This window comes from Hevea brasiliensis, chromosome 1 (assembly GCF_030052815.1).
Source record: "Hevea brasiliensis isolate MT/VB/25A 57/8 chromosome 1, ASM3005281v1, whole genome shotgun sequence".
Lineage (NCBI taxonomy): Eukaryota > Viridiplantae > Streptophyta > Magnoliopsida > Malpighiales > Euphorbiaceae > Hevea > Hevea brasiliensis.
The window spans coordinates 186,663-258,751 of NC_079493.1; the positions used below are offsets into that span (position 1 = coordinate 186,663).

The 72,089-nt window shown below is 35.0% G+C and overlaps 3 protein-coding genes and 1 pseudogene across 3 annotated transcripts; all 4 read left to right on the forward strand.

The window, feature by feature from the left end:
- Positions 1–23,719: 23,719 nt before the first annotated feature.
- Positions 23,720–32,301, forward strand: LOC110645476 (serine/threonine-protein kinase Nek5). The gene is made up of 14 exons (XM_021798665.2): positions 23,720–24,215; positions 24,333–24,399; positions 24,520–24,585; positions 24,707–24,753; positions 24,847–24,892; positions 25,001–25,081; positions 25,175–25,217; positions 25,300–25,349; positions 26,201–26,282; positions 26,357–26,406; positions 27,044–27,117; positions 27,598–27,649; positions 27,738–28,385; positions 28,468–32,301. Exons 1-14 carry the CDS (start codon positions 24,118–24,120, stop codon positions 29,983–29,985), a joined length of 2,922 nt encoding a protein of 973 aa, XP_021654357.2. The 5' UTR covers positions 23,720–24,117; the 3' UTR covers positions 29,986–32,301.
- Positions 31,523–32,218, forward strand: LOC110645475 (uncharacterized). Its single transcript, XM_058151749.1, has one exon. It carries the CDS (start codon positions 31,523–31,525, stop codon positions 32,216–32,218), a length of 696 nt encoding a protein of 231 aa, XP_058007732.1.
- A 139-nt stretch (positions 32,302–32,440) lies between the features above and the next one.
- LOC131169019 (uncharacterized) lies at positions 32,441–34,799 on the forward strand (annotated as a pseudogene).
- Positions 34,800–40,542: 5,743 nt separating this feature from the next.
- Positions 40,543–41,433, forward strand: LOC110645472 (NDR1/HIN1-like protein 1). Its single transcript, XM_058128550.1, has one exon. It carries the CDS (start codon positions 40,704–40,706, stop codon positions 41,334–41,336), a length of 633 nt encoding a protein of 210 aa, XP_057984533.1. The 5' UTR covers positions 40,543–40,703; the 3' UTR covers positions 41,337–41,433.
- Positions 41,434–72,089: the final 30,656 nt, after the last annotated feature.

Consider the following 72,089-nt stretch of genomic DNA (forward strand, 5'->3'; position numbering starts at 1 on the left):
CTCTAAAAATTCTAAAATTTTATCCCGCGGTCCTTAGCAATATTACAAAGCTAATACAAAAGGAATTATAATTTTTTAACTACCCATAAATATTTTATGAAATTTTACTCTAAACCCAACACTATAAAATTAAAGAAATTCGGAGTTCAGGTTTACTTATGCTAATTCTGACACTTGGAACGCTTTCAAGGTGTCTGAAAATGGTGGGGTAGCCTATAACTTTAACCCAGTTCCAAAGTGATTCTGACAGCTTATCTGCTCAGCCCGAATTGTAGATCCGGACGACATTTGAATTGCCACGAAATGAAAGTACCTACGCAAAGCTCACAATACCAGGGGTTAGACTAAAATATTTATATTTACATATAAAATAATTATTTGAAAATTAGGAGTGTTACAACCCTAGATTATTTATCACATTTATATTTCTTCCGATCTTATTTACATATCCTAAGTTCATAATTATGTATTTATCGCAAAGATAAACATTATTTGCTAGCCTATGAACATAAACTAATATGACAATTCTAATGATCTTTCTCTTTTCACAGTACTCTTAAACTTAATTTAACTTACTTTTATAGGAATGCCCCTCTAGATAGAATCTTATATAGTCCTTTGACAACATCCTAAGATAACATGTCACACCTTACCCCTCTGTAAGGCATAACATGATCCCGTAGAATACCTAACAAACTACCGAACTTCACCTACCGATAACTCATTAAGTACCCTACAAGGGATTTTAAAACAATTTTCTTATTTTTGATAAGTGGTGAGCATTTTCCAATAGGCATTTAAAACATTTAGTTAAAATTAAAACTAGTTAATATTTTTGGTCCATTTTAGTTTTTCGCAAATTCTATAGAAATTTTGACAGAGTTTCCTCTGTATTTTGAGAAAACCGTTCTTCAAATACCTGTAAAAAGCACTTCTAAAAGCTTTTCTCAACCACTACTTCGGTTTCACAATCAAACTCAATTAATTTCTCAAAATTCACAAGTTCAATAGTTCTCAAAATACTGTCAATCAATATCATACATATTTCATTAAAAACAAAATAATTTATACACAACCTTACAAATTTATATCAAAAGAAACACAAATTAAACTTTATTACAAACTTCATACAAATTTGTGTACAAGCTGCTCAAGACCCATTTTTACATGTCTATACATTTATGTGCAATATATACATCAAAAGAAGTATTTGCAATTAGGGTATAAATTATACCCGAAGGCTTCAAGCTGATGACTTCACACACCTCAGCAGCTCAGTCTGCTGCTCCTCTAGTCTCTCAGATCTGCATGACAAAGAATAAAGCTATCACGAGTACTAGGACTCAGTGGTGCACAATATACTAAAATAATCTTTATGCAAAACTTAAAGCACATTCATTCAAAAATTTGGCTAAACATGAAAATTAAATACAATCATGCATTGTAAGATTTTACATGTAAACCAAGTTCATTTCAAAGTATCAAAACACATTTCATAAAACCCACAGTTAGATCACGCCATTCGAAACAAATAGAATCTCAATAGCCAGAGGCTAAAGAGAAATCACATGAATCTCAATAGCCAGAGGCTAAAGAGAAATCATATCACAAGGCTAGCTAGCTCAAATATATGGATATCCATTCACATCCTCTTCTACTGGCATACCTCAACACTTCTCCAGAGAAGGAATCAAAATTCGAAACTAATTACCCCCACTAGTCGTGCTAGTGAGGTGTTCAAATATATGGTCATGACACTGTGGTTTCAAAACTTATCTTAACAATTTGCTAAACATTGTCTTTTCAAATATACATAATAACTTTCAACAATTTAGATCAAACATCATAAAAATGCCATAATCCAATATTTCATATTATTCAAAACGACATGCAAAAGATGATTATAAAAGTATATGTTGTGCACAAACCTCAAACGAGTCGCCTGTTGGCCTTGACTCTACTCCTCGGGTTCTGTCCCGGTATTCTTTTCCACTGAAACACGCAATTTTACAATGTTTCAGTACTAGAACTTAAAATAAATCCAAAATAAACTTAGCTCCACATTTACCTAGCTCTAACGTGTTAAATTCGACGTTCTCAAAATTTTGTGTTTCGGGTTACTATTCACTGCACTATTCAAGTCAAATTATTGACTTTCTAAGGCTTAATAGGTATGGGAACTCCAACTTCACCCACATACCACATTTTGGTCACCAAACTTGTTGGTTTTGGTCATTTGTTTAAAGCTTAGGTCATTTTGGCAAAATTGCAAATTTTCGGTTTTGGTTCTCCGAAGTTGCACTGTTTCATTGGTCGGTCTACTGTTGGAATTTGACAAAACTTCCTTCATAGAAAATGTTCCTTATTGTCTTAAGTGTATTCTCATTTTTGGATCACCTCAATCGGAGTTTTGTAGCTCAAGTTATGGCCAAAATAAGTTTACTGTTCACGTGCACTGTTCATGCTGCACTTTTGGGTTCTGGCATATTTTGGTCCAACTTTGGTCAATAATTTGATCAAGTTAAGTTCATAATTTGGTCTCACTTTCTTCATATGAAATGTTGTACTATGTCTTACGTTTCCATCGGTTCAAGAATCGCCTAAATCCGAGTTTTCTAGAGGGAGTTATAGCTATCCAAACATTGTTGCTCAACTGAAAATCTGCAGAGTTGCAGTACAGTAATTTAATTTTGCTCAATGATTTTGAAAGGGTTAATGGCCTAATTTGGGTTAGTGTTCGTCATGAAAGTTTTAGATCTATATGCCCTCTAACCCCTGGCCAAATTTCAGGTCAATTTGACCTGTCTAACTCGAGTTATGACCAAATGAACAGTTACTGTTCATTTGGTCAGTTTAGTGCAGTGGCAGCCTGCAATCAATCCACTTTGGTCAATTGTTTCACCAAGTTTTGGTCAGTTTTTGGCCATGGTTCCTTAATGAAAATTGTGCTCTTTTATGTCTATTTTCATCTCCAATTCGTGGCATATCAATTGGACTTGTAAAATTTGAGTTTTGGTCCTTCAAAGTGGGTTTGGTCATGCTGCATTGACCTACGAATTTGATTTTTATTCCAACAATTCCCACACAACTTATTTGGTCATAATTGACCATTATTTCATTTCACAATAGGTTAAACATGCCATTTATGTATTTCTCCAATTTTTGGTTCATAAACCCTAGCATTGAAAACCCTAACTCATCATTTTCATGCCTTTAACTAGTTCTAATGGTTTAAATGTTAATCATTTAACTATGTAAAGTTTCTAAACTCATTCAATTGCATCATATTCATGCAAACCATACTCCTCCCAACCAGGCCAAATTTCAGCAATGGTCATTCTCCCATGTTTGTTTCATTTAATCAAGTTCTAAGCTCACTTTCAACCATCACATGTGCATTTGAATGGATAAATGAAGAGTTTAGCATACTAACCTTTGTGTAGCAATTTTCTTCCTCCTTTCCTTCAAATTTTCCTTCTTTCTTTCTTGCTCAATCCTCTTCTCAAGTTGCCTAGATAAGCTTTAACTATGGTGGCTAATTTTTCTATGGTGGAATTAGGGATTTGATCAAGCTCAAAATGAGCTTTAATGGAGGTTTTGGGTGAGGGAGAGAGAATCACGTTTTTGATGAAGAAGATGACTTTATTATATTTTTTTTCTTTTCTTTTCTTTTCTTTTATGTCTTAGGAAGACCAAAATTCCCAAATTAATAAAATAAATCAATTAAGCCTTTATGACATCATGCATGATGTCATCACTTTGACTTTTCCATCTTCTTTTTTTTTTCTATTAGTTCTTTAATTTAATTCTCGATTCTGAAATTTTCTTTTCTTCGATTTTATTCGACAGTTAGGTCAGGAGTCAGCTCTCGGGGTCAATTGACCAAATTGCCCCTCGCCTGTTCATCCCGGTTTGCAAATAATCCAATATTTCTTCCGGCTCGACCTAATTATTTGACCGACTTAACAGCTTCTTTTCGTGATTTTCTCTTTTCCATTGTGTTCATAAGGGTCCTAAGGACCGCAGGCGTCACTTTTACGGTTTGAAATTTGAGTTTAAAACGACTTCGCGATCGTTCAGGAGGTCACTCATCATTGTGACTCTACTCGTTTAACCTCTTATGTTCCGCTTTTTCTTATTTATAGTTAACTAATTAAACATTACTAATTATTTGTGTTTATGGCTTCTCAAATTGTCTTAAGTGTGGCCCTAATCCCATTAATTGTCCTGACCGACACGGTCACGAACGATGAAATATACTGAGCTATGCAACGGGGTGTTACAATTCTCCCCCTTAAATAAATTTCGTCTCAAATTTTTACCGTATCAATCTCTCGAACATTGTGGGTGTTGTCTCCTCATGTCCTCCTCTTGTTCCCAAGTAGCTTCTGGCCCGAATGATGGTTCCACAAAGACTTTTACCAACGGTATCTGCTTATTCCGTAGCTGCTTCACCTCATAAGCCAGAATCTTTATGGGTTCTTCTTTATATGTGAGGTCTGGATTCACTTCTATTTCTTCTACTGGTAGTACATGAGATGGGTCTGATCGGTATCTCCTCAACATGGACACATGGAAGACATTATGTATCTTCTCCATCTCTGGAGGTAGTGCCAACCGATATGCCAAAGGACCCACTCTTTCCAGAACCTCATATGGCCCGATAAAACGAGGACTTAGTTTCCTTTCGCGAATCTCATAATCCTCTTCTAAGGAGAAACCTTGAGGAAAACTTTCTCACCCACTACATACTCAATATCTCTTCTTTTCAAATCAACATAGGACTTCTAACGGTCTGATGCAGCTTTAAGTCGATCTCTGATCACCCTAATTTTCTCTTCAGTCTGTTGGACAATTTCGGGTCCGATCATCTTTCTTTCACCCACGTCATCCCAACACAACGGGGTTCTACATTTTCTGCCATACAAAGCTTCATATGGAGGCATCCCAATGCTTGATTGGTTGCTGTTGTTGTAAGCAAACTCAATCAAAGGCAAGTGTGTATCCCAACTACCCTCAAACTCAATCACACAAGCCCGTAGCATGTCCTGCAAAATCTGAATTACCCTCTCAGACTGGCCATCTGTCTGTGGGTGGAATGCAGTACTAAAGTTCAATCTAGTTCCTAGGGCTCTCTGAAGACTACCCCAGAATCTAGAAGTGAACCTAAGATCTCTGTCTGACACGATAGATACTGGCACTCCATGCAATCTCACAATCTCATCGATGTATAACTTGGCCAATCTTTCTAAACTGTAGTCCATCCGGACTGGCAGAAAATGAGTAGATTTAGTCAGTCTGTCAACAACGATCCAAACTGCATCATGACTTTTCTGTGTCCTCGAAAGTCCCATCACAAAATCCATCGTTATTCTCTCCCATTTCCACTCTGGTATTGGTAGTGGATGTAACAACCCAGTGGGTACTTGATGCTCTGCCTTTACTTGCTGACAAGTTAGGCATTTGGACACAAACTCTGCCACATCTCTCTTCATACCCATCCACCAGTAATGCTCCTTTAGCCCCCTATACATTTTTGTGCCACCAGGGTGCATGGCAAAAGGAGACTCATGTGCTTCCTTCAAAATGATCTGCCTCAAATCAACATCATTAGGAACACACATTCTGCCCTGGTGTAGCAGTAGACCATCATCTCTGATTGAGAATTCTGGTTTCTTGCCCTGCCGGACTTCTTCCATCAACTTCTGATACTTCTGATCATTCTGAGCAGCCATTCTAATATGATCAATCAACACTGGTTGTACATGCCATGCAACTGCTATCTGCCCATCATCATTAATCTCTAGACTGGCATGTAATGATCTCAACTCATGTACCAAAGACAAAGGAGTAACCCGTAGACTTGCCATAGTCTTGCGACTTAAGGCGTCAGCCACAACATTAGCTTTCCCTAGCTGATAGTCTATCAGACAATCATAGTCTTTTATCAACTCTAACCATCTCCTCTGTCTCAAATTCAGCTCTTTTTGGGTGCCCAAATACTTCAAACTCTTATGATCTGTGTAGATGTAACATTTCTCCCCATACAAATAATGTCTCCAGATCTTAAGAGCAAACACAATGGCTGCAAGCTCCAAATCATGTGTCGGATAATTCCTCTCATGCGGTTTTAGCTGGCGTGATGCATAGGCAATGACATTTCGATCTTGCATCAACACACAACCTAACCCGTTGTGAGAAGCATCGTCAGAATCGTATATTCTTTACGGTGTGGGTAAAGTTAGGACTGGAGCTTCAGTTAAACATCTCTTCAATTCATCAAAACTCTGTTGGCATTTATCTGTCCACTGAAATTTTACATCTTTTCTAAGCAGCTTGGTCAATGGAGATGCCAACATGGAGAATCCCTTCACAAACCGACGGTAGTATCCAGCTAAACCTAAAAAACTGCGAATCTCTGTGACATTTCTGGGTGGCCTCCAATTCAGGACAGCTTTAATCTTACTTGGATCTACCTTGATGCCCTCTTCTGATACTACATGCCCCAAGAAAGATATTTCCTTCAGTCAAAATTCACATTTCGACAATTTGGCATATAGTGCTTTCTCCTCAAAGTCTGCAAGATAATCCGCAAATGTCTATCATGCTCTTACGCATTCCTCGAGTAGACCAATATATCATCAATGAATACCACAACAAATCGGTCGAGGTATGGTCTCAAGATAGTGTTCATCGATCCATAAAAGCAAATGAGCATTAGTTAACCCAAATGGCATAACTAGGAACTCATAATGGCCATAGCGGGTTCTCAAGGCGCTTTAGGAATACTTTGCTCTTGTACCTTGGTGATAATAACTCGATCTCGTGTCAATTTTGGAGAACATACCGCACCCCTCAACCGATCAAACAAGTCATCAATGCGGGTAATGGATATTTATTCTTTATTGTCACCTTATTCAACCGCCGATAATCAATACACAAGCGGAGAGTGCCATCTTTCTTCTTTACAAACAACACCGGCGCCCCAAGGTGACACACTAGGCGGATGAAGCCCTTGTCAAGCGATTCTTGCAATCGCACTTTCAACTCTTTCAATCTGCAGTGCCATTCTATATGGCGTTATGGAGATTGGGTCCACACTGCATAACATCAATCTCAAATCGCACCTCTCTTCTCGGAGGTAATCCTGGCAATTCATCAGAAATACATCCGAAAGTCACATACCGTAGGGATGTCCCTTAGTCCGACTCCCACCGGGTGTCTATCACATGTGCCAAGTATGCTTCACACCCTTTCTCGATCATTCTTACGCTAGTGCAAATGAAATGATGTTTGATGGCAGAAATGCCTCTCCCGTATTACCACATCACCGCATGCAGGGAGACCAAAAGTGACTATCTTGATCTACAAATAATCATAGCATGATGCACGGCTAACCAATCCATGCCCAAGATAATATCATACTCTCTGAAGGGCATTTCAATCAAGTCGACAGAAAACATGTCCTTGGATCACCAAAGGACATTTCTATAAATTCATTGACCGGACTTCTTGTCCTAACGGACTAGTTACTAGCACTTCAAAACCCATTTGCACACATGAAACAAAGAAGTGAACTAACTATGCTAGCACTAACATATGAATGGGTTGAACCGATCAAATAATACAAATACTTCTTGATCAGAGATAGAGAATGTACCAGCTACCACATCAGAAGTCTCAGCCTCTTCACGCTGTCTCATTGCGTAGATTCTAGTTGAAGCACTTCCTTGTCCTGACTGACCAATTGTGCTCGATCACTCAAGCGGCCTCTACCTCTGCCTCTTCCTCTACCAGCATCGTGGAACCTCTGGGAGCAGGACTCTGAATAGATCCCTCGGCAGTAGTAGGAGTTGGACCATATCTCGGAGCACTAGTACAGTCTCTTGCTAAATGACCCTTGCCTCCGCAGTTAAAACAAGCTCCAGTGGCCCAATAACACTCCCCCCCATGAATCTTGCCACAAGTCTCACAGGGGCGGCATGTGAACCCTCGCTGATCGCTGGCCGGACCTAGGGGTCTCGCCCGTAAAATCGCCTCTACTAAATCTTCCACCTCGACCCCTGCTGGGTCCACTAAACTTCTGTCTCTTTCCAGAGGTAGCACTAGAACTCTGTTCAACTTATTTTTCCCCCTTGTCTTTTTCTGATTTCTCTTGTGAACCCTTCCTCACTGCCTCTTCTTATTCTATCCTTTCTAATTCCAAGGCTTATGAGATCAATTCAGCAAAATTCTGATGTCTGAAACCCACAACTTGCATTCTCAGACTCTGCCTTAGCCCGGACTCAAACCTCTAGCATCTCTCTCTGGGGTGGAGACTAAGCTTCCAAAGATAGTGGCTTAGCCTTGAGAAATCTCTCTCATACTCTGCTCTGATTCGGTTCCCTTGTTTCAAACTCAAAAATTCTTGCGCTTCGATCAACATATGCATCCGATGTATTGCATGCGAACTCTCGATGAAATCATCCTGTGTCAAGATCGTGGTTCAAATAAGCCGTGGGGATGGTCTTCCACCAATCATAGGCATCCCCTTGTAGTAGCGATACGTAATATTCAAACTTTAGTTCATCCAGGCGGTGTAATTTTTAAACACTCTGTCCATTCTTTCAAGCCATTGCTTTGCCTCTAAAGGGTCCACTGTACCCTTAAATTCTGCTGCCCCATACTTTAGCAATTTATCAAACTGTCTGGCTGGAGGCACTGGTTGTGCCAAGTGGTTGGGGTGGAGCTTGAGCAGGCATACCTGACCATTTGTTGAAACATCGCATCCAGGCGATCTGGCATGTGGAACTGCGGCATTTGTGGGGCTGGTGCTGCTGACCCACTAACATTCGGTAAAGCTGGGGCTTCTCCTTGTGCCTCAGCTTCAACAGACTGCTCGACTGAGCGATCCCCTTCTTCCATTTCAGTCTGAAATTAGGGTATCTCCTGAACAAATAACACAAGGAGATTTCCCTCCGTTAGTTCATATTCATGATGTAATGCACTGTATGTAACAATTATGGACATTGAGCAGTTGTACTTAACAAAGAAAAGACACAAATTCACAATTGAAAACATAATTCAAAAACTTGCTCTGATACCACTAAAACATGTCACACCTTACCCCTCTGTAAGGCATAACATGATCCCGTAGAATACCTAACGAACTACCGAACTTCACCTACCGATAACTCATTAAGTACCCTACAAGGGATTTTAAAACAATTTTCTTATTTTTGATAAGTGGTGAGCATTTTCTAATAGGCATTTAAAACATTTAGTTAAAATTAAAACTAGTTAATATTTTTGGTCCATTTTAGTTTTCCGCAAATTCTATAGAAATTTTGACAGAGTTTCCTCTGTATTTTGAGAAAACCGTTCTTCAAATACCTGTAAAAAGCACTTCTAAAAGTTTTTCTCAACCACTACTTCGGTTTCACAATCAAACTCAATTAATTTCTCAAAATTCACAAGTTCAATAGTTCTCAAAATACTGTCAATCAATATCATACATATTTCATTAAAAACAAAATAATTTATACACAACCTTACAAATTTATATCAAAAGAAACACAAACTAAACTTTATTACAAACTTCATACAAATTTGTGTACAAGCTGCTCAAGACCAATTTTTACATGTCCATACATTTATGTGCAATATATACATCAAAAGAAGTATTTACAATTAGGGTATAAATTATACCCGAAGGCTTCAAGCTGATGACTTCACACACCTCAGCAGCTCAGTCTGCTGCTCCTCTAGTCTCTGTATCTGCGATAGCAATAAAAGCTATCGCTGAGTACTAGGACTCAGTGGTGCACAATATACTAAAATAATCTTTATGCAAAACTTAAAGCACATTCATTCAAAAATTTGGCTAAACATGAAAATTAAATACAATCATGCATTGTAAGATTTTACATGTAAACCAAGTTCATTTCAAAGTATCAAAACACATTTCATAAAACCCACAGTTAGATCACGCCATTCGAAACAAATAGAATCTCAATAGCCAGAGGCTAAAGAGAAATCACATGAATCTTAATAGCCAGAGGCTAAAGAGAAATCATATCACAAGGCTAGCTAGCTCAAATATATGGATATCCATTCACATCCTCTTCTACTGGCACACCTCAACACTTCTCCAGAGAAGGAATCAAAATTCGAAACTAATTACCCCCACTAGTCGTGCTAGTGAGGTGTTCAAATATATGGTCATGACACTGTGGTTTTAAAACTTATCTTAACAATTTGCTAAACATTGTCTTTTCAAATATACATAATAACTTTCAACAATTTAGATCAAACATCATAAAAATGCCATAATCCAATATTTCATATTATTCAAAATGACATGCAAAAGATGATTATAAAAGTATATGTTGTGCACAAACCTCAAACGAGTCGCCTGTTGGCCTTGACTCTACTCCTCGGGTTCTGTCCCGGTATTCTTTTCCACTGAAACACGCAATTTTACAATGTTTCAGTACTAGAACTTAAAATAAATCCAAAATAAACTTAGCTCCACATTTACCTAGCTCTAACGTGTTAAATTCGACGTTCTCAAAATTTTGTGTTTCGGGTTACTATTCACTGCACTATTCAAGTCAAATTATTGAATTTCTAAGGCTTAATAGGTATGGGAACTCCAACTTCACCCACATACCACATTTTGGTCACCAAACTTGTTGGTTTTGGTCATTTGTTTAAAGCTTAGGTCATTTTGGCAAAATTGCAAATTTTCGATTTTGGTTCTCCGAAGTTGCACTGTTTCATTGGTCGGTCTACTGTTGGAATTTGACAAAACTTCCTTCATAGAAAATGTTCCTTATTGTCTTAAGTGTATTCTCATTTTTGGATCACCTCAATCGGAGTTTTGTAGCTCAAGTTATGGCCAAAATAAGTTTACTGTTCACGTGCACTGTTCATGCTGCACTTTTGGGTTCTGGCATATTTTGGTCCAACTTTGGTCAATAATTTGATCAAGTTAAGTTCATAATTTGGTCTCACTTTCTTCATATGAAATGTTGTACTATGTCTTACGTTTCCATCGGTTCAAGAATCGCCTAAATCCGAGTTTTCTAGAGGGAGTTATAGCTATCCAAACATTGTTGCTCAACTGAAAATCTGCAGAGTTGCAGTATAGTAATTTAATTTTGCTCAATAATTTTGAAAGGGTTAATGGCCTAATTTGGGTTGGTGTTCTTTATGAAAGTTTTAGATCTATATGCCCTCTAACCCCTGGCCAAATTTCAGGTCAATTTGACCTGTCTAACTCGAGTTATGACCAAATGAACAGTTACTGTTCATTTGGTCAGTTTAGTGCAGTGGCAGCCTGCAATCAATCCACTTTGGTCAATTGTTTCACCAAGTTTTGGTCAGTTTTTGGCCATGGTTCCTTAATGAAAATTGTGCTCTTTTATGTCTATTTTTATCTCCAATTGGTGGCATATCAATTGGACTTGTAAAATTTGAGTTTTGGTCCTTCAAAGTGGGTTTGGTCATGCTGCCAGCAGCATGACCATTGACCTACGAATTTGATTTTTATTCCAACAATTCCCACACAACTTATTTGGTCATAATTGACCATTATTTCATTTCACAATAGGTTAAACATTCCATTTATGTATTTCTCCAATTTTTGGTTCATAAACCCTAGCATTGAAAACCCTAACTCATCATTTTCATGCCTTTAACTAGTTCTAATGGTTTAAATGTTAATCATTTAACTATGTAAAGTTTCTAAACTCATTCAATTGCATCATATTCATGCAAACCATACTCCTCCCAACCAGGCCAAATTTCAGCAATGGTCATTCTCCCATGTTTGTTTCATTTAATCAAGTTCTAAGCTCACTTTCAACCATCACATGTGCATTTGAATGGATAAATGAAGAGTTTAGCATACTAACCTTTGTGTAGCAATTTTCTTCCTCCTTTCCTTCAAATTTTCCTTCTTTCTTTCTTGCTCAATCATCTTCTCAAGTTGCCTAGATAAGCTTTAACTATGGTGGCTAATTTTTCTATGGTGGAATTAGGGATTTGATCAAGCTCAAAATGAGCTTTAATGGAGGTTTTGGGTGAGGGAGAGGGTGAGGGAGAGAGAATCACGGTTTTGATGAAGAAGATGACTTTATTATATTTTTTTTTCTTTTCTTTTCTTTTCTTTTATGTCTTAGGAAGACCAAAATTCCCAAATTAATAAAATAAATCAATTAAGCCTTTATGACATCATGCATGATGTCATCACTTTGACTTTTCCATCTTCTTTTTTTTTTTCTATTAGTTCTTTAATTTAATTCTCGATTCCGAAATTTTCTTTTCTCCGATTTTATTCGACAGTTAGGTCAGGAGTCAGCTCTCGGGGTCAATTGACCAAATTGCCCCTCGCCTGTTCATCCCGGTTTGCAAATAATCCAATATTTCTTCCAGCTCTCTGACCTAATTATTTGACTGACTTAACAGTTCTTTTTCGTAATTTTCTCTTTTCCACTGTGTTCATAAGGGTCCTAAGGACCGCAGCGTCACTTTTTACGGTTCGAAATTTGAGTTTAAAATGACTTCGCAGTCGTTCCCGAGGAGGTCACTCATCGCTGTGACTCTCGGCTCGTTTAACCTCTTATGTTCCGTTTTTCTTATTTATAATTAACTAATTAAACATTACTAATTATTTATGTTTATGGCTTCTCAAATTGTCTTAAGTGTGGCCCTAATCCCATTAATTGTCCGGACCAACACCGGTCACCGGAACAGTGAAATATACCAGGCTATGCAACGGGGGTGTTACATAACAAACATTAAACTAAGTCTTGAGTAACTAATCAGAGTCACGAGAGTCCTATGTAAGGATTACTTATATTCTTTAGGGTCTCACACAATACAAAGTAAAGATCACACTTATATTCCCCTTGATGGACACAAATTGCACATGTAGTATAAATCACATACTATGATATTTGCTCATTTCCCATGGAGGTATGTCTTTATAAAATACCATACAGATGATAGTTCAGGTACCCTGATCTCTAACTTTGAGTTTACTTGTCTACTCTTTCACATTTGAACTCACATCTGATGTTCTAAGATAGATAATGTGACTCAAATCTCATATGGTAAGTGTAATTACTTAGCTTACAATAACCCTAGTTCTTTACCTTTTTTCTAAGGCTACATTTCATATTATAAGCTTTAAGCTCGTTGTGTACAAATTCCCACACGATGGCATTCTTGTAATAAAGTTAAAAGCCAATGGCATGAGCACCTAATGGTATTTCCATAAATAACATAAAAACAAGGGTAAAACAAGTGGTGGCAATTTTGTAAATAAATCAAAAAGAGAATGGCAACACATTGATTGCACATCTCCTTCCCTTAATGCACCTGTTTCTTCATGAACCAGTCATGAACCAGTAATCATCGAAGAGCAAATTCACACAAGTGCCGTTCATGGCATCGCAACGGGGTGCGTGCGAGGAAGTCGGCCGCCCAACGCGCATCCCGGGAGGCCTTCTCGCGAGCCGGCAGCCATTCATCCCCCTGCCCAACTCCATGATCACGATGTTGTGTTATTCATATAAAAATTCCAGATCTTGTATTTTTATTTATTTATTCATTTATTTTTTTACATGAATCTGAAACAATTTCCAAATTTAGTTCTATGTAGTTCGAAGCCCACCGAAGGTCACTGGCCATCGCAACGTTTGGGAGGACCCTCATCTACTTCGGTTTGGCTGTCATGGGTAGCTCTCTTCAATAAAATTTCTAGGTTCAAAAAATAAATTTTTTAGAATCTGAAATTTTAATCAAATATTTGAAAACTCAAAAAATTAAAACTCAGAAAATCAAGTAATAAATTTCAGAATAATTATGAACAGAGGAAGAAAATAGGCTTTGGAAGAACATAAAAATTAATCTACATGAGTTTGTTTCGCAAATCAATACTATTATAAACAAATTATACATGTAATTAGACTAAAAAATAAATATGGAGAGTTCTGATATTAAAGAAGAAAAATTAAAAATCTAACACTCAAATACATTGATCTTAACCCATATCCATACAATCCTAAAATCTCTACCAGATTTGCTATGAATAATATAAATTAGTTCATAGCCTAGAAATGTACCTTGAATGTAGAAATCAAATGCTCTACAAATTGTATTGAGAGTTATTAAATGGAAAGACCATTGCCAAAATTAATAATGCAGCTTATGGATTTTACTTCAATTCTTTGTTAACAAGAAGACACTCAAATCGTATACACATTCTTTGAATATGTATAATTTTAGTGCACATTATTAGAACACATATAAAGCCAAGTACTCTAATAGTGTGCACTAAAATATGCATATTCAAAAAATGTGTATACGATATGAGTGTCTCTTTATTAGCAAAGAATTGAAGTAAAATCAATAAGTTGCATTATTAATTTTGGCGATAGTCTTTCCATTTGATAACTCTCAAGACAATTTGTGGAGCATTTGATTTCTATATTCAAGGCGTACGTATAAACTAGTAACTAATCCATATAATTCATATTATATATGATAGATTAATTAAACAAATATAGTGAAGATCTTACGGCTGCATAAATATGGATTAAGATCCATATATTTGAATCAATGTATTGAGTTTTTAATTTTTCTTCAATTTCATTACATTATATTATACAAAACATAATCTATGTGTATACAAAAGATGTTACCACTCCATGGTGGTTCTTAGCAGATAACCCCATTCTTTGTTTAATAGTACAACGCAATAAAGGATGACCCTACTTATTTAATTTTTCTCCTTCAACTTAGATGCCATGAGGCAAACCTCGTAAAGTTCTAATATAAGAAGGAGGGAATTCACAATTCCCATTTTACTTTTCATTTCAAACCAGTTTTTATTATAATAGTGTGTAATTCTTTTAATTCTTTTTGCTCTTACTATTTCTTTTTATTATTCTAATTATCTAATTATTAATTGATGTTTCTAATCAACGTTAAAAAATGATGCATTTAATTAACTTAATAATAATTCTTTTTATTATAAAATCTTTCATTCTTGTCATTTGAAGATTCATTGTAAAACTTTACTTATAAAGCCGAACGATACCAATTGTTTCGCATTTATTGTATTATATCAAATTTATTTTTTAATTTTTAATTATAAAATCTTATTTTTGCATTTTTTAATATTATAAAGGTAATTAGAGTGTCTAAAAATTTTTAAGGTTAGAAAATAACAAATTCTAAAGGCCTGCGCAATGTTACAGATATTTTTTTTCTTATGTTAGTAAAACATTTATATTGAAAATATGTCCGATTTGATTTGTTATAATAAAACATTATACTTGCATGTTAACAATACTATTTTTTAATAATTATTAAAATTATTTAATTGAAATAAAATTCTAATCATTTAGCTATGTGTATATAATTTAGTTTAAAACTAACTAATATTAATAATATAATATTTATTATTGCATTTATAAAATATGATTTGATAATAAAAAAATTAATTGAATAATATTGTTATAAAAAAATAATAATACTGATTAAAAAAATAAATTAATTAACCTATCTAAAAAAATTCAAACACTATTCTTATGATAATATGTAAAAATAATGTACGTATATGCACGTTGTTTTAAAATACTTTTTAATTATCAAAAATAATTTAAATATAGAGATAATTAAAAAAATTTTAATTTTTTAAATTTTTACAATTTTACTTTGAAAATTATCACTTAAATCTTAAATTTTGAAGGAAGTTGCAATTGTATTCTATTGTTTGTTGCATCGTTAATGGGGTAACAATGTATCACGTAAGACACCAGCTCAATGCAACGTAAGACATCACCTTAGTGTCATGTCATAGTCACGTTGCAATAAATGGTAGGTATAATTGTAATTCTTTTCAAAGTTTAAAGTTTAATTGGTAATTTTTAAAATTTGTGATAGAATTGTAAGAATTTGAAAAGTTCAATTTTTTTGAACAATTGTCCCTAATTGACGTAGTGCTAAACTGGTGTCTTATGTGGCGTTGAGCTGGCATCTTACTTGGTATGTCATTAGCCCCTTTAATGGTACAACAAATAGTAGGATATAATTACAACTCTTTTCAACATTTAGAATTTAATTGGTAAGTTTTAAAGTTTAGTTAGAATTTCAAAATTTTAAAATGTTTAGTTTTTTTTTATAATTATCCTTTAAATATATTGTGATTATATTAGAATTTAGGAGCAAAACATATTTAATTATTTGTAACTGGAAAACTCTATAAATATTGTTTTTAATTAATATCTTCTAGATAATGGTAATGATGATGATAGTTGCAATATTATAATAGAAAATCAATAATATTAATCAAAATCATACTATGTTAAAGTAGTGTTTTGAGCAAAGTAAAATTAAAAAATAAGTAAAAAATATTTCTAAAATAGATTAATAATTTGTTATTGTTATCCTATAAAATTCTTATATTTTATTAATATAATATTAATGTATAAAATAAAATTTATTTTATCATAAAATAAAATTATCTTAAATCTGGCTTAATAAAGATAATAATAATAATTAATTCAAATTTAATAATTAACTAGTTAAATGATTCAAAATTAATTAAAATGGCAATAAAAAAATAAAATAGTAAAAAAATCTGAATTCATAGATAAATACTTGAGTGGTTTAACAATTAAAATAAATAAAAACAAATTTGAAATTTCAATTAAAAAATAAATATTAAAATAAAAATTTGAAAGGGATTCAAGTGTTCCTTTTTATTTAAGAAGATTTAACTAATTGAAAAAAATGTATTAATATATCAAAAAATTTTAAAATATATCATGTAAAAATTTTAAAAAATTATTTTTAATAGTAAAATAAAAATTTAAAAAAATTAAGATATAGAAAATAAGGAATTTTAATAAGGCAAAATAATCATTACACTATTATTATAATAATGAATTATACTTTATTATAAATAAAATTATTTTAATAAAATAGTATTTAAATATTTTTAAAAATATTGAAATTAAAATAATAGGCATAACAATTAGAAAATTCTTTTGTATAATAGATTGTTTATACACTGAATTAATAGAAAAATATTGTTATATATTTATATGTGGAATTTATTATAATTTTAATTAAAATGTTTATTAATTTATTAGACATAGGTAAGACTTACTCATCGCACTTAGCACATACACTAACCGGAGCTAAGAGGAGGAAAAAAAAATTCTCAGCATAACAAGCTCGGCGCGCGGTCGCATTTGTTGGCCAAGGGGTGCTTTTTTGTCAATGCCCAAGGGTTTTGCGCAGCACATGGCGTTGAAATGAAATGAACTGACAGCGCGATAGATGAATGGGACGTGATTAAGAATATCTACTTTTTATAATTACTCTAATCATTTGCATAAAACCGTCAAAGTCTTTTGCGTGTGTATATATATATATATAAAATAATATTTTAATTCATATAAATATATTTTTTTAAATTCATATAAATACTTTATTATTTATAATACTAATTTTTTATTTTTTAAATGCACGTTAAACATTTTTTGTATTTATTATATGGGCTCATAATTTTATATTTTTATATATAATTTTTTATTAATTTTTATATGATATAACATTATGATAATATAATATGCAGTTGTTATTGTTATATTAAATTAATAAAAATAAAAATATATTAATAAAAATAAATAATTATAAAGATAAAATTTATTATCATTATAATATAATTTTATAATTATTAATATTTTATAAATATATAAATTTAATTATTTATTATTTTATCAGTTCATATATTTTCATATTAATTTTTTTTAATAATAAAATATTAAATTTATCAAGTTAAGTTAGATTTTAGTATTTTATAATTTTTACAAAATATATATAATTAACTTAAAAAATCTAAACTTTTTTCACATTATTTAAGAGTTTACTAATAGTAAAATAAATTTAATTTAGTAAAGTTTCATATAATGTTGATATTTTTTATTTTATTTCTAGTCATTTTTTATTTATTTTTTTAATTTTATTTTATAAGATTAATTGTGTAATCTATATCAATAAGTATTAATATTATTAATTTTTATTTAATACATAATATTTTACATAATTTTATATTTTCTTATGATTTAGAAAAAAAACCTTAAAATTAAAATTGTCTAAAATATTAACGTTAATAAATTATTTATAAATAATAAATTAATAACTAAAATTTTCTTAAATTAAATTTTTTATAATTATTTTTCTAAAAGTAAATATCAAATTCAATATAGGAAGTTATTGAATCCAAACAAATGAAAATTCTATTAAATGATATATTACTTGTATTCATATAAAAATTAAACTCTTTTTAAATTAAAATATCAAATTGTATTTATATTTAAATATAAATTTATTAAATTAAAATAATGATTCTATTTTGAAATATTAATTTTTAATTCTTTTTATACATAATTACTATTTATCAAGTTACGATGAGATTATAGTATTAAAAAATAAAAAATATTATATTTTTTTTATATGCACACATTAACTTTTTTTAACTTTTAATTAGATATAGTTCATTTTATATACGTAATTATATATTGTTAAGAATTTTACATTCATATAAATTTATTATATATTACATTCTAATTAAATATTTTTTTATAAATCAATGATTGTGAATTATAAATATATATATATATATATATATATATATATATATATATATATATATATTAAGACAAAATAAGAATTAAAAAAATATATTATTGTCATCTGCTGTAATTTTATTGTTGCCTAAATTATTAGAATTATGATTTAAAATAAATAAAATATATTTATGAAAATTTTGATTTTTGAATTTAATTGTCTTTTATTGATGTAATTTTATTGTAGGTTAAAATTTTATGTAAATTGCTTTTATTTAAATTAGTTGAATACTTAATTAACTATTAAACTAATCTATATAATATATAATAATATATAAAAAGTGTGAAGAGAGAGGAAAATATTATTTTTACCTAAATTGCCTTTTATTATTTATGATATTTATAATTTTTTTATTATTTAATTTAATTTTAAAATTTATATAAATTTAATATCTTTAAACTTAAAATTTAATAAACATCCTTACTCTTACTTATATTTAAATTATACTTAAAAAATTATATAGATTATTTTAATTTAAAAGTTTATATATTATTTTATTATATTTTATTTATTTTTTTTTATTTTTTTTTTGTGATGGGTCCTACTATTTGTTTATTTTTTATTCACTTGCATGCTACTCATTTAGTATAATTAGTCTTCACTCTCTAAATTCGTACAACTCAACATTATAAGTTGAAACTCGCTCTTCTTATACATTTTTTTTTTCTTTTTCTATCTTTTACGCTCATATGAAAAGGAAAAAAAATAATATCTATATATATAGGCATAGCTACTATTTTTTCAAGCAAGTGAAATTTCATTGTTATTCTGTGTTAATTTTAGAAATGGAAATGTATGTAATTTTCCTTATACCTGGCTAAGGATCAGTTCCGATCTAGTTTCTGGTTCCTTGATTCTCGAGAGGTTTGAATTGAAATCAATCCGGATTTAGACAAATCAAACCAATTTAGGTTTAATTATAGTTCCAGACCGATTTTAAAGTAATTCTAATTTTAGTTTTTGACGGTTATAGATCTGATTGGGTCCCAATTTAATATGGTTTCATTTGATTTGGATTCCAATTTCGATTTATAATGAATTTTAAATCAACTCAACTCAACTAAACTTTTATCCCAAAAATTTGGGGTCGGTTATAAGGATTATCTTTCTCCACTCTAAACGATTTTGAGTTAAATCCTTAGAAATGTGTAATGCTTCTAAGTTATATTCTACTACTCTCCTCCATGTCAGTTTAGGTCTACCTCTTATTTTCTTTCTATCATCTAACCTAATGTACTTTACTTGTCTAACTGGAGCCTTCGTATGTCTACGCTTCACATGACCAAACCACCTCAATCTTCCTTCTCTCAACTTATCCTCAATTGGCATTACTCCTACCTTTTTTCTAATACTCGTTACGGACTTTATCTAGTATAGTATGACCACTCATCCACTTTAACATTTTCATCTCTGCAACTCTTATCTTAGACACATATAACTCCTTCAGTACTCAACACTCACTACTATATAACATGGTCGGTCGTATGACTGTATGGTAAAATTTTTCTTTCAACTTATTGGGAATCTTGCGATCACATAAAACTCTCGTGGCACATCTCCACTTCAACCATTCGGCTGAATCCTACGACTAACATCCTCCTCACATCCTCCATCTACTTGAAGGACTGAGCCGAGATATTTAAAGTGATTACTTTGTGACAGTACCACTCTATTCAAACTAACTCCTTTCTATCACCGGTTCGGCCTTCACTGAACTTGCAATGCATGTATTATGTCTTCGTTCTACTTAACTTAAAGCCCTTTGACTCTAGAGTACTTCTCCAAAGCTTTAGCTTTCTATTGACTTTTTCTCGCGTCTCATCTATCAGAACTATATCATCGGCAAACATCATGTACCAAGGGATACTCCCTTATATATGTTTCGTCAATTCATATAAAACTAATGTAAAATGGTAAGGGTTTACAGCTGAACCTTGGAGTAATCCAACTGAGATAGGAAAATCTCTTGTGTCCCCTTTCACTGTGTGCACAATATTAGTTGCTTCTTCATAATCTCTTGTATCTCCTCTCACTGTGTGCACAATAGAAGTTGCTTCTTCATACATATCTTTCAACACTTGTATGTACCTAATAGATACCCTATTTTGTTATAACACTCTCCATAAGATATCTCTTAGAACACTATCATAAGCCTTCTCTAAATCGATAAAAACCATGTGTAGATCTTTCTTCACATCTCTATATTTCTCCATCAAGCTTCTAATGAAAAAGATCGCTTCTATAGTTGAACGACCGGGCATGAAGTCAAATTGATTGGGAGAGATAGAAGTGTCATGATGATATCGATGTTCCACAACTCTCTCCCACATCTTCATAGTATGTCTCATGAGTTTAATTCTCCTATAGTTTGAACAAATCTGTATGCCTCCCCTATTTTTAAAAATGTGTACTAAAATACTGCTCCTCCATTCATCAAACATTTTTTTTGAGTTTAGAATCTTATTAAACAATTTAGTGTGAATTTTAAATCAACATTTTTAAAAAATTTAAATGCAATAAAATTACAAATAAAAGACAAACTTTCATTATTAATTAAATAATTTTATATTTAGGCCTTTATTAATGATCAAATCGATCATTCATTAATTAGTCTAAATCATGATCCATAAAATAATTTTATTTACAAGAAATTTAACAAATCATTTTTAATATCTCAATTCATATCAATTGTATTCTAATAAAATTCAAAAACTATCCATTTTAAATCATTAAAAAATTTATCTCATTTAATTCTAAAATTTTTCCATCTCAAATCCCCAATTATATTTAATTTAAAATACAAATAATTTTAAAAATTTAGAAAAATTTCAATTTTCACACTAACATATCTTACATAATATGCATGCATCAATATAACATTTTAACAAATAATAAAAACTTTTTTGTTAAGGAAAAAATGAACTCATTCTCATGTAAATTATTTTCTCTAATAATAATAATAATAATAATGATAATAATTTATAAAAATTCACCGATTAATAAGCCGGGAGCCCTTACCACACGTATAATGAACTCATGCTATGCCTCTTCCCTCTCCATAGGTACTCTCTGGCTGTGCCCTTTTGTTCATTATACATGTGATAACGGGACCGTCGCACCTTAATGTCAAAACAAAGATATTTCTGATACACAGGATCCTCTTAAAGAGGCAAGTGTAGAGCATACGTATCTCTGATTATAAGAGTATGATACACGTTCAAAGGTTTTCGAAGATAAGGAGAAGAGTTTAGAAAGTCATAGAAGAGAACTTCAGAGAATATTATTGAAAGGGAACTAAGTCTGATTACAACTGAAGAGAGCATCTCACCTTAAGCACACAATAGTATACTTTTCAATTTATTAAACTTTAGTAAAACTAAAAATCTAAAATATGCTAATTAATTTTAGAAATTCATAAAAATTATTGTGTACTTTATTTGAGAATTGTTTAAGAATTAAAGATACTTAAAATCATCTACCTAATGTAGAAAAAAAATATTAAAATAAATAAAATTTTAAAAATATATAATTGAACCTAAAAATCTAAATATGCTATTTAACTTAAACAATTCATAAAAATTATTGTGTACTTTATTTGAGAATGGTCCATAAATTAAAGATGCTCACAATCATATACATAATCTAGGAAAAATGTTAAAAAAAGTACAATTTAAAAAGTTTTAATTGAACCTAAAAATCTAAAATATGCTAATTAAATTAAAAAATTCATATAAATTAATGTGTAGCTTATTTGAGAATGGTCCAAGAATTAAAGATATTCAAAATAATCTATATTATCTAGAAAAAATATATAAAAAATAAAATTTTAAATTTTAAATCAAACTATAATCAAACCGAATCGCTGGTTTCGGTTTTGGTTCAGGAAAAAGGGAACCATAATCGGCCTAGCCCTCCCATAGTTCTAGTTCGATTCAAGAATTGGAACCATTGACTTGGTCCAATGCCAAATTTAACCAAGCTAATCCCAATCTAATTTACGATCCAAACCGAACTACATTTAAGTCTAATTTTCTTAATTTATGTACTTTGAAGACTCTTTTTATTCTCTCTTTGTATATATCTTTTATTAACAAGCTATTTAAACATTTTTAAACCCATTTTACATCAAACAACATAATTAATTACTTGAAAAGCGCTTTTAATCGTAATCATTCAAGTTATTGCATCTATAGAGAAGAAACTTTAACATGTTTATGGAGAGCTTAAGAATTGGAATTACTTATCATCTGATGACTAATACCAGGATTCTATAATTGATACTTAGTGGTGGATCGTGTCAATAGTACATTGAATACTCATATAGAGACTACTAAGTAAAGATATATACCATGTGCACATGATTTAATATGATAGGTGATTACTTGGTTGAGTCAAATCTCAAGTATATAATTTTATAGATCATTATGTACATATTCCAGCTACAAAAAGGATCTTTCTGATAAAAAAAGAGAAGGGGGGAGGAGGGAGGGGGATCTTGATTTACGTCACAGCGTTCGTGTGAAAGCTTCAATTCAAAAAAAAAAAAAAAGAAAATAGAAAAATATTGTAAACTTCAATGGCAATGAAGCATGATTCCGTGATAATAAATATGAAATATGATTTTTAAGATTAAAATATCAAAGGCCAAATCTCACAGACCACTTCCAAGTCCCAACAAGAAGGAAGGCCAAAAGACGAGCTCGCTAAAACAGCTGGTTATGTCGGCGTAGAACCAAGCACCCCATTAGTCCTCTGGGTTGTACTCGAGGGGAGAGAGAGATGCCAACCCACTTAGTGGGTGTTCTTAGGGGAGTGATAGATTCTTAAACAAGTAAATCAAATAGAGTAATTGATAAAATATTTAAATAATTAATTATATATATAACAAAATAAAGAATATGGCATACAAGTATTATATTACCATATAAACTAAGTAGACCCTTAATAGGCTGTTGAATATTTTACGCTTGGGGTAACTGGTAGACTAACCACGTTCCTAAAACAGGATATAAAGGTAGTTGAACAAAAAGGCATTTTTTTTTAATTAGAGAGTGAGAAAGAGGGATAAAGGCAAGAAAAACACATTGAAACGCAAGCATCTTGCTCCAAAAGAAGTGGATCTCATATTTCTCTGGTGCTTTATTGACTGCAGATAAAACACAACAAAGCCGGGAATCAAATGATTCCATCTCAAGAGAAGAAATCTCAACTCGACGCCATTGCTGGTGAAAAGTGTCGATTGTAGTAGTTCAATTGCGGGATCTATGAGGAGGAGGAGGATTCGGTGGAGATTCAGAATAGAAAGGGAAATCAAAAAGTTGTGATGTGAAAATTAGTCTGCGGTTCCAATTTTATTTTAGAGCGATCGTCTTCTAGATTATTTGTTGGGGGGCATCGACATTTTTTATTGACTGGGGAGAGGAAGTGATGGAGTCTCGAATGGATCAGTATGAGATCATGGAGCAGATCGGTCGCGGTGCCTTTGGCGCTGCCATTCTCGTTCATCACAAGTCCGAGAAGAAGAAGTACCTCTCTGTTCCCATCTCTATTTATCAATATATAAATAAATAAATAAAATATATAAAATTTTCGAATGAATTGTTTTGGTTGTGTATGATTTTATTTTCTTTTTCAACTGCTAGGTATGTGTTGAAGAAGATCCGGCTTGCACGGCAAACTGAGCGATGCAGGAGATCTGCTCATCAAGAAGTACGTCTCAGTCTCACTGCTGATTTCACGTCTAATCTGCCTTTTGCTTTTTCTAATGATTTAGCATTAGCCTTATTGTTGCTTTATTTAATGGAAACATTGCTTATTTATGTAATGTAGATGGCTCTTATTGCGCGAATTCAACACCCTTACATTGTAGAATTCAAAGAAGCATGGGTTGAGAAGGTATTGTTGGGAAATATTACAAGATTCCAAAGCTTTATCAAATTGAAGTTCTTTTGTCGAGTTCTTATGTGTATTTGCAATTTCTTAGAAACTGAATGACCGTTTCCTATCTGTAATTTAGGGTTGCTACGTTTGCATTGTCACTGGATACTGTGAAGGCGGTGACATGTGAGTTTCCAGCAATTAGTAGAATTTTGGTTTGTAGGATTTGAGTGATTAACAGAATGAATTCACATTGTTCTTTTACAAAATTGCTGGCAGGGCTGAATTAATGAAAAAATCAAATGGTGTATATTTTCCTGAGGAGGTCATCTGAATTACTCTTTGTTTTTGTTTTCTTCTCCATGTCCATATATTTGAATTTATTTTGGGTGTTGACTTGCTGTATTGTTTATGATTCTCAAAAATTTCTCAGAAACTCTGCAAGTGGTTCACACAACTACTGCTAGCTGTTGAATATCTGCATGTCAATTTCGTTCTCCATCGTGACCTTAAAGTATGTGAATAAGTATATGGACAAGTTGTTGGAATTTTAAATGTTATTTTTGAAGATGTTATGGACTAAATGAGTTAAGTACTCTCTTTGCAGTGTTCCAACATCTTTCTTACCAAAGATCAGGATGTTCGCCTTGGTGAGTTTTTTTACTCATGTTTGGTTATCATTTCCTTAGACTTTTTTGGCTTATTAATCTTTTGTTTCTGGGTCATATTTAGGGGATTTTGGACTTGCTAAAACGTTGAAAGCAGATGACTTGGCCTCCTCGGTATATGCTTTTTTTATTGGATTGCTTTTTGTTTCAAATGTTTGTTACCACCATTTGCCTATTTTACAGAGGAATGAAAGTTCTTTTGCAAGATTTCCTACTTTCTCATTTGAGATAGTTTTTCCACTTCCTTTTTTTTTTTTTTTTTTTTTTCTGTTTGGTAATAAATGTGTAGAACTATATGAAGCAGGATATTGCAGAACTATCTCTTTTTGCATTTGAGATTCATTGCATGAAGATGAAATTCTTACAGTTTAGGCTACTTAGATGCAAAAGAAATGTAGTATATTAAATGTGTATGTGTAACAATTCATCTGTTGGGAAGTGGCAGCCGTGCTATATTTTATTTCTAAGTGCAGTTGAAGTTCATGTGGCCAAAGTTGACTTATTTTAATTTTCACTATAGCTATTCATGTCTAATCATTTAACTAAAATAGAGCATGACATATCCTTTTTGAAAATTTGTTTCATTTTTGTAATGATAGAAATCTGATCAAGGGAAGAAGCTCTTATCAAATGATTAATTGATATTATTCTTGGTGGTTAGAACCAATGTAATTCCTTGCACAAAACAACGACAACAAAGACTCTAAAGAAAAATTGCTTCATGTAATGCGTAGGATGTTAGAACTTAATCACTTCTCAATTATATGTTATCCCATTAAACCAACAAACAACAACAAAAACCAAAAGTTAAAATATGTATTAAAATTTATTCGAGGGTTACATATGAAGTACAGCTGTTAATTCTTTATGAAGTTATTTACCCTTGACAATAAGGTAATCAATGTGTACAGTAATTCCATAAAGTATGAGATTAACTGATAGCTGTTTTGAAACTGTATGAGCAGGTGGTTGGAACTCCGAATTATATGTGTCCTGAACTCCTTGCAGATATTCCTTATGGTTTCAAATCAGACATTTGGTCTTTGGGTACATGCCTTCCAGATAATATATGTAAATTTTATGCCTTTTGTTTTTGGCTAAAATGTTTCATTGTTGATCAGGATGCTGTATGTATGAGATGGCTGCTCATCGCCCTGCTTTTAAAGCTTTTGTAAGAATTCCCATGTTCATTTTCCCAGATGTGATTTCTTTTTTTCTTTTTTATGAAAATTGTGTTTATTTCCTGCTTCTTGTCCTAACAATGTGTTCATATGGTCATGATATCTTTCTTGATGTTATATAGAACAGGTTGTATAATCTATTACTGGAGTCACCCATAAATTCTTGTTGGCGTTAAAATATACATTGATGTAGTAAATGGAACATGACTATTTTTGATTCTTGATTGTTAATAAGACTTATTTGAGTTCTACATTTTTATGCAATGCAACTGATGACATCACATTAATATATGTAAGGTCTTAATGGAATTTGATCATTGCTTTCATTTACAGTTTTTATGGACTGAATTAGTTTGCAAAACTAGCTATGTTTCTGTGTATTGCAACAATTATGCATGTTCTGCAGTCACTGCATAAAATATTGATTGAGAAATTAGCAACTGCTTTAGGTTCCAAACTCTCTTGCCTTTACAGGACTCCATAATGTTAAAGTTCTTCTTTAGAAGTATGCATGATGAAGGGTTTAATGTCAAGCATCTGTAAAGGGTTTCTATAAATTATTTATATTTGGCCACATGAGTTTTGCATCTTTCTCTCACTTACTAAATGCCTCCATGTGTCTTGCAGGACATGGCAGGACTGATAAGTAAGATAAATCGCTCCTCAATTGGCCCTTTGCCTTCTTGCTACTCTCCAGCCTTGTAAGTCATCATGCACTGTTATAAACTTACTGTTCTCTTGTATTTGATAAAATACAGTATCAGGGATTATATCACCTTTCTTGATACCTTATCTAGGAGGTCACTGGGCAATTGCTACTTGTAGTTGTAGCAATGCCCACACCCTAGGATGGCTGCAACACAAATCAATAGGTCATGAGTTATGAAATAGGCATACAGCTTTGACGCAATTACAAATCTTCAAATTGATTTATATTTTTAACCATTTCGTGACTTCTCTTATGTGTTTCATTTTTTTTTATAAATGCAAGTAAACAAGCTGGATTGTGGGCATTCTACAATATAAGACATGTTGATTAGCTTTAATGAATCAACCATATGGATAACTAAGACATCCACTAGGTTTTTTGTTGCTTCAATTGCTGGGCTTTGTCCCTTATATTCATAGTGATGTACCATTGTATCACTGCATATAATTATAGCTAATCTTTTTATGTGTAGGAAAATGTTGATCAAAGGCATGCTGAGAAAGAACCCTGAGCATCGACCTAGTGTAAGCATCTTTCCTAAATATCTACCTCAACTTCAGGAATCTTTGCTGGCAGGACTTCATCTTAAAAATCTGGATTTGCTTTGTCCAGGCTTCAGAGGTTTTGAAGCATCCTTACTTGCAGCCTTATGTTGATCAGTATCGTCCATCCTTCACTCCCCCAGCTACCTGTTCCCCTGAGAAGCCCATTTCTAACTGTCAGGATTCCCGGAAAAATATGGCTGAAAGCCAGAACAGTAATAGTTCTAGTAGTGATAAAGATAGTTTGCTTTCCAGTGATAGAAATGTCCCAGTAATGGTCTCAAATTGTGAGCACAAAGCCTGTGATACAGATTTAGCTTCTATTGATGATGAAGATGATGATGAACAGCACATGCCAAGTAAAGAAGGAAATAGCCCCAACTTATGCACTGTTAAGACGGATGAAAATAGGATGGTGAAACCATGTCATGATGAGCATGGATCCAGTGTTGAATCAAAGCAACCAAAGACCATTAGAAGTATTATGTTGGCCTTAAAAGAAGGAAAAGCTAGAGAAAATGGTTCTCCAATGAGAGGCAACCGTATAAAGGTTGCAGGTTCTCAAAGAAGTAACACTGAAGTGCCTCCCAAAGTTCTCAAACCCAATGCCCTTACTTCTGGTTTGAAGGCTAATGCAGATGCACCAACTATTTCTCCATCAAAGGTTGCTTTTGATTCCGCAAAGCGGATTCAAGGATCACATCCTTTGAAGCACCAGGTATAATCAGAATCTTATTGTTCTCTCTTAGTTTCATGCACATGTGAAAATGGTCACTTATATTGCCAGTGTAACTTTACAGTTACCAATAATTGACTCTACGCCAAAGATTAAACCTAGAAATGATGGTTTTCCTCCATCTGGTCCATTAAAGCATGTTGATGATGGACTTCCTGTAAAGCAAGGACAAAAAACTCCTCCTTCCAATCTGGTTAGGCGATGTGCATTTTCTGGACGGACAAGGCAGGTGGGAACTGATGTTCCAAATGGCATCACTAACACCATGAAATTAAGTCCAACTGAGATAACCCAAGAACCTGAAAATACTCATTATCAAGTTCCTGATGGTCCTCTTTTACATTATCCAAATGTGGTAAGAGAAGAGACTCAGAAGGCTGTAGTTGGAGCTTCCAGAGGAATGCAAACAGATAGAAGTAATTCTGTCTCATCTTCAGTGTCAGTTCAAGCATTTGAGCTTTGTGATGATACAACAACTCCATTTGTCGACATGACTGAACAAACAATTCCTCATGCTGAGCTCATGAAAAACTTAGAATTACATGCACCCAGCTGCTCACTTGCTTCCTCTTCACATTCCAAGTCATCAAATTTGTCTGAGGAAAACTGTGGATGTGGTTATAAATCTGTAGCTCACTCATCTGAAACCTCAAAGCCTGGGGTGGTCCTTGATCCTCAGAAGAATACTGTTGCTGGTGATGGAAAAGTGAGTTCAAGTGCCACTCTGGATCCATCAGTCACAATCTCTGAAGAAGTTCCAATTTGTGAAGATGATACCCTCACTAGCAGGCCTGATAATGTGGTCCAATCAAATCTTGCATCTACATCTAGTGGTGATGACAAGTTCACTGTAAGAGAACTTCTATCATCAGTTCCACAAACTGCTTCTGTTGCCTCGGTAATATCTACTAGCCCGAAGAATTTTCAGCCAGAGAAAGGAGTCATTTTGCAAAACCCAATGACTGAGAAGCCAAGTGCTGGACATCTTCCTCCTGCTTTTGATGATGTTATACATGTTATTCGGCACAGTAGTTTTCGTGTTGGGAGTGAGCAGCCAGTTATGGAAACTGTGGAGATGGGGGTTCAAAATGTGGATGTTGGGAAGCTATTAAATGTAGTAAGAGATGAATTGGAGATGAGAAACATGACTACACCTGTGACGCTTAAGTCATCAAGTTGTGCTGAAACTATGGGTTCAAAATCAACTATCTCAGATCATTCTTTGAAATCAAATATTTCAGATCATTCTGGCACTAAGGAAATGGATAATAAAAATGTGATTCCTTCAGTTCCAACATCAGGTGCTTCTGAGCCAACAAAACCCAACTCCCTCGTTATAGAAGAGGAAGCACCAGCAAAGGAAACTTTAGATGTTAAGTCCTTTAGGCAGAGGGCGGAGGCACTTGAAGGGCTTTTAGAATTGTCTGCTGAGTTGCTGGAGCAAAACAGATTGGAAGAGCTTGCTGTAGTTTTGAAACCTTTTGGGAAAGACAAGGTTTCCCCAAGGGAGACAGCTATCTGGTTGGCAAAGAGTCTTAAAGGAATGGTGTTGAAGACAGTGGATGGAGCTCATGAATCATGATATCCATGGTAAGCAAGCTCTTATTGTATGTGTATCGAGATGTCCATTTATTTTTGCTTTTTAATGATTTTTCCACATTTAAGGTCCATTGAATTTTTAAAGAGAACAAACAGGCCTTGTCTCCTCCTCCTCCTTCTGCTTCCTCTCTTTTTTTTTTTTTTTGTAATTATTCCTTGTGAACTTCATTTTTGTACATAATGACCATACAAATTATGTATCCTGGTGAAATGTATGGGTATGCTGTCTTAAGTGAAGAATGCAAGGTTTGGGTGCAATCAGTAGGCAACGTTATTAGTATTCATGGCTGATCAAACTAAAAGGAGCTGGCTTCCTACTAAGTTGGAATTTCTTGGATAAGTTGTGGAAACCAATAGATGATAATATGGAATTCGTCTTAGTTTTATGAATAGATTGAAGTAAATTTACTGTATTGGCCATTGCATGTTGGAGGTCACAAGAAGTCAAAGGCAATGAAAGATGACGTATAAGCTTTGATCTTTTGTCTTGTTCTGCTGCTTGGCTGTATTCAAGGACTTGCAATTTATGATTTTTTCATATTATATATAGTTGTTAGGTGAAAGGAGATTGGATCATTCTGGTAATTTGGTTGATAATGGATGCTGGATTCATTGAGGTCAGAAATTAGGGAAGGGATTTAAATTCTGTCCACCTCTCATCATACAAGTTCTGTTGTAAAATTCTTTTTAAGTATTACGAAACAAAACTTCTTGGAAAACAGGGTCTGGCATTATTTAGGAGGAATTATATATTTATTAATACTATTCTAGAGGTTTGGTGGAGGTTGCGCTTCATTGTGGAGACAAATAGTTTTGTCGTTTAAGAGAGTAATTATTGAACGAAAACAATTTTGTAGGTAGAGGATGAGCAGTGGTGGAGTGACATAAAACTGGATCAGTTTGTTTGCATAAGTGCGTGTACATAGATCATATTGTTGTCTATTTTTACGCACTTCTATGCCACTTTTTATGAGAAATTATATCTTATTACTTTGATTTCATATAAACAATTCTACATGAATCCGTGCACCTGAAAACAAGAGGAGATTCCCTACAAAGTAAAAAAGGGGGTGGAGGTGCGCTATTTCCACAACACATCATTGAATCTTCCTTGTGCATTAGCGGTCAGCATTGGACCAGGCAAAAGGTGGGCCTTTTTAAATTTGATGTGGCATACCAGATGTCACGAGTAGGGGATTGTTTTGATATTAATGTGTTCTCTTCCTTGGGATGCTTACATTTGTGTGACGACAACTTCGAGTAACATTGTGTGGTCTAGTCTCTACGTTCGAGTGACGTGGTGGTTGCATAGGAAGCTTCACGGCAAGGGCGTCAGGATGCTTGCTTCGAATTTTCCTCGGAAGAATACGCGTCTCCTGGGATTTATTTAACCTGGATTTATTTAAAAGGGCCATCTCTCTTGCCCTTGGTTATCTTGAAATAAAACGGTACATCTCGTCGACATTAACTACTTTGTGACTTCCTCAGACACAAGCTTGGGCCAACCGATAATCTTTTATATGGATCCTAACAGCCTTCCAATTTCTAGTCCTGGTAGTTACGGACTACAGCCGCCATCCGCAACGCTGCAAATAAATTCCGCAGCCGCTCGGCCTAATCAATCACGGAGTTTCCATAACTGTATTACCCGTTTGATGCTGTTACTTGTTATGTCATTTCTTACATTAAGCTTTGTCAGCGCCGTCATATGGCTTGTCATTGATCCGCATGATCCCACTTTCGGACTCAACTCTCTCTGCATATCCAACATCACCCTTTCTGATAGTCAATTTACTGCAAATTATGACATAGAATTCTCTGTAAATAATACAAACAAGAAGGTAAACCTTGTCATTGACGATGTCAAAGTTACTGTGTCCTACGGAAGAGCCATCATCTCGCTGAGAGTTTTGGAAGCAATTAGCGTCTCCGTTCCAAAGACGACTCAGGAAAAGTTGATGGTAGTTTTAGACAGGCACTCGGTTCACTCGATCAAAAACAGGGTGTTCAAGGAAATAAGTGATGATTGGAGCAAAAAGATTGTCAATTTCAATGTCGGATTATTTGTCAGAACTAAATACGATCTTGGCGTTTGGCCTACCAAGAAGAGATTTTTCCATGTTTCGTGTCTGGCTTTAACTGTTGAATTCCTATCTACCAAGAGGACAGGGAAGCTCATGAGTGCAGCGAAAGGCTGCTCACTTCATTTGAATTGATGGAGTCCTTTTTTCCTCGTATTTTTCTTAATCATCTATCCCTATTAATTAACTGTTGAATTAATTATTTATTTATTGGTTTCTTTTCTTCTTTTTTCCTCACTTTTTTTTTTCCAATGAGGTGCAAACTCTTGCATGTTTATCTGCACGTTGTTTTTTCTTTTGTTACTTCATTAATTCCACGGCAATCTATAGTTCGATGTTGTTATAGGAAGATAGTATTCGCAAGAAACCCATTAAACAAAGTCTCTCTCTCTCCCTCTCTCTTATCAATTCAACACGGTCTCCTTTTTAGCTCTTAACATCCACCATGGTAGACCCTTTAAGACCCGGTACTGGCTACTCTGTCGCCCCCGCCCAGCAACCTAAAGCTACCGTCCACCGCAATTTGCCACCGACCACGCACCACCGCCGCCCACTAACCCATACTATTACAACCAACCACCAGCATATCCCAACTCACACACCACCCCAGCTCCGCCACTTAATCGCAGCTCCAATCGTTGTTACCGTTTTATTCTTTACCATCCTCTTCATACGCTGGCTCGTCATCAGCCCCCACCACCCCGAAATTCATGTAACCTAGCTTCCTAGTACCACCTTGAACTTTTTCACATCCTCGCAGAGACTGACGCCGGCTGGAACGCTCTGTTCCAGGTTTATCACCCGAACAAGAAATTGAAAATCTCATGCGATGCAATTGCAATTATGTAATCGATTCTTTACAAATCGGAGATTTTATCACTGCACGAATCCCGCGCTTCAAACAGGATACCATGAATTTGACTACCATGGATGAGAGTTCTCAGCGGTGGATTCTTACATGGGCGGGTGGGCGGTAAAGGAGCTGAGGGTTTCTATGACTGTGAGGGACTTGATGTTTGATTTAAGGTAGGTGGGTTCAGAGCACGGCGGCGGTTGCCAAGAGTTCCGTGCGTGCGACAAAGTGTCCATTGGGCTTCCGACGAGTGCTGGATCGGGGAACTTGAACGGTGGAGCAACGGAATGCAAGGTTAATGGGTGAGTAAAATTTAGGGTTTGATCCTGTTATCATGACTACCTTGAAATGTAATTTCATTTGGGGAAAAAAGAAAAGTAAAAATAATAATATTAGTAGTAATAATAATAGCAATAATAATAATAATATCTTCTGATGCTACTAGTTGATGAGTGTAGATGTACATGAATTTAGGCTTTTGAGGTTAGTAATCTCTATTTTTATGGTTGTATGGTGTTTTTAATTGATGGAAATTTGATTTATGCTTGATGTTAGGTGATCAATTCCATCACGAAAGGTTTGATTCATTTCTACAAGGAGGTGGAACTTTATGCATGGTTTTTCTAGGCAAATGACAAAAAATGTGTAATAAAAAATATAAAATACAGAAAAAGGATGATATTAAAATTAATTATTAAAAAGGGGTGAATTATGCTGAGTTGGAAGAAGTGAGTGCGGGACGTTAACTATAATAGTGTTTTTAAGGTCCGGACGCTATTCAAAATAGCGTCCGCGTGAAAAATGTTACTTATAGTAGCGTCCAATCTTTTTAATTATTTATTTTTTAATTTTAATTTTTAATTTTATTAAATTTTAATTTAATTTTAAATTAAAAAATAATATTTATAATAAAAATATTATAATATATAATCTTACATATTATAATTTTATTTATTAAAATAATATTTTAATTTATTTAAAATATAAAATAAAATTATTAAAAATTTTAAAAAAAGTTGGACGCTACTTATAGTATAATAGCGTACAACTTTTCTTAAATTTTTTTAATTATTTATTTTTTAATTTTAATTTTTTATTTTATTAAATTTTAATTTAATTTTAAATTAAAAAATAATATTTATAATAAAAATATTATAATATATAATATTACATATTATAATTTTATTTATTAAAATAATATTTATATTTTATTTAAAATATAAAATAAAATTATTAAAAATTAAAAAAAAAAAGTTGGACGCTACTATAAGTAGCTTCTAACCTTAAACTTGAGAGCTGGATTCTATTTTGAATAGCGTCCAGCTCTCCTTTCACTTTTTTGACGCGGACGCTATTTTAAATAGCGTCCGGACCTTAAAAACGCTATTATAGTTAGCGTCTCGCACTCACTTCGTCAACTCAGCATAATTCATCCCTTTTTGGTAATTAGTTTCAAAGTTACTCTTTTTCTGTATTTTGTATTTTTTATTACACCTTTTTTGTCATTTGCCCGGTTTTTTTTTTTTTTTGTCAATAAACTTTATGCATGGTTTAGTTCTAGAACATAGAATGACATAATAGTTTAACTCTGAGAAAGTACAGATAAGAGAGCCGTTAATAATTCATGTGATCCCCATGATTCTCTCCTCACTGGATCGCACTGAAATTTTTGAATCTCCTGAATAGTCTCACATTCTAACACTTTACGTTGTGGAATGTCCTAGTGGAACCACTGTATTTTTTTAGTTTTCAAAACCTTAGCCAGTTCTTTGATGTAATGAGGTGTTCGTTAGCTTTTCCTTCATGGGAAAGGTAATTTTCAAATGTCAAATACATACTGGCCATCAGTTGTGCATTTGTTTTGATTATCCTTTCATGTTTTCTCCAAAATAAGGTGGTAAATTGAAATAGTTCCAAGTACTATGTAGGGGCAAAGAATTTCCTTGCCTTTTTGGCTTGCTACTTCCTTGCATTTATAAAATTGCTTTATCTTTTCCCAATCTATCTCTCAACTGAAAAAGGATGGTAAGAGGAAGAGAGAGGAATTCATAGGTAGCAAAACGAGGAAATAATAGAAATGTTTCTTTTTCCATAGAATGAACTCCCCCTCCCTCTGTCTCAAGCTTTTTACTAAAAATGTGTAAAAAAAAAAAAAAAAATTCCCAAACCAGGATGAAAACTATCATGTTGGCAAAGGCAAGCATATTAGCGATAAGTGTTATTGTCGGTTTGATATACCTCACCGACATTACGTAATGTCGGTAAGGTGTAGGACAAAGTTATACATACATGTGTGTATCAGCAACAACTAGGTCACAGGTTCTCTTAAGCAACTTGGCTCTTCATGTGTAGGAAATACACTTAGTAGAACCTTTTTCAAACTTTTTTTGATAAATAAAAAACTTTCTAAAATATAAGAAAGATGTCCTATTTAAATTTTTACTCTTATACTATCAAATTGGCATGCAACCATTTACCTACTAGCTTAGTATCTGATTCAAGATGCATATTTAGGAGTTTTTTGTGTTAAACATGTTTAAAAAATAAAAATGAAAAGCCTGTATCGTTGATATTGTTTCCTAATTTATTTTACTTTTGGATTTTCATTTATGAAATAATTAAATCTCTTATAGTTATGAAGAATTTGATTCAAGACGTTGTGACTTTGATTTGCTAGGCACTATAAATGATGGGATAATTCAAATTAGAATAATCTTTCTCTTAAATTTAACACTTTTCGTATATATTCTTCCATTCGATGTTCTGTAGTTTTATTTTTATTTTATAGTGTGAAGATTTAATTTTTACATATCATGAGACAATACAATTTTATACACAAAATAGTTAGTAATGTCACTGGTAGGCAGCTTAGTTTACCCTGCTTTATTTTCTTTCCTATTGATTTTTTTGTGTGTTAATAGACGGTGTGCTGTGTCTATTTCATTCCTTTTTTGCATTTTCAGGCAAATGGATATCTAAAAATTTAATAGTTTTAGTGTGAGATCAATGTTTGATTTATTATTTCATAATTTAAATGGCATCAATTGAATCTATTAATAAATGCACATTACTTTATTTTTTTTCTGCAAAGATACTTTAGAAACTTATACAGTTTAACTTTATTATTTGACATAACTCCTCAAAATATATGTAATTAATCCAGTAATTCGGATTTTTGGATAGTCCATGAACGTATTAATATTTAATGGTTTAACCATGAGATTCGTTCAGTCTTTCAAACCACTGTAAAACTCACTCAATAAAAAGAAAGAATCTTAATTAAAAATAAGTAATATTAGTATGATTTCAAAATATAACAATCCTTATTATTATGCATTATAAATAGAAATAAATTTATATAATTATACTAGCTAATAATATCTACATAATTATATAGTTGACTTGAGATAACCATTCATTGTCCATATTCTATATAAAGAGATCATATTGTCTATGGAGGTATGTTCTTTCTCCCTAACAATTTAGTACACTATTCTCTCATACTAGTTCTAACTTGAGCGTTAGAGGCTCCTCACCAAGTCCATACCAAGTAGACCTCTGACCCATTTATTCTCTATTTTATAGTTTCATACCCACAAGAAATTTTCATAGACCGCAACAATTGTTCCGCCTGTGGGAAACAACACAAGAAGTTGTGTCTCTTCTTTATATTTATTTATATTCTGAACTCAAAATGAGAGAATGAACTAAGTGAGAAGATGGCTTGTGGTTTGCAATAATCCAACTAAAAATTTTTTATCATGTTCAAGAAATTTCTAAATTTGCTCAGGTATAATCTAAAAAATTTATTTACAGTCACATGAGTTTTGTTTTAAATTTGTTAGAGGGCTTTATATCCTATTAGACGATCAATCAATGACATTCTTCTTGTGGTAAGTGTAAATGTTTTATCATTATATCACTCTTTCTTCTTTGCTATTACATGTTTATTTATAATCCATGTGTTTCAAGCGACATTTTCATATTTTATTTTACAAAGATTTGATATTAAAAAAAATATTACATTTTCAATTGATATGGAGTATTTTTCATAGTTTAACAATTTATAGGAGTTCGTTGTGAAGTTTCAAAATTTTCAAATTATTTGAACTTATAAAAATTTTTATTTAATAATTTTTATTTATTTTACAAAATTATCAATGTTTCTATGATAAGGAAATAGTCTCGATTTATACTAATTGCTATAAAAGAGTCACATTTAATAAGTCTATCACCGCACCTTCAGTTTTGTATTTTGGGCTATTGTTGTGTTTTGTTGAAAGTTACCTATAATACTTCTAATTAACATTATATGAATTTTAATCAATTTTCTTGACACAAAATTCTATTACTATCAAAATTAAATTCATTGCCTAACTGTAAACGAATAGAAACTATGGTCATTTTTTAGTTTAATGGGACTTGAAAAAATTATATGATTCTAAAATTTAAGTTTTAGAATTATTTGAAGGCAATAGCATAAGCTCCATTAGATTGAATTATAGTCTAAGTTTGTCTTTAAGATGAATGATAATTGGAGACACATGAAATTATTTTAAAATTTAATGCTCTAATTTTCATAATCTAGCATTGCTTTTGATTTCTATTTAACTCATACTTATTATACCGAAGAATTTAGAAATGATTGAAATTAAAATTCATTTTATAACTATGTATATATGAATATATGTTTATGAATAATATATCGCTCTCAAATATTCTTTAAACCTGAAGGCATTTATTTTTTTTTTATCAAAATCATTTGGTAAATCCCCTGATATATACATAATACATTCCATTTATAATACTATTTATTGAGAAATTGTGGACAAGTTTACAATATGCATTATATGAATTATCTTCAAAAAAATACTTGTACAATTATTATTTTTACAGTTAAATTTTAAAAGTTGCTTAGTCCATCCACGATGATAGTTCACCGGGTTAAATAAATTGAGGGTGCTTAGCCCATCTACAGTAATAATCCACTAGGCTAAATTAAAAAAAAAAGTGCTTAACTAATTCACGGTGATAGTCCAGCAAACTAAATAAAATAAGGGTGTTTAGCCCATTCACGGTGATAGTCTACCAGGTTAAAATAAAGGGTGCTTAGTCAATCCACGGCGATAATCCGCTGGCTAAAACAAAAGTGTTTAGCCCATTTACGACGATAGTCTATTAGGCTAAAACAAAAGTGTTTACCCCATCTAAAATGATAGCCCACCAAGCAAGTAAATTAAATGTGTAAGTTCACCTAAAGAGTAGTTTACCAAACTAAGCAAACCGAAGGTGTAAATCTATTTAATACGAAAATTCTATCAAGTTTATCAAAACGATAGTCTGCACTAAAAAAAAAAATAGGACAATGACCAAATCTTCGACATATAAACAACTCTATGGATTCGTACTTAAAGGGGGAGATTAATAATATAGCTCTTCAAAATATATATAATTAAGCTAGTAACTCGGATTTTTGGATAGTACATGAATCTAATGATATTTAATGATTCAACCATGAGATTCATTCAATTGGTTTAACTATTGTAAAATTCACTCAATAAAAGGAAAGAATCTTGATTAACAATAAGCAATATTGGTAAGATTATTAAATATAATAATTCATATAATTATGCATTATAAATAGAAATAAATTTTTATAATTATACTAGCTAATAATATCTACATAATTACATAGTTAACTTAACATAACCATTCATTATCCATATTCTATATAAAGAGATCAGATAATCTACGGAAGTATGTTCTTTCTCTCTAACAATCTAATATACTATTTTCTCATATAAGCTCTAACTAGAGCGTCAAAGGATTCTCACCAAATTCATACCTAATGGACCTCTGACCCATTTATTTTCTATTTTGCAAGTTTATACCCACAAAGAATTTTCATGAATCACAATGTTATTATAATACAGTCATGATAATTTAGTAATATTATAATAGATTACTAAATTTAAAAATTATAATATATGTGTGTGTAAATGGTAAAACCAAGGAAATCTTGAACTATATAAATAATAGAAATAAAGAGCATGGCTAAAAAAAAAAACATTTTAACTTTGCTTAAGACTAACAAATTAAACTTATAAAAATTAAAACATACAAACCAACTTTAATTAGAAGTAAAATATAGTCATCTTAATTTGATTTTATGACAATAAACGGCTAAATTTAATTGGTCATTGAAAATTAAATATATTATAATAATATTATATTATATATAAAAAATTAAATCATGAATATGTATAACAATTTTCTATAATGGCAATAAAAAAACTTTTATTTCTATTTAAATAATTAATATAAATTTTTTTCGGATGAATTCTTCAAAGTCCTAATATTAAATTTTCAAAGTCCTATATGAACGTTGATTTGCCATTTAACATGATACTAATTTTTCAAGTTTTACATGGACTCTAAAATTAACTACCCTCAATTATCACAACTGTTTAGGTGTTATATTATGTATAAAATAAAGTTCGTTTTGGATTAATCTCATTAACCACCCAGTTACGATGCTTCCATTGTAAATTGCTGCGCTATACAAAGATGCATTAGATCTCCACACTATCCTATTATATACTGAAATGATTATTGGACCTTGATACATAGATAATCTTATTTAATTATACATTTTGCTTTACTGATTATATATATAGGGCTGTGATGCTTTTATTCTTCTTGATTCCACTTTGAGGCATCAAACGGAGAAAGAAAGTATGGGAAACAAAGGGAGAGAAGGCTTTTATCGAGAGTCCCCATATCTGAAGATTAGTACAAATTCAAATAATTTATAAAGGTGGATAACTAATTAATTAATTGATTAAATATAATTGATCTAAACTCAAATAAATTTATCTTATTCTTTCATGACTCTTGCCTTAACCCACCCTCCACTGTTCAATTCAATAATAACTTTCTACGTACTTTATTATTATTATTATTATTATTATTATTATTATTATTATTATTATTATTATTATTATTATTATGTTCCACCACTTCATATTCAACTGAAGTTTCATCAACTCCACCATCTCTATTTTTTTTTTTGTCAATCTCCAACATCTCAATTCACCACACTTAATTAGTCATATAAAATTTAATATTTAAATATAGAACTATATATCATAGATCATGCATATATAAGCTATAATAAAATTAATTTTCCAAATCCTATTTAAGGACTAGCTAACAAATTGCCCATAAACGTGTAAATTTAAATTAAACTATCTTAGTGGCATACAATAATTAAATTTTTAATTTTAAATCAATTGAGATCAATTATATAAATTATTTTGAACAATTAATTTAACTTTTTTTGAAATAAATTTTACATCAATATTTAAAATTATAAATTTTTTAATATTGCAAGCAAACCATCTTTTGCCTGCAAGTGCAGGGTAGATTTGAAGTGGAGCCTTTGCTATTAACAGATAAGGTTTTACCCCAAACAAAGCCCATATGCCTTAATTTCGCACCACCCAAATATATTCCACATTTTCTTTTGCCCAGATAACTCCTTGTACCTCACATGATATGATTATTAGTTATATACATGCGTACACACACACAAATACACGGACAATAACAACGTCAAATCAAATCGCGCTCTCTATTATGTTATATATAAAGCACACATCTCTTCATCATCCATGCCTGTAATTTCTTCACCTTCTCTTTGCCTCGAGTTTATGCAGCTACAGTTGTGACAGCTAGTAATTATCTCAAAGTCCCACTCCAATTGCCATGTGTGAAAAGAACTGCGGCCATCACCACGAAGGGAAGAAGCTCTGTCTCCGGATATTCTGGTCGGTCATTGCTATAGTTGGCGTCATCGCCTTGGTGATCTTACTGGTATGGGCCATTCTCCAGCCCAAAAAGCCCACTTTCATCCTCCAGGATGCTACAGTTAATGACTTGAGCCTTTCAGGCTCAAATTGCCTAACTAGTCACATTCAGGTCGCCATATCCACCAAAAATCCCAATGAGAGGATTGGCATTTACCATGAAAAGCTTGATATCTATGCTTCCTACCGTAACCAACAAATAACCCTTGCAACTGAGCTGCCTAGGAGTTACCAGGGCCACAAAGAAATCATCATTTGGTCTCCCTTTCTGTATGCTAATGCCGTGCCTATATCTCCATACCTAGCTGCTACTTTGGGCCAAGACTTCAATGCTGGGGCCGTGCTTGTCAATATCAAGATCGATGGGACTCTTAAATGGAAGGTTGGCTCATGGATTTCGGGCAAGTATCGTATCAACGTCAATTGTCCGGCCTATATGACTTTTGGCGACCGGATCCATGGCATTAACAACGGGGTAGGGATCAAGTATCAGTTTGCGCAAGGTTGCTCTGTTGAAGTTGCTCCTAGCTAAAGCTACTTACTATATTGTTTTATCTTTTCTTTACTAGCAGCGGGTTGTTCTTTCTTTTATCCCCATAATTATTATATAACTTATTAATTTTGGTTAATTGAGTTTAATTAGGGTTATGCTAGTTTATGTGACTATTTTCTTTTCTTTTTTTCCCCAATATATAGTGACTTCTTTAATTTGGTCAATTCTTGATAGTACGTGAGCTTATTTGATTTATTATCCACGATTTCACAAAGGATAAAGAAAGGAAAGGGACTTTAGTTTGGAACATAAAAAGAAAGGAAGAAGGTCCAGTTAATGGATGAAGGATTGACCTGAACTCTATTCTTTCTTCTGTTGGAATCGCTGAAGGTAATTGCAAATGGTACGAGACGAACTCCTTTTCAAATATAATTAAAATTAACAAATTTCTCCCTATATAAAGTATTATGAAAGAGAGAAATAAAGCAATTCTTTCTTGAGCATAATGAATACTAGCATCATGTTCCACTGAAAGGAAATACCAAATAGCATATCATAATGCATATATATATAAGGACTTACGATTTGGTATCAGCACTAATACACATATATGTAAGTTAAGAATAAAGGCAAAAAAGCAGAGTTTTTTAATCAAGATCAACTCTAGTTTTTGGCTTAGGCCATTAATTAGTTGGGATAATGATATAATTGTAGGCAACTTTCTTTATCATTATTATTCAAAAGAAAATATATTAGGTCAAGGTGAAGCTTTGTGTGACACACTTTGAAGTTTTAAGATGTTAGGTGAAATTAATGGAGGTTGTAGGCCATATGAGTGAAGTCATTGTATGCGTCTAGAATAAAGGGATATTATAATGCGTCTAGAATAAAGGGATTCCATAATGCGTCTAGAATAAAGGGGTTTCATATATGCTGCGTCCTTCCTTCTACTTTACTAAGATTGAGTAACAATACTTCTAAAAACTGGGCCAATTTGCATCATTTGATTCCTTAATCCCATGTCCCACTGCACGCATGATTCTTTGTTGGAGTTTGTGTTTGAAGCTTAATTACTGATGCTGTTCTCCTCTTTGGCGGGTTACGGATATTGAGCATAGGAATTAGATCTGTAAGCAAGAAGAGTACTCAGTTGGGTTAGATGACCATTGCTCCGATACCTAAATTAGTAGTAGGAACTGAACAATATGATGAATGGTAAAAACTGAGTAGTATACATACCTGTTGGCCCTTATATAGGCCTTTGATGTAACTTCCTATTAGGATTCGGAATCTATGGTTGAGTGGAATTAGAAGTCTGTTAGTTGATGTCAAGACCCAAATTATAGGCCGAACCGGCACTAGGACTTGGATCAACATAAGACCCTCAAAGCCTGTAATCAGCCCAACTGTTCCTAGCCCAACCATGAAGCCCATAACTATTGTCCACTTTGAAAAAATCAAACGGACAGAATCTGGCTATAAATTGGATTATCCAACGGGGAGTTCTTAGCTCACCGCACCTGTGAACACAAAATATATCAAATTGGGAAGTTCAACTCACCCTCACAATCCTCAATCAAAGACATAATCAAATGGGAGCTTACCTCCCTCATCCAAACACAATCCATCTTATGTATCCATACACATCCACATAAATAATATTGCAACCCCAGAATTTAGTTATTACAAATCCAAACAAATATTACACTGCTGATACATATAGAGTTCTAGAATGAAAATAAGGAAAGATGGCAATGCAATTAAACTTGTTTGACTAAACCTATGAGAAAGAAGGCAGGTTATTCTCAAAAAGAGACCCTCTTGTAGCGTGAAAAAAATAGAGTAAATAGGAGTGAGCTTCAACTCTTAGAGTAAAATATTGATTTTAAATACAATTTCTATAACTATCTAAAGTTATTGTATCCCTAAGTATGAAATACAACATACACAAACATATTCAACCAAATTCAAATAATATTCACACAAAAGATAATTTGAAGCACTCACACACTTGTGTGTCATATCAATGTATGTAAATATAGGAGTTGATCCCTTATAAAACTCTCTTAATCTAATACCTGCTAGCGAGATCCACTCGAGTCAGACTTCCTCTTAATAATATAAATGCGGGGGTCAGCGAGATCAACTCAAAACCGTACTCACCCTGACTTATCCATAAAAAGGATTGGGCTCCAGCGAGTCAAGCTCCAGCCATTCTACTCGTCCTACCCATTTCCAATATCACACTACACGCATGCCAACACACTCACACAGCTCTAAATTACCTTAAGACGATACCCACAACAATTTCAGCAAATAAAAATGTCATACAAATCATGCCTAATACTTAGCTATATACATATATATATAAGTGAATGTATGGACATGCCTTGAATATATAATAATATTGAAATTATAAATAAAATCAATATCTACTTATTGATCAATGGAGACTACTGTGGCGGCTAGGTGGACGTAGATGGTTGACCCTGATCACCTAAACAATTACATTATAGATTTATTAGTACTAACTCAAATCAAGAATTTAAAGAGACAAAGATACCCTAATTTATGTAGGAAATTCGATAAAGTTTTTTCTGTATCTATGACCTACGTAACCTACAAAGTAGTTCAAACAACACTTCTAAGATCACAAGCCTCAAGCTCACATATTATCAACATCACATGACCCCTCTTGGGCCCGTCAAACCAGACCAAACTCAAGCATTCCTATAATTCAGCTATAATCCTTAAAACTAATATTCTGCAAAAATCATTCAAATTAGCTCTAAAAATTCTAAAATTATACCCCGTGGTCCACAACAATGCTATAACACTATTAGAAAAGGAATTATGATTTTTTAACTACCCACGAATATTTTATAAATTTTATTCTGAACCCGACATTAAATAAATAAGGCAATTCGGAGTTCAGGTTTACTTACACCAATTTTGATACTTGGAATGCGTATGGGGCATTTAAAAATAGTGGGATGGGTTGTAATATTGACCCACTTCTAAAGTGGGTCCGACAGCTCATCTATCCAGCCCGAAAATGCAAATTCGACCGTCGGTGGAATTTCAACGAAACAAAGTACCTATGCGAAGCCCATAACACAATGAGTTAGAACATAATTTTTATTTAATCAAACAAGCTCAATAAAAGCTCAAAAAAACACTGCAAAGTCTGTGAGACTCATTGAAATTTGGTGTCAGAAAAATTTGAAATTCATACCACCACGAAACTCTCACTGAGTAGAGCATGCCAGTAATCTCGGAATCACCGTGAGGTTCCCGGTTTGAGAGAAATTTAGCCCAAAAATTAAAATGGGCTAAAACTTTTCAGGCTTGATTTGGACAAATCGCTCAACAAAAATTTGCATTCTTAGTGTTTTTGTAAAGCTCTCGAGGAGTGGAGCATGTTTGGCACTGGACTCAGTCTAATTAGTGGCCAGATTGACCAGAATCAAGCCAGGAAGCTCAAGGGATGCGCACGCAATGGAGGAGCTTCAAGCGGGTTTTTTCGGTATTTGGGGTGGTGGCCGACGGCGGTGAAGGGTTTTGGTGGGGCGTTGGCGTGTGGGGGAGGGAGGGGGACAGCTGGCCGACAATGGGGAGGGGAGAGGAGAGAGAAAATGAAAGGGCAAGGGAGATGGACAGACGTTCAAGGGAGGGGGAAAAGAAAAAGAAATGGACCAACGCGATTCGATTAGTCTGATTCAGTCCGATTTGATTCGATTGATTCGACTCTAGGTATCCGAAATTCGATTTTTACTTTACACTAGGACCCAAAGCGAGGCCCGAAGATTTCGAAAAAAAATTACAAAAAAATCAAAAAAATTTTTGGAGTCTAAATATAATTTTTAATTTGCCACGTAATCTTTAAATTAATTTTTAAAAATCATTAAAATTTATTGTCTTAAGAAAATCAAATCCAATCTTAAAAATTCATAAAATTTCAATTTAATTGTCATAATATTTAATATAATAAAATATCATAATTTATATATAAAGTAATTATTTAAAAATTTGAAGTATTACAGTTGAGTCCTCATATGGATAGAATTCTGATAGTAGTATATATCTCGGGATCGTTATCCTTAAAGGTGATTTGAGTATCGTTGGTATAGCTGAACGATTAACTCTCTTTATCCGAGTATACAGGTCTCATCTGGTTCAGACTATACCTTATCCATTTTACTTAGTTGTTTGTTACTCATCTATAGTATTATTTTTGTGACTGTAATATCAATCATGGCCAATATTAAGTATCTTTTATGGTTTTATTGGTTTAACTAGAAATACCTTTATTATGAAAACCGAGAAACATTTTATGTAACTAAATTTCCTCCTTATTTTTGGTAGGGTAAATTTACATAGATATCACCTCAATTTAAAAATTTATAATAGTAAGGTACCTCATTTCTATTTTATAAAATAAAATTTTTTAAATTTGAATTTAGGTAACACAAAACTCATGACATTCAAAATAAAATTTCATTTTTGTTGATGTGATATTTATTATATTAAAAAATTTATTTCCTCTTTTAATTTAATAATTATAAAAAATTAATTAATTAAAAATAATATTTTATAATTAATTTCTTATTCTTTCTCTGCCCACACCCTGACAACCCCTTCAACTTGTACTTCGTCACTATTTCCGACCACTGTTCTTCACCATTTACGACCACTCTAGACTTCATATCACTGCCATAATCACCCTTTTCTAGTCAATGGTTTGATCTTCTCATCTTCTTTAATCAACGCGCTAATATTACTTGAAGTGTAGAGGAAGAGGCGAAATCAAAAACTCAAATAGCTTACAAACTTCTTTAATCAAATCAAAGTACATATTATTTAAATTATGTTTGGACGAAGGTTTGTGATGGTTTCATATTATATGGTATAATTACTCTACATATTTAGAAAGATTATTTTTTAAAAAAATAATGATTTTGGATGGTAAAATTATGGTTTGTTATGAAAATATTATATATTTATAAAATATATTTAGTGATTAATTAAAAAAATGTGTCTTTAATTATTATTATTATTAAAACATTATTTATAAATTAATATTTTATTTAAATAAATATCTTTAAATCATTTATAATTTAAAACAGTAATAAATGATATTTTAGTATTATTTATATTTATTTTATTATACCATCTAATCAAACAAGAAAAAGTTATTAGATCATTTTTATCATACTATTTTTTCAAATATATTAACAATAAAGACTATATGATACAATGCAATAAGATATAATAAATTAATAGATGACACTGCCTTCAATCCAAACACGGGTTAGAGGTGTAAAGGAAAATTGAAGAAGAGGCAAAATCAGATTATCCCATTCTACACTCTCCGATTTGCTCACTAATCTTCACCAAACACAACGCAAGCCAAAGCTACAAAACCTATCAATTTTGCTCACAAAATCAGTCCATTTTCCTTCGATTTTGGCTATCAACATGAATTGAATCACACCCAATCCAAAACCAGAGGCTTTCTAATCCACGAAATTTACTACCGAAAACTCTTCAAACCATGTCTTAATAGCTAAGGACTTGTTTCAACTATTGGTTTCTTGCTCTTTCTCATGCATTAAGGCTACGAAGATCCCATCTAGTTACTGGAAACAACTCTAAGAACCTCTACACTTAGTTGTAAGTCCTTGCTCCTTGAAATATGTGTGGCGCATAAGAGGCTCCCAAAACATCTCTGGCCGTAACAACTCCACCAGGCAACCTCATCCAACTAAAGTTCTCCTTCTGGATTGGTCTTATTCTTGATATATCTTGCAAACAGTAACTATGCAGTACCATTTCTTATGTTTGGGTGGGTTACGAACCCAATTTTGAATCCAGTGCTATGCCCTCCTCCTCGTGAATATTGGCTGGTGCTAACTTAAGTGAAGCAACCATGCAGCTATGAACTCCATTTTTGAGGGTGTTATAAGGATTTGGTGAGGTTGGGTCTGTGATTAGGTTAGATGGAAAAAAAAATGGATGCTGAAGGCTTGGTGAGGTTGGGTTTGTGACTAGGTTTGTGGATCTTATCAACGAGGCTTAAGGTCTATTTGGTATTGCTGTTGAAATTACTGTTAAGAAAATTATTTTTTAAATATACTAGTTAGAGAGTATAAAAAATAATTTAATATTAAATTTGATAAGTTTTAATCATAATAACACTAAATAACAAAATAGTTTTTTCAAACTGTTTTTTTCAACAGCATCTAAAATTATATTTTTATTCAGAAAAATAATTTTGATGTTCCAAATGCAATGCTAAATAGGCACTTAGTGTCACTAAACATATTAACTGCTTATTAGTCACTTTTAAACACTTTAATTAAACACATAACTGCTTAAAATTTTAAATGCTTATAAACTGATTTTCATCAATTAAGCTAAATACCCTCTTAGAAAACTGGCTGAAGAGGGTTACAGGGAAGTTTTGTATTACACAAATTAAAGATGAGGAAGTTTTGAATTATAAATTAAAGTTTGGGTATCTTATTGCTATACACCCCTGAGTTGAGGTACTGATTGTATAATTTATCCAAAATAAAGGAAGCAAAAGTTTAGAATAAGTTAAATCATATGAATGAGGGTGTAAAAAGGCTATTAATTTCACGCAATAATAAAATTTTACCTATAGTAAGTCCATAATAAATTCAAGGAAAAAATCAAAAGGTAATTATCACTCATAATCATTCAACTTTAGGAGTCATTTCATAAAAATCACTCAACTTCAATTTTTTTTCTTAAAAGTTTTTAGGTTAACCTGCTAACCCATTAACTATTTTACAAATAAAATTACTTAACTACCCTTTACCTAATTACCCTCACTCTTTTCTCTATCCCATTTCCCACCTCTTCCTAGCTCCTGCAAATGGCTGACACCACCAAGAACAAGAAATATTGCTGAGCCGATTTGGAATCCTCCTCCTTCGACCAACCCAACTCACTTTGAAGAATTGCTTGAAGCCCAATTCAATAATCCTTAAATCCCTGCAGTCCCTCTTAAAGTCCACTTCCTCCAAGCCTTTAGTCCTCCTCTCTGTAGACACCATATTTCGTCTGAGTCAATAATTCTTAATTGGCTCTGCAAAAATAATAAATAAAGTTTAATTCACATGCAATTTCATTAATTAGGTTGTTTTTTTTATATGATCATTTAAGTTGTGATTAAGTTTTAAAGTTTTAGTTACATTTTAATTTTCTATGTTCATTTAAGTTTTAATTAATTTTCAATTTTGTTTCTTATGATCGCACAAGTCTTAGTTAAATTTTAAGTTTTAATTTCACTTTTTCATTTAAGTTTTAATTAAAATTCAATTTTATAATCATTTAATGGAATTTCAATTAACCATCTGATCTCAATAAAGTTGTAATTCTAGAAAAGTGGAAAAGCAGAGCCATTGCTTAACCAAGAATATTGACCTTAAAAGAAAAAAAAAATAAAGCTTTTATTAAGTAATTACAATCATTCTGCAGGTAGATCTCCACTAGCCCGAGCATAATTTACACTAGCCCCCCCCCCCCCCCCCTCCTTACTTTCACTCTCCACACTAGCACCCGGGGCGAGCTTCTTGAGCCAGGAGATCGGCAAGTAGATCATTGTGGGCTTACACATACGCACTGGCCTCCTTTTCAATGGCTTTGTCCTCCTTCGCTTTGAGTTTGGTAGAGAACTTGGCTAAATCAGCAACCTAGCTTGCCTTGGCATCCTCATGCTCCTTTTGTAGCTGAGCAACGACCTCCTCAAAAGACTTCACCTGCCGCTCAAGTTCTCTAATCTGAGCATTGGTAGTGGTTAAGTGGCCCTTGTAAGTGATGATCTCGTTGACCTCTTTTGACATCTCCCTACTCAGAAAGTTCACGTTCTCTTTCACCACGTGCTAGGTGGCGATCGCCTCTAAGCTCAGATTCATTGATTGGTTGAGGAGATCATTGATGCTTTTCAGGCCAATCCAAGTTCGGTCCTTGAGGAAGCATATGGTTGCAGCAGTGACCTAGGCCAAGTCTATGTTCCCTTTCACAAATCAGTTCCTCTCTAGGGACCTTAGTAGAACTTGAGCACCTCTGGAGATTGGTTGCCCAGATGAGACTGCTTGATGAGATGAACCGCCCTCAAAAGTGGCAGAGATCGGTGGTTAAAGCGAAGGATGGTCAGGAGAGGGAGCCGATCTCACATCAATAAGTTCATCTTGAGCCTGAGCTGGGAAGCTCATTTCTTCCACCTGAGCTCTCTTTTGGGCTTCTAACTCTTCAGCCTTAGCAACAACAGTAGCAGTAGTAGCCTCCTTCTTCTCAAGAGCTCTCTTAGTGAGTTCTCTTTTCCTCTTCTTAGCTGCTCTCTCAGCCTCGCCTCTTGTTATATCTACGCATAAAAAGAAGTCAGTGAGTTCATACTGATTAAGAGAGAGAGACACAGAAATTACCCTTTTCAGGCCTGAGATTAAAAAGCTGTAATGGAACGTTCTCTTGGGTGACCACATTCATTAGCCACCATTTTAGCTCAGCCCCGATGATGTTGACACATAGGAATCAACGTGTGTTGGCTTAGCTCTTTAGTTCTACGATGACCACCTCCTTGTCCCGATTTAGAATAATATCACCCTAGGGTTGTTTAGCTAGATAGTTCCAGCTCCGCGGAATGCCCTTAAATCCATCGAAATCTCGGCTCCGTAGAATGAAAAAATGATCTTTCCAGTTTTTCAAAGAGAAGGGGAGTTTAGCAAAAAGCCCACAGTTCGGCTTCGATTGGAAAAATCAGTACTCGTCATTCTTTAGCCTAGAAAAACGATGTAGCTTAGTAAACACCTTCATTGTAAGCACCATGCCCTTAGATTGGCATAAGCCTCAAAAAGCTACCAAGGTTCACCAGGAGTTCGAATGCAATTGGGCCACGCAGACTCAGTGATAGTTTAGCACGTCCTTGTAAAATTATTCTAAGGGGAAACATAGCCCAGCCTTCAATTGCTCCTCGTATACAATGATCTGGTCCCCCTCCTCAAAACTATGATTAGCTCGAAAATTCTCGTGACATCTGATGAGCTCATATGCATCTGCTGAGAGGTTGAACTTCTGACTTATTTAGGTCAGCTCGGAAGGTCTCAAAACTGAAGTTACTTCATCTATAGGGAGAGATTCCTTCCTAAGGTTCGGAGCCTATTCTTTACTAGGACCGACCAATGTGGTTTAGATCAATTCTGTCGGCATCTCAGTTTCGTTTTGCTCGCTAGTCCCTACTTCCTCACCAACGTCAGAAGTCCATGAAACATTAACTGACAGTGGGGTTGTTGTCCTTTGGTTGTCGGTACCACTCATTTTTAGCGAATTAAGGAGAGAAGGAAACAAAGAAAGAGTGAAGAGAATTAAGGATTATACCTTCACTGGGATTGAAATCACATCGCCGGAGATTTGTAGTTGAGAGAATAGTCACTGGAGAGACTTGAGCGAAAATGGAGATAAGAAGCATGAAATGATGATCACCCACAGGTGTATATAGCCTAGTACATTAATGATTGAGAGGCTCGAGGAGACGTCTCAAATGGGGAACCAATTAATGTTATTCCAATTCTTGAAACCTATCGTTGGTATTTATTGAAAGAGCTTTAGATGTTTGAGACTCAAACAACACAGCAGACTAAAGATAAAACTGATTAAGCTTGAGATCACCCAATCTAGTTCGGAGTTGGCTTTCATAATCGATCTCAATTATTAAGGAGGCTTAGCTCCTAGATGAGTTCCAACACACTCTAGCCAACAACAAGAGATTGGATAAAGAGATCAGACAATATAACAAATATGGAGATCGGATAAGAGATCAGATAAAGAGATTAGATAAGATGATAAAAAAATTAAATATGGAGATCGGGTAGGGGGTTGGATAAGGGATCAAATTGGAGGGAAATCGCACTTGGACTTCACCCCATCCCCTATGGTAGAGCATAACATTAAAAGAACTCCCTCATCATGATCGAATCTGATAGTCAAAGCATCACTTCACCATGAGATAACCTTTATGAGTATACCTTTTAAATATTAGTCCTTGGTTTCATAGATTAAGTTTTCACTATTGGATTTGAGTTAGTTAAAGTACTCTAGTATACTTCAATCTTTATCATTGATTCTATTTGCAAGGATAAATCCCAGATCCTTATTCATTATAAATCTCTAGGAACTAGACGATAACTCTTCAGGATTAGAGTTCTAGTCTTGAAGAGGGAAGAATTTAATTAAATAGAGTCAAAATTCACTTTTAGAATTGTAACACCCTTACTTTAGCTAGTCTGTGCATTTGACTGTTCTGGTGATTAATGTCGGTTCGGACAGTCGAAATGTTTGGAACTATATATAAACTAGAGTGAGGAGTCATAAATAATTCAAATAATGGTAAGAAAAATTAAGGAAAAATTTTAGTAATGAAATACAATGAAGTTAAATGAGTCGGTGCCCCGGCGATAGGTGACCAAATGAGAAGTTGTTGTCTTCATAGCTAGTAGCCCTAAACTAGAGGGATATCCTATGAAATAATTTTTGGGATGCTAGAGAAGAGTTACGGCGCCCTAGGTAGCATTAGAATGCCAAGAAAATGTTAGGAGAATTTTTAAAATCGGTACAGACAATTTTAGTCTGTTAAGCAAAACAAATGACATTTTGGTCATTTCGCCTTCAGAGACGATTTTCGACCAACTTGTCTATCTATGTAAGTGAATTATATGACATAAAATATGAATAAAAATTTATGAAAATTAAATTGAAAATGAGTAGAAATGGGAAGAAAACAAAATAAAATTTAAAACTCAATTATGGCATCATGCATATGTCACCATGATGCAATAAAAAAATTTCTATCCAATTGGAATTTAACAAGCACTCCTATAAGAGATAAAAAGGATAATGATAAGAGAAAAATAAAGTCATCTTCTTTCTCCTTATGGCTGGCAGAACCAGCTTCCATGAGAGCTCCACCATTTTTCCTCCAATAAAGCTTCCTTTCCCACTTAAACTCACCATAAAAACCCTACCTCTCTTCAATAAAATTCAACCTTACACTTTGGGCAAGCTAGAAGCAGCAAAAAGAATTGGAAATCAAGAAGTTTTGGAAGTTGGGAATTGCTCACTAAGAGGTTAGTACTTATTTTCACATCTCTTTCTTTCTTTTCCATGTTAGAGACTTAAATGAGTAAGAAATTGCAAGAAATTTAAATCAAATGTATGTGTATGAAGACTAAAAAAATTCGGCAGCCATGGGAGAGGGTTGAAATTTGTTGATTTAGTTGAATTAAATTTGCTTAGAAATGGTTTTTGATGAATATGTTTAAGTTAAATTTTGATTGGTGTGTGTTTGATGTAATGATGGATTGTTATGGTTAGGGTTTGTGAAGAAATTGGGGCTTTGATGCTTAGATGCTTAATTGGAGTTTTAATGGTCAATTAGTGATCATTTGGCTATATTTGATGAGGAATTGACGTGATTTATGCCAATGGAATTGAGGTTAGATATGCTGCCTTAGATGACCTGTAGGGCTAGATGTGAGTCCAGCAAGTTTGGGTAGCTGTAATTTGAGTGTGTAGGTTCAATTGGTGCAAGGCTAATTGGACATGAAAGTAGACATATAATGGCACAACTTTGATGAAGAAATCTTGCCCAGAAAACAAACTTAGAATACCCTAAAAATTGACCAAATCCGGGTAACCAACCTGCTAGTCCTGGAAATTGACCAAATGAACATTATTTGTTCAAATAGTCATAACTCAGTGTAGAAATGTCCAAATGACCTAAATTTTATATCAATAGAAAGCTTAGAAAATTTAGGACAACTTTCATGAAGAACACCACCTCAAATTTTGACCATAAATCATCTGAAATGCTGGCCAAAGATAAAGTACCAAAACTACCAAAACACATTCTGCCCAGAAATTTTGGGTAGATACCAATTTGGCTAGCCTTGCTAAAATTAGAATATCTTGAGCTAGAAAACTCCAAATGGAGTGATTCAAAAATAGAATTAAAGAATACACTTAAAGGAACAATTTTCATGAAGAAAGTTTTATCAAATTTTTACTATAACAAGGTTCAATGGAACAGTGAATTTAGACCTCAAATACCAAAAATTTGAAATAAAACCTAGGAGGCTAGGAATTGAGTTTGGCAATCAATACCAACAAAAATAAAATGTAAAATGTGGTATCTTGGTGAACTTAGGTTTAACAAATCTATTATGAATTAAAAAGTCAACATTTGAAGGGAAATGATCAAGTGAATAGTAACCTCAATAATATTAATACAAAGGACCAAAACTTAAATTGCAAATGATAAGTTATATAAATAGTGTAATAAATAAATGAATCATATTAATATATGAATGAAACATTAGTTCTCACTATTATAGAAAGGAAAAATACTTTGAGTACTGTCGACACCATATTTTGGCCCATCAACAAAATCAATGAACTTTGAAAATTGACCCCAACCAACATTCTTCGGTTACAAGTAACTTGATTAGGAAATAAACCGATCCCGCATCTAGTCAAATGATTTCCGATCTCCCAACAAAGGAGATCACACTAATACCAAGTCTCCATGCTGTCCAATCTCATTTCCGATCTCTTGTCAAAGGAGATCACACTAATATCAAGTCTCCATGCCGTCCAATCTCATTTCTGATCTCTCGTCAAAGGAAATCAAACTAATATCAGGTCTCCGTGCCATCCAGTCTTATTTCCGATCTCTCCTTTATAAATATTGTGGTTTCAGTCCGACTTAACGGTGTTTCCGATCTTAAGTGTTCAAATCAAGTTTCCAATTTTAATGATCTAAAGTTCTATCCGGTGTTTGGTCTCGGCTTAGGCTGATCTCATGCTTACAATATTTTTCTGGTCTCTTATACTTAGATTAATAATCATTTTAAGTTAGATGTTCTAATATGTTCAAACAATTAAGCACTCATACCATTTGGATACTTTCCGATCTCATCAAGAAGTTGAACAAAAGAGATTCCATTTCATTTCAAAATAAAAGTATAAGTCATTCAGCTGGAGGATCACCCCCAGCCTGTTCTACATCAACATTTCGCTCACCCTCTCTATCTCCCTCGAGCTCCTCCTCGCTCTCGTCTTCGGCCTCTGGGGCGACCTCGTTCTTCGAGGAGAAATCCTCTTCAGGATACTGTTTCTTCAGCTCGACCATAAGGTTGTTATGAGCATTCACATAAGCCCCGGCCTCCTTCGTAGTGCTCTCCTCTTCCTTAGCTCGAAGCTCCTCATCCTTGGATCGGAGCTCTTCCTCCTTCGCTCGAAGGTCTTCAGCATGACGAGCGAGATCGATAGACCAACTAGCTTGAGAGTCTTCGAGTTCCCGTTCCACTTCAATGATCCTTTCCTCATAACGTTTCATCTGATCCTCCATTCTGGTGATGTACTCATTGGCAGAGGAGAGCTGAGCTTGTGCAGCAGAGGCATCTTGGACTGCCTTAAGGATCTCTTTCTTCAAGCTGTGGGCTTTCTCTCTGAGAATATGCTGGTTTGCGATGGCCTTAAAGCCTAAGCTCATTGTCTGAGCCAAGATATCATCCATGCTCTCCTCAGCCAACTGGTTCCGGTCTTCTTGGAAGCAAATAGAAGCTCCCATAACTTTGGCCAAGCTAGGATTCCCCCTAGTAGAGTGATTCCTTTTCAATGATTGGATCAGAAGTTGTGCGCCCCAGGAAAGTGTCCTAACAGCGGGACCAGATGACTCCCCTTCTACGTTGGAAAAGCTCGGAGGAGGAGGGGGAGGTGAAAGCTTGATTTGTTAAGGAGCCGGGGGGATGACTTCTACCTCAGGGATCGGTTGTTCTGGAGGTCGGGGAGGAGAGCTCGTTACCTCTATTGATTCACCTTGAGGGGTCTGAGCATCGGCAGTGGCAGCCCCCTTCATTGCCCTCACTTTTCTAGAGACCTCCCTCTTTCGTTTGCAGCTCTACTTGGAAGCATCACCGCCCGCCATACCTGCACAAAAAAGAAAGTCAGTGAGTTCGCTAAGATTCAAAGACCAGAGATATGGGTAGTATCAGGGCCGAGGTCAGAGAGCTGAAGCTTGTATTCTTCGCCAGTGATCAGCCGCATCATCCACCACTGCAGTTCGGCCATCACTGCGTCTAAGCAAGAGAATTTCTGAGTGGCCGCCTGAGATTTTAACTCTTTCACCACAGCATCTTCATCCTTATTTAAGGTGATCTTTTTTGGGATCGAAGCAACCAGGTGTTGCAAACTCCGTGGGATGCCCTCAAAGCCGTTCCGAATCTTGCTCCTCAAAATGAAGAACCGGTTCTTCCAATTCTTCAATGAAGAAGGAAGATCGGTAAAAAGAGAACAATGGGGCTTAGCTTGGAAGAACCAGAACTCATCATCCTTCCTTCGGGCGAGCCTATGCAGCTCGGCAAAGACTTTGGCTATGGGTTCTAGTCCCTTAGCTCGGCAAAGGCCCCGGAAGGCTACTAGAGTCCGCCAGGAGTTCGGATGCACTTGGGCTGCTGAGACATGGTGAAATTTTAGGACGGCTTTGTAAAATTCATCCAAGGGAAAGTAGAGCCCAGCCTTCAGTTGCTCTTCATACACCATGATGAGATCGCCCTCATCAAAGAAATGGTCGGCCCAATGATCGCCATGGCATTTGATCAGTTCGAAGGAGTCGATCCGCAGATTGTACTCCTAGCTTATAGATTGGAGATCGGCGTCTGTCAAGACTGAAGGCAGCTCATCAATTGGCAAGTTGTCTCTTCTCAAAGATGCCCCTCGCCTCAGTCTGGCACCCGAACTAGTTACCGGAATGAGGGCTCTGCTGGCTTGACCACCCGATCTAATCACGTCACCCTCTTTCGAGGTCCACGAAACATGGACAGAAGACGGACTCGCAACTCTCTGACCCTCGGCCCCTCTCATTTTCAAAAGAAACCAAAAAATTTTAACTAAGAAAAGATCAAAGCCCTTACCGGAATGAGATCGGTGTCGGAAAAACTTAAAGAAACGAGAGAATTTCGGAATCACTCACAAAGTGCTGAAAATGACATAAGGGAGCAACTGACTGACCCTTCCCCTATTTATACTCGTCTGAGCATTCAATGCTCACAGTGTCCCAAGCGACGCATCGGTTAGCGAAATCCACCCGTTTTCCTAACACGTCACAGGAAGATTCCAGAAACACCATAAATAAAATAAAAGGAGATCGGCTGGCTAAGATCGTCGAATTAAGGCGGGTGTTTAGAGTAACAGATCGGCTGAGGGTGATTTAATTAGGAATCAGATCGGATATGCACATCAGAGATCAGAAATTAATCAAGGCAATAATTAAATGACGACTGTCAAATAAAATTTCATTTCATTTCCAAAAGGTCATATTACATTATTTGGGTGATCTCAACAGATCGGATTACATTATTAACCTTTAAAGGTCAGATTACATCATTTGAACGATCTCTAAAGATGGGCACTACATCCTACCTAGTAAGGACCTATGTCAAAGCCTAGTCTTGTGGCTGAATCAAAAGATTTGTTTGATCAGAAAGCCAGCCATAGGCACCGGATAGATTTGCAGCTTAGATGGAGTGACTATGACTCTCATGATGGTAAGCGAAGTCATCGTTGATGTCATCGACCAGAACTGAGCTACAGTAGGGATGCCCGATGTGGTGAGGAGCCAAATGAACTTCAAGAGGTAGTCACCGATATTAAAAGGGAAATTAGCAGTCCTCTCGCCCGATATCAGTTCACCGATTATATCAGTAGACTAATTCGAGATCGGTACGACCGACATTTTCGATCTTGATTGGTAAATTAGTCCGGTTCTCTCACTGTCATCAGATGTGGTTCTCATGATTCTCTGATCATCAGAATCATAAATTTTCAATCGGGGAGCAAAGAGAACACTCGGAAAAAGATCAAAAGCGGTCGCCAGGGTCGGAATGTTGTCGGAGAAACTAGAACAGTAGAAGTGAGAAAAGGAAAAGGAGAAATGTAATGTGGGTGAAATTCCCCACTGAGGCATACATATATAGGGGGCTTGAGTATTTATTACTTGCGGAAACCGAAGCGGATGCATCACTAACAAAAGAATTAAATGCTTTAATTGAGGTAGATCGGATAGAAGGGAGGGTTCTAGAATGGTAGAGATTGGGAGAGGGGCCCAATTTGAGAGATCGGAAAAGGGTCATAATAGAGAGATCGGAAGGAATAAGAGATCGGAAAGCAAGAAGAGGATGAGACGACTTCCAATAACTCTCTACATAATCAGAGCCGAGGTAGTTAAAGCGTTGCAGGTGTGATCAAATCTTCACCGCATGCCTCATTTGCAGAATCGCCCACAGTGCTGATAGACGCCAAAAACAGTTATGACAGTTCTGTACATCACAATCCTCACCGCTGATCATACTTGCAAGGACAAACTCAGAGCCCTTGGATCAAAAACAGACGATGGGTCCGACGCCTTTTATTCCCAGCCCTCGGATCCATCTCGTAAGGAAGGATCTTGAACCGTTGGATTAGGAAGAAAAAGGACGGACGTTATGGATGGGATCCCAACCATCCAATTTGATTCTCTTTAATTCTCAGACATCGGATTATATCCTTTTAGATCCAAACCTTTCATCTCCCTAAGGGGAGATCCTGACCCTTCATTGGTAGCACCCGTTCCCTATAAATACTTGCATGCAATACTGTAGAGGGGACGGACAAAAAGGTGGTGGTGATTATAGTGGAAAGACTTTGAAATTCAATTCGGTCTTGCTACTTTAAGCTTACATAAAATCGAGGAACTTCATAAACTAGTTTTCTTGAGTATTTCCGTTGACAGAGTTTACGAACCCTGAAATTCTCCATTTTTAGTTTGTTCATCACTCTGCTATTACCATTTTCGTTCGGTCTCGTCTGCATCACCCTCCCAATCTCAATCCATTATTTCTTTCAGCTTGATCTTATTCTTACTCGGTTTCCATCGCTTTGGTTCTACCGCATTTCAACTTGGGTCTCCCAATCTCAAAGTAAGCATTGGTCCTTGTACCACTAGCCTTCAACGTAGTAATATTTGTGGCTCTAGAGTTAGATAACCTTAATCTTCCACAGGTAAGTGTTTTAACTGCCATTTTGTTGAATGCCCTTATCTATCTTCTCCGGCTTTCCTTTTTAAAATTTCTTCTATGTTCAGTTACATTAAAATCCCAAAATAGTTGTAGTAAACTGTTATTTTGTTGAGTACCCTCGGTTGGTTTTCCCCAGTTTTTTTTAAGGTTTCTTTCATATCCAGTCACATTAAATTTCAGAACAAGTTGTCTAGGCCAGTAGTCATTTCTTGTATCTTTTCTTATTTTTATTTACAAATCCCTTTTATCATCATCTGGTTTTTATTTTCTTCAACAGTAGACGTTCATCCCATAGGTAACTTATAACTATTCAAAAGAGCGTAGGCATGAGTATTTCGATATGAGAGTTTTCAAAACAAATAAAAATGACAAAAAGAAAAGTTGTAACAAAAGGTCAAATAGTAGGTTAAACCAAATAAGTCTAGAGGTCGGGCCATGGAGCGAGCCTAGAGGATGATGTAATAAATCAAGAATCTGATAAGTTCGGATTCTGAGTGAGCAACCAAAGAGATCAGACTAAAGAGTTCTAATAAGGTGATCACATAAGAGATCGGCAAGAAGTTCATTGTCATGTCTACCCTCTAGATAAGGCTCAGTGGGTTCAGAAATCTACACATGGGTCTTTTGCGCCCTCGGTCACTAGATTCCTTAATTCATAAGATTGTACAATACGAATTTTTAAGAGATTGGAGGAGAGTTCTTATCCGATTCTCAACCAAAAACTTTATTAAATATATGGAGATCAGAGGAGAGTTCTTATCCGAGATCCCTCTTTAAAATCTTAAACCGAATACTTTAAGAGGTCGGGGGAGAGTTCTTAACCAATCCTCATTCAAATAAAACGCGGTGATCGGAGAAGAGTTCTTATCCGAGATCCTTCACCAAATTTTAAACCAAAAGAGATCGGGGGGAGAGTTCTTACCTGATTCTCGCTTAAATTAAACCAGGGAGATCGGAGGAGAGTTCTTATCCGAAATCTCCCAACCCTTAATAAATATATCTAGAGATCGGGAGAAATTCCCTGCCCGAGCTCTCTTAACAAAATTCAAACTAAATGACATGACCCTAATACACAAGACAAATTCATTCAAACACTTACTCACCAAAGGGCCATCTCATGAACTTGTGTTCCTGGGCAACCCAAAATAAGTGAAATATCAAACATTCCTTTATTTTGCACAAAGGATTAACATCATCATTATCCCAATCCCCTAATTACCCTTTTAATTCATGAAAGAGCATAAGATTAAATCTGTTTACCCTTATTGAGGGACGAGGCGGGGTGCCTAACACCTTTCCCGCCCGTATATGGACCTCGAACCTAGAATCTCTGTTTTCGAAGTGGTTTCATTTAAATTTATTTTCATGAATGGTTTTCTTTAATTTCCCTCAAAATTAAAGTGGCAACTCCTCACTTTTCCCACTTCAGTGAGTGTTCGTCCAGGCGATCGCAAAACCCCTTGCGACAGCTTGGCGACTCCGCTGGGGACTGTTTTTTTTAACTCATCGTTTAGAGGTCCAAGAATAGATCTAGTTTTATGCTCTTATGAATTAAAATCATAATTAGGGGGGGTTTTTATTCGCAAAATTCGAAAGTCTTGATATATCAATTTGTTATTATTCTAATCATTTTTGCTCGTCTTATTCCCCACAGCAACTCTCGTCAAAACAAAAATACAAAAAAAAACTATCCCCCTCACGAAGGGAAGAGGTAAATATGTCCCTTCACACACTGAGTACTTACACAATGTCCTCACACACTTCAGCCCTATACCCGGGCTTTCTCACCCTTTAGGAAAGCAGAAGGGAGTCATGTAGCGGTACCCATGGGTTTTACCCCGTTAGTATCCGTGAAGGCTTCTGCTCAAATTGAAACTCGTTCTATTTACTGTGATACCCGTAGAACTCTCTCATTAGTATCATGGTGATGGAATGGGGCTCTACTGTTTACAGTAGGGGCAATTTGGGAACCTGTGGCTTTTAAAAAATTAGACCTTGAGCTAAACTATCACAGTAGCTGGAAGCCGTAGCAAACTACCTCATAAGATAGAACTATTCAATTAGATAGCACTTATCCGGTACTAGGATTCTCCCTATTGTAGGACAAAAGGGACATACTTGCTCTCACCCTACTCTGTTTGTGTTTTCTTATATTTTTATTTTTAAGGGTAATCTTGGATCATACCGTTAGGAGGATCTACACATTTTTCTACTTTGATAAATGTGTAGGTATCACCTTGCCAACAGTGTAATTCAAAATTACCTAAATTTGTCCTGTTAACAAGTTTTCTCCACAGGCATCATAGAACTGGGATTTGTAAAAGAATAGACATCAATTTTAACATGGCATCCTCAAGCCAGTCGGCGGAAGAGGTTCCTAGACAAGAACAAAATGCTAAATCGTGGTTCGGACTGCCTCATAGTTCAGTGCCCTCGCAAAGTGATGTCACCAGGGCAGATACTAGCTTGTTACCTCCATTAGACCTAAGCAAAGTCGAGGTCAGAATGATCGGTCTCGAGGGCCTATCTAGTAGTTGGAGGTCGCTTCCCGATCACGTCAAGGCAAAGTTCGAAGAAAAATACAGAAGGATCGCGACCTTGATACGGGTCAAAGTTCAAATTCTAGCATTAAAAGCCATGCTGTCAGTTTGGAACCCCAAGTATGGAGTGTTCTCCTTCAACGACATCGATACGACCCCCACTATGGAAGAATATCAGGCGCTATTGGAAATTCCTTACGTGGCACAGAATCGGATCTACCTACACCTCGAGCATAGGCAGACTTGGAAACGATTCGCGCATATGTTGGGAATTCCCCCGGAAGAAGTAAAGGCAAGAGAAACTGTCAAAGGGAACACACACGGATGGTATTGTACCTACCTCAAGGAGCAGTTGGACCTGTACATCCAAGATGAACAATGGGAATGAGCTTCATTAGCACTAGCTTTGGGGATCTATGGCCTGATCTTATTCCCTAGGCCTTTGGGAATTATAACCTGTAGTGTCACGGAGATATTCTGGCAGTAGAAAAGCAGAAGGTTAACCCAATACCAGCAATCCTTGCGGAGACTCTGATGACTCTTACTTATTGTAGACAATAAGGCAGGGGATCCATTAAGTGCTGTTATCAATTGTTGCACCTCTGGATCATCAGTCACATGTGCCCTATAGAGACAAAGGGGTTAACTTGGCACCCAGACCAGCCTCTTATTGAGAAAATGACTAGATTAGTAATCAGCTCAAAGGATGAGCTGCAGTGGCAAGAGCGGATTCTAAGCTTTAACAGTCACAACTACTGCTGGAGGAAATTGTGGGCACCAGATCTACCTATTTTGTTCAGCACAGGGAGTAATTATTCAGTATCTTTGATCGGAGTAACTGGATAAATGAGTTACGTCCCAGCATTGGTAATGAGGCAGTTCGGCTCAACTCAGTTTGCACTCAGTATTGAAGAATACCATCAAGGTCACTTCTACCATGAGCTCGGTAGTGAGGAGGAATTAAAAGTGGCCCGCAAATCCAGGGAGAGCGTCACTATGATGGAGAGATCGCCTAAAGGTCTGGGTGCCACGGAAGATTATCTCAAATGGAGGGCCAGCAGGGATCAAGGACGCCCAGCTGCCAAGCCAACAGAACTAGAAGGAAACATCCCCCATCAGAACATCTTTTCAGAAGAAGCTAATGCTCATTTGGTCGATTCTCTACAAAAGGCCGATACCAAGAACCAGCAATTACAAGAACGGATAAGGCAGTTGGAGGATCAACAGCACATCCTCAGAAGAGAGGTAAAAAGGCTGAGGGAAGAAGCAATGACTAAAAGGGCAGAGTTTGAGGAGCAAGAAACGCGGTGGGAAAGGGAAAAGATCTCCCTCCAAGCTATAATACAAGAGGCAGAAGTTCAGAATGGCAAGCTCCAAGAGGAAATGGAATACCAGGAGATGCTCATGGAAGAGTATAAACAAGAGAGTAAAAAGAAGAAGCTTGAACTGAAAGAGCAAGCACAACTTATCAATGATATTCTAAAAGAGTGTGCTAAAGAAAGAAAGAAAAAAGAAAGACAAGCTACTCTCTATCAAGAGCTAAGAGAAAATATTGACCAGCTGGAGAGAATGATAGCACAAGGGAAACAAGAGCTTTTGCCAGAATCCGAATATGCCTTAAAGATGTTCGATCCCGCCAGACAAGAAGAAAGACTTTATGAATATCTCAAAAGATGTCATTACATTATAAAGAGTCTCCCTGAGCCTAGGCCAATGTAAAGAGCGCTATGTATGAACTATTTGATCAATAAAATAGCTTTGGGTCATGGTTTAGTAAAATTGTGAATGAATAGTATAACTCCCGTAGGAACTACCTTCGCTAGGGTTATGCAAAAAGTTGAATGCGCCATATGGACAAGTATCATAGACACGCATTCAATCCAGTCATCCACCATCAGACTATCAAGCGATGCCATGATAAAATTGAAGCAATTATTCTTCTGCAGATCCCATTTCTGGCTTTTAGATGCCACTGTATCCTTTGTCCAAATCAGGACATTTAGATTTCAGCAAAATTTGAAATTCATTAAAAAACCTTTTTTTCTCATACAGGAAATCAACATTGCTTCGAGCAAAGCAAGCTTGACCAAACAAGCAGTTCAACCAAGACGAGTGTACTTAACAAGATCACGAACGAAGAAGATAATGGAAGACCAGGAACAAGTCTAGAACCTACAGGGACAAGTTTTTGAATTAAGAGATCAAGTCTCAGAGCTCATAAAACTGATGAGGGAGATGTCCCAAAATAAGCCTGCATCAGAGCCAAACTTGCCACTACCTCCCCCACCTCTTACGACGGTTGATTCTCACCAAGCTTCAACCTCTTTTACTTTTCAACCGCCTATTCCGGATCCGATAATCACTGTCAATCCGACTCCCTTGAATAATGACCTACCCTTCTCCTACTACCCAGCTGTCCCAAGTGCCGAGCCACACCCCTCAATCCCGATCCCTCCGGTTCATCCTGCCCCTCATTTCTCAACTGGGGGAATAGCTCATGCAGTAGGAGGAGAAAGTAAAATAAGAGAGAATGAGAAGTTATCCACCCTCAAAGAAAGATTAAGGGCAATAGAGGGCCTGAACATGTATGGTTCAGTTGATGTGGCGTCACTAAGATTAGTGCCAGACGTGGTAGTGCCACCCAAATTCAAAGTCCCAGATTTTGACAAATACACCGAGAAGTCAAACCCTCGCATTCACCTGGCTACTTACATTGCCAAGATGTCCGCCTTGACGAATGATAATAGACTCCTAGTCCACTTCTTCCATGAATGTCTCTCTGGGGCAGCCCTGAGATGGTGCATGCAGTTAGACAGGAGCAAATTGCGCTCCTGGAAAGATTTGGCTAACGCTTTTCTGAAACAGTACAAATTCAACTGTGACGTCACCCCCACAAGGAGAGACCTCCAAAATATGGTGCAGAGAGAAAGGGAGAGCTTCAAGGAGTATGCCCAAAGGTGGAGGGAGAAAGTAGCAGAGGTGTATCCTCCGGTTACTAACAATGAACTCGGCTCTCTATTCATTGAGACGTTAAAAGCTCCCTATTTCAATCTGATGATTGGGAACACCTCCAACAGCTTCTCAGACATCATCCAAGCTGGCGAGAGAATAGAAGCTAACCTCAGGTTAGGACGGTTGCAGGAGTTGACTGAGAATCCTGCGAAGAAGACCGCCAGCTTCGGTAAGAAGAAAGAAGGTGATATGCACTCCATCACCAGTCAAGCCCAATCCCCATTTTCTCAGAATAATTACCGGCCATATCTTTCCCCTCATGGCCTAACAATTGCCAATATTCCACCTCCTTTTCCAAATTATCCTCACCCACGCCTACAGTATCCACCATAAATAGCTTACCAACCCCGATCACCTCCTCAACCTAGTCAAACAAGACCACCCCAAAATAATCCTAGACCACAGAGAAACCCTAATCCACCTCATCCCCTCCCACTCAGCGAAATATACCGATACCTCGTTGGTATAAATCAAATAGTGCCAATCCCCCTTGATCCAATTCAGCCACCATACCCCAGGTGGTATGACGCCAATGCCTAATGTGAATATCATGGAGGGGCACTGGGGCACTCGACTGACAACTGCGGGGCCCTTAGGGGAAGGGTACAGGCCCTGATTAGAAATGGTTGGTTAAAGATTGAAGGAAACAGTTCTCTCCCTAATGTCACTTTAAACCCATTACCTAATCATGGTACAAGCAATGATGTGAATATGATAGAACCTAGGGATGAAAGCAAAGAATCACCCGAAGAACCATCTGTTGATGTCATACAACTGGACTCTCTATATTTAGCCTTGATCTCACCAATTAATGAGGGGCAAGAACTGGATAATTGGGAAGCAGAGGACCTTCCTGTGCTTAATCTCGAGTAAAGTACATTTTGATATCTTCACTTGATCATTTTGTCCATGGTGACAAGTGCAATGCTGTAAATGGACCATTTTCTTATGATTCAAATATTAATGAACTAATAGCGCATTTTGCATCCAATTATCTTTTCTTTTTCTCTTGAAATCCATTCTTATAATATACTCCACTTTCGTTTCTTCAGGACCATTCATCAATTAATGCCTAATAATTCAATAGACTCAGAAATTCCTCATGTTAATTTTGAAACTCCCATGATTGCCATTACTTCAAGTGACTCTGAAGAAGAACTGGTAGAAGAAAGAGGTGAGAGAGATGAACCTTCCCTGGTGCCGTGCGGGGATGAAACGCACAACATCAATCTAGGCACAGAAGAAATAAAAAGGGCACTTAAGATTGTGGGGAGTGGGGAATTAGAACATATGATTAGTTTGCTCAAAGAATTCTTGGATGTGTTCTCATGGAGTTACAACGATATGCCTGGGTTAGATCCTCAGATAGTAACGCACAAGATCCCCCTGATTCCTGGGACAATTCCAGTAAAGTAGAAGTTGAGAAGAATGAATCCCGACACCTTGCTCAAAGTTAGGGATAAAGTCAAAAGGTAGTATGATGCTGGGTTCTTGGAAGTAGTCAAATATCCCCAATGGATAGCTAATGTTGTCCCGGTAATGAAGAAGGACGGGAGAGTCAGGGTATGTGTTGATTACAAGGATCTTAATAAAGCAAGCTTGAAGGATAATTTCCCTCTCCCACATATAGACGTGCTAGTAGACAATGCTGCAGGATTGGCAGATGTTCGTGTATTGATGGGGCATCCGGGTACAATTAAATCCCCATGAATGAACGAGACAAGGAGAAAACTGCTTTTATCACTCAGTGGGGGATATTCTGTTATCGGGTCATGCCATTTGGCTTAAAGAATGCTGGCACTACCTACCAATGCACTATGGTCACACTATTCCACGATATGATGCACAAAGAAGTAGAGGTGCATGTGGACGATGAAGGAACAGAAGCATGAAAAACACAAGTTTATACCATTGAATTCAAAAATTTTCACCTAGGGTCACATGCATCATGCAAGATTTATTTTTATCTATTTGATTTCAATGATAAATAACATATTAAAACTCTTTTAATATGTTTTTGGATCTGTATTTTCCATTTAAGATTTTAAAATTAATCAAATTAATTTTAGAACCCTAGATTAAATCAAGAACGATTACACTAACCTCTTGATGCACTGCAGCGTGTCTGCGCCTTTGAGATTCGTCTTCAGGACACCAGATGTTGTCCCTCTAGCTTGTCCACACCAAGAACACCTATGGCAGCCCTTGAACAGCTTCTAAAGCTTTTTCTATTAATTAGAAATTCAAGTTCTGCCTTTGAAGAGATTAGAGATGTTAACAGGACACTAGAAACAATTTTTAGTGTTCTTAATTCAAGAGATTGATGGCTAATCTCTTTGAATTGATGAAAGATGAAGAAGAATAGATGAAAAGCCTCAAAGTGGCGTGACAAAGGAGAGGAGTGGCTGCTGGTTGTTTTTCTTTTCATAACAACACTTAAATAGCTAGGTTAACACATTAAACCCTTGCCACATGTCACCCTTTGATTAGCTCTAGGTTTAAGTGACCCAATCACATTGTCTCAAGTGTCAAACCTATATTTAATCTTGATTTTAATCATCTTACATGATTAAAAAACATTTGGCAAGCTTATGTGTAATCCCATATGTCACCATCTCATGATGCCACGTGTCACACTGTGAAATGATCAAAATGCCCATGTGTCTTAATTTTGAGTTCTTAACCCAAAATAATTATTTTTCTTCTTCTAATCAATTTATATCAAATATAAATTAATTAATTAATCTCTATTAATTAATTTCTCATTAATTAAATTCATATTTAAACACTTTAAATATAAATTTAATTTATACTACACATCCAATAATCTAGATTTGGTTTCAAGTCATGCTAGGGACTTTGCAATTTGATTGCAAACCAAACCTATTTAATTAATCAATTAAACTCTTTAATTAATTAATTAAATCATATTTAAATAGGTGATAACTTGTGTATGTGTGTGACTTACTAGGCTCATCACTAATTGGCAATGAGACATGATATCAACTCTTAATATCATCAGAACTCTTTCTTACCATAAATGATTTCTCTAAATCATTTTATGCACCTCATAGACCATGGTTAAACCTAGTATAGCATGCCATGGCCACCCAATTAGTAATAAGGTTTACCTTAAATGAACCTATAATCATATGTTACCATGCACTAGAATCTCTCTGTTACAAAATCCCAACTCAAGCTGGAGTCATGGTTTATGTCAAACTCTATTTGCTATGAATATTATGTTCTCTTTTAATTCCAGTTCTTGATTAAAAAGATTTTCTCATCAGAAACTCTTTTCTGAATAAATCTATCTGTTCTGGCCAGGAACTTGAAACATCAAGAACAATTAAATGAACATAGGATTTTATCTCTATTTACTTAGAGGAACATATTCCATCTTGATCAACACCTACCTCCATATATAACTAGTAGGAGCCAACACATGCCCATATACCCATACATAGTACAAGTATGAAAGCAGTATCAAACTCAAACTACCTATATACAAGATAACTGTGCTACCTCAGGTCTAAAGATTATATGCACTGATATGATTTATGACAAAACATTGACAAGAGTAAACTCCATGTGCTTGTCATAAGTGTCACTGGTTCGGCCTACTTATCATTTATAAGTGCCTATCATGTTTGTTATATGGCATGAGACTCACCATTCCATCTTATTTATATCTCATATAAACAACTTGGGAACAAACATGAATACAATCTTTTTGGATAAGTCATGTCCTTATTATGAAGTATCCTCGATTGTGAACCTATTTATGATACTTTGTGCTAGAAATATTGTTACTCATATTCTTAACAACTTAAGAATAATATTTCTAACAAAATATCAATGGACCTTTTCTATTACACATAAATATATTATGTAAACGGAAAAGTGGAAATGCCTTTTATTAATAAAAATATGCACAAGATACATACTAAATGATATGCTCTAGGGCATACTACTAACAATCTCCAACTAGCACTAGAGCCATTCATTATAATATCTTAGACCTATCTTCTCAAGATGTCGGTCTAACTGAGTCTGTGACATAGGCTTAGTGAATGGATCAGCTGAATTTTTCAGCTGATGTTATTTTCTGCATGGCTACATCGCCTCGCCCAACTATTTCTCTGATAATGTGATAGTGCCTTTCTATGTGTTTGGATTTCTGGTGAGACCTTGGTTCCTTAGCCTATATGACTGCTCCATTATTGTCACAGTGTAGTGGAACTGCTGACTCAATGGAAGGAACTACTGTAAGTTCTGTCATGAACTTCTTTATCCAAACAGCTTCCTTTGCAGCATCTGATGCAACAATATACTCAGCCTCTGTAGTGGAATCTGTAATCGTGCTCTGTTTGGAACTCTTCCAACTGACTGCACCTCCATTACAAATGAACACATATCCAGAGGAAGACTTTCTATCATCGATATCTGATTGGAAATCAGAATCAGTATAACCATCCAATTGCAAGTCTCCACCTCCATAAATCAAGAATAAATCCTTAATTCTTCTCAACTACTTAAGGATATTCTTGACAGCTATCCAGTGTTCCAAACCTGGATTGGATTGATACCTGCTAGTCAAACTAACAGCATATGCGATATCCGGCCTAGTACACAACATTGCATATATTAAACTTCCAATAGCCGAAGCATATGGAATCCTGGCCATCTTATCTCTTTCTTCAAGTGTCTTTGGAGACATCTCTTTAAAAAGGTGGATACCATGTCTCACTAGTAACAATCCTCTCTTGGAATCAAGCATGTTAAACCTCTTTAACACCTTTTCCAAATATAGACTTTGGGATAAACCAATTATTCTTTTCGCTCTATCTCTATAGATGCGAATCCCAAGAATATAGGTTGCCTCCCCTAAGTCTTTCATAGAGAATGTATTTGACAACCATACCTTTATAGTCGTCAACATACCTGTGTCATTACCCATCAACAGTATGTCATCCACATATAAGACAAGGAAAGTGATATCTTGCAATCACTAACCTTCTTATATACACATGGCTCATCCTCATTTTTGATAAAACCAAAGGATTTAATGGCTTCATCAAAACGGATGTTCCAACTCCTCGAAGCTTGTTTCAACCCATAAATGGATCGCTTTAGCTTGCATACCTTAGAACCATCTTGGGATTCAAAACCCCTAGGTTATTCCATGAAAATATTTTCTTCAATGTATCCATTGAGAAAAGCTGTTTTGACATCCATCTGCCAAATCTCATAATCATAGTATGCAGCTATTGCTAATAAAGTCTCCTCATAGTCGATTCCTTGCCTTTGGCGAAACCCTTTCGCTACTAGCCTTGCCTTATAGGTCTCTACCTTTCCATCAGAACTAATTTTCTTCTTGAAAATCCATTTGTTCCCTATAGGTACAATACCTTCAGGTGGGTCAACAAGATCCCAAACTTGATTCTTATACATGGAATTAATCTCAGATTTCATAGCATCAATCCATTTTGAAGAGTCTATATCTGATATAGCTTCTTCATAAGTAATTGGATCATCTCCATGATCTACTTCTTCATGAGTAGACAACTCTTGTTCTTCTTCATGAAGAAAACCATATCTCACTGGTGGGTGAGATACCCTGGTTGTTCTACGAGGAACAGCTGTAGATGTTTCATCAACGGGTATAGGTTGACTAGATGGATCTATATCCATCTGATCTGTTGGTTGGTCAGAATTCTCCAATTCTAACTCTATTTGCCTTCCTTTGCCTCCTTCTTGAACAAACTGTTGTTCAAGAAATGTGGCATCTCTACTTATCACAACCTTTTGTGAAGTAGGCAAATAAAAATAATATCCAAAACTATCTTTTGGATATCCAACAAATCGACCTTTTTTTGATCTGGTCTCCAATTTATCAGTGTTCAGCTTTTTGATATAAGCTAGACAACCCCAAATCTTAACATGCTTAAGACTTGGTTTTCTTCCATGCCATATCTCATACGGTGTGGAAGAAACTGATTTTGATGGAATCCTATTCAGAATATACAAAGCTGATTCTAATGCAAATCCCCAAAAGAAGATTAGCATATCAGTATAGCTCATCATACTACGTACCATATCTAATAGGGTACAATTTCTCCTTTCAGATATACCATTCAGTTGTGGCGTTCCTGGAGGAGTCAACTGAGAAACAATGCCATGCTCTCTCAAGTATTCATCAAATTCAGTACTCAAATATTCACCTCCACGATTTGATCGAAGAGCTTTAATACTCTTTTCTGTTTGATTTTCTACTTCAGATTTAAATTCCTTAAACTTTTCAAAGGATTCATGTTTGTATTTCATCAAATACAAATACCCAAACCTTGATTTATCATCAGTAAAGGTAATAAAATAATAAAAACCGCCTCTAGCCATTTCCTTAAATGGACCACATACATCAATATGTATTAGCTCCAAAATATTTTCAGCTCTTAGCCCTTGTCCAACAAAGGGTGATCTAGTCATTTTGCCCCGAAGGCAAGATTCACAAGTTGGAGTAGGCTCAAAGCCCAATGAGGATAAAATCCCCATTTTCTCCAATTTTGTAATCCTATATTCTGCAACATGACATAACCTTAAGTGCCAAATATATTTTGAACTTGAGTTGGTTTTCACCATGGCATTGCATTCATTTAGATTGCTATACTCTGGCCAGTGGAAATATTTTCTTAATGGCAATGGAAACACTTTCTTGTTTTCAATGGAAACACTTTCCTGTTGACAGTGGAAACACTTTCCTTTGCCTTTGTCAGCTTTGGTCTTCCTTTTCTGTTTAGCTATTTTTTTGGAAGGACCAGGAATCTGAGGTTTCTTTTTCTTATTGCCCTTCTTATTGTTGGACTTTCCAGTAGAAGAAGATGCAATCAAAGCTACCCCTTTTCCTTTATTGCCTGGCATATTCTTTTGGGCAATAACCAGCATGTTGAGTAAACCAGCTAAGGTGCATTCCTGTTTAGTCATATGGAAATTTGTCATAAAATTCCCAAAAGACTCAGGAAGGGACTGAAGGATCAAATCCGTTTGTAGTTGGAAATCCATGTTGAAGTCAAGATGTTCCAACTGCTCAATCAGCCGAATCATCTTGTGGACATGATCCCCAACATTCTGTCCCTCAGACATCCTCATACAGAATAGCTGTCTAGATATCTCATACCTAGCATTCCTGCTGTGCTCGCCATACAACTCTTGTAGGTGAAGGAGGATCTCACTCGCACTCTGCATGTTCTCATGTTGCTTCTGTAACTTATTACTCATGGAAGCAAGCATGTAACACTTAGCTCTCATATCATGCTCCTTCCACTTGTCCAACGTTTCATGTTCCTCTTGTGTGGCCTCTGGAGGTAAGGGACCAGGAACATTTGAATCTAGAACATATCCTATATGTTCAAGGTTCAGGACAAGTTTCAAATTTCTTAGCTAATCAGACAGATTAGGTCCTGTTAACCTATTGTGATCAAGTATGCTTGCAAGGATATTGGATGGTGGTGGTTGTTTTGTGCTAATTTTTATAAGAAAATTAACTGCAGAAAATAACCAGATTAATCAGTAAATGTATCATGTAATTAACCAAAATGATTATGGTCTTTTAATCAAATTGGTTCTCCCACTAACTTAGCAAATCCTACACTTCCAAAGTAGAAAACGGAAATCCTAGTTGGATGGATTTCTAGTGGGTGATTGAATTGTTATAATTCTATTGATCATCCTCAGGTACATCCATTATTGGAATTACAATAAACTATAAGTGAGCAACTCCTTGCCCATCACATCTCATGTGAGGTTCAATCCTTTACCTAGCCCCTAATACTCAAAATCTCAGGTACATCCATTATTGACTTATCTTGCATTAGTTAAGTTGATCCCATTGAGCCAGTAATTATGTAAATAATTTTAATGTCCTCTGGTACATCCAATATTGGCCACCAAACCATTTACATATTTACAACATCTCATGCTTAACAATTATTCTTAAGAAAATCTCTTAAATTAATTGCATCTTATGCAACTATTTAAAATTTCTTAAAATAATTGCTCCAATGGAGGGCCTATGTTATAATTACTTTAATTATAGCATTTCCAAC

What these genes read in the sequence shown, in the direction of transcription:
- LOC110645476 (XM_021798665.2), top strand. Translation starts at nt 24,118, where the DNA reads ATGGAGTCTCGAATGGATCAGTATGAGATCATGGAGCAGATCGGTCGC. An exon ending in TACTGTGAAGGCGGTGACAT is followed by an intron (nt 24,754 to 24,846) that starts GTGAGTTTCCAG and finishes AATTGCTGGCAG; the next exon opens with GGCTGAATTAATGAAAAAAT. An exon ending in CAGATGACTTGGCCTCCTCG is followed by an intron (nt 25,350 to 26,200) that starts GTATATGCTTTT and finishes CTGTATGAGCAG; the next exon opens with GTGGTTGGAACTCCGAATTA.
- LOC110645475 (XM_058151749.1), top strand. Translation starts at nt 31,523, where the DNA reads ATGGATCCTAACAGCCTTCCAATTTCTAGTCCTGGTAGTTACGGACTA.
- LOC110645472 (XM_058128550.1), top strand. Translation starts at nt 40,704, where the DNA reads ATGTGTGAAAAGAACTGCGGCCATCACCACGAAGGGAAGAAGCTCTGT.